Below are 60,948 nucleotides of genomic sequence, written 5' to 3' on the forward strand. Positions count from 1 at the left end.
AAAAGCTCGAAATGGCCATAAAAGATAACCAAAACCCGCTAGACTCCATAATAACAGAAAAAGAACTTTTTGAAAAACTCAAGGACCTGCGACCAGGAAAAGCTTGCGGGGCAGACAGCATACTAAGCGAGATGATTAAACACACAGACGATAAAATGAAACTGGCTATCCTAAAACTCTTCAACTTGGTTCTGAGTGTCGGTTACTTCCCTGATATCTGGAACAAAGGACTCATAACGCCCATATACAAAAGTGGGGACAAAGTCGACCCAAAGAACTATCGAGGCATCTGTGTAAACAGTAACCTGGGGAAGGTATTCTGTAGCATCATAAACAAAAGACTTATAAACTTCCTTGAGGAGCACAATGTCTTGAGTAAAAGCCAAATTGGATTCCTGCCAAACTATAGAACATCAGATCATATCTTCACCCTACAGACCCTAATTGACAAACACGTTCATCAAAACAAAAGCAAAATCTACGCATGCTTTATAGATTTCCAGAAGGCTTTCGACTCCATCTGGCATGACGGTTTATTCCTGAAACTTATCGAAAGCGGGGTAGGGGGAAAAACATATGATGTAATTAAATCAATGTATACAAACAACAAATGTGCAGTTAAAATTGGAGACAAACAAACAAAATACTTCCCACGGGGCGGGGGTGACGCAGGGCTCGCCAATCTCACCGACACTCTTTAATATTTACATAAATGAATTGGCAAAACTACTTGAACAATCTACAGCACCCGGCCTCACCCTATATGAATCCAAGGTTAAATTCCTCCTCTATGCAGACGACCTGGTTCTGCTGTCACCAACTAAGGAGGGTCTACAGCAGAACCTGGATCTGCTGGAGTCGTACTGCCAGACTTGGGCCCTGACAATAAATCCCCAAAAAACCAAAGTCCTTGTGTTCCAGCAAAGATCCAGACATCAGGGACCCAAAATAAATTTCACACTAGGAACAACCAAAATTGAACAAACCACTAACTACACATACTTGGGCATAAAAATCAGTTCTACGGGAAATTTCAAACAGGCTGTGAATGAACTGAAAGAGAAAGCAAGAAGGGCTTTCTATGCCATTAAAAAATCAATCCAAATAGAAATCCCAATTAGCATTTGGCTCAAAATTTTCAATTCAGTAATTGAACCAATTGCACTCTATTGCAGTGAGGTGTGGGGTTCGCTAACACAACAAGAATTTGCAAAATGGGACAAACACCCAATTGAGATCCTACATGCAGAATTCTGTAAAAGTATCCTCCGGACTCAAAGGAAAACCGTAAACAATGCATGCAGGGCAGAACTAGGCCAATATCCATTAATAATCACTATCCAAAAAAGAGCCACCAAATTTTGGAAACACCTAGAAATGAGCAACCCCCAATGCTATCATTACGAAGCCCTGAAATGCCAAGAGAGGACCATAAAGAAGAATACCCTCAGTTAACTAGTCCTGGGACTCAGTGAAGTAACTACTAACACTACTAACAATAACCAGCCCCAGGACAGTGACAGCGTAACACAAAGAATTCGACCCAACACAATCGTCGCTAAGCAAAAGGAAAAATATCTGTCATATTGGGCAGAAACAACAAAAACCCAAAGCAAACTCAATTGCTACTTGGCCCTAAACAGACAATACAACATGGCTGATTACCTGACCATGGTAAAGGATAGCAAACTGAGAAAAACTTTGACAATGTACAGACTTAGTGAACATAACCTGGCGATTGAAAAAGGTAGCCACAGACAGACCCGGCTACCAAGAGAGGACAGGATATGCTCTCACTGCAGTTAGGGAGTGGTGGAGACAGAGATGCACTTCCTCACAGCTTGTAGAAAATATCAGGGCATAAGGGAGAATTTCTACCCAAAATTCACAAAAATATGCCCGGATTTCAGAAATTTGAATGACGACCAAAAACTCCCATACCTACTAGGGGAAGAGAGAAATTGTATAACACTAGCGGCACACTATGTTACAGCTTGCCATAAACAGAGGGACAACCACTAAATATAAGAAAAGAGTATATATAAATTATATGAAAGTATATTTATACACTCAGGGATATATCTGTTTATACACTGGATAGATCTGTATTTTTGTGAACAAACATGAATGTTTTTCGATGCTTTGGCAACATAAGATGTAACTTGTCATGCCAATAAAGCGATTTGAATTGAATTGAATTGAATTGAAAGATAGCTGACCTTTGGAGAGATATAAAACAATTAAATGGAGACAGGATGTCCAGCATTTCAACTGCCCGTAAGAACTTTATTACCTAGTTTACATTCCAAGGTATCTTTTAATCAGCGTTCAGCAGTTTGATTGATTGAGGAGGCAGCTTATACATGTTTATATTAAGATTCGTAACCAATCCGTGAAGGTGCATTCGGGCCAAGATCCAATCAGGTGGCAGGAATTAATTATGCATGAGCTGGCCATGTGTATTGTAATGCATAAAAATGTAGTGTTTCCTGTAAGAGTTTGGAAAAGTCTGGCTAAGACAGAGCAGACTGTTTCCCCACCAATGCAATAAAGACAACTTGACTCGATCTAAAACCTTGTGTCGAGTGTTGGTTTAAAATACTCCACAACAATCTTCACCCAAACCGATTCTACATCTTGATCTTCAGAGCAATCTCACTTCTCACCACTGCACTGATCCCATCCTTTACCAACAAAGCCACCCCACCTCCCTTTCCTTTCTGTCTATCCTTCCGAATTGACAAATACCCTGGAATATTCAGTTCCCAGCCCAGGTCACCTTGCAACCACGTCTGTAATGGCGATCAGATCATACCCATTTGTATCTATTTGTGCCGTCAGCTCATCTATCTTGTTACAAATGCTGCGTGCATTCAGATATAGAGCTTTTAACTTTGTCTTTTTACCATTTCTCCTTGTTTTGGCCCCATTTTCTGTTGCTCTCTTATTTTTAAACATTCTGTCCCTTCCTGTCACAGTCTGGTTATTATTTACCCCATCTCTATCCTGCTCTATTGCTTTCTCATTAACTTTTTAAATTCCCGCTCACCTGGACCCTCCCCCCCCCACCCCCACTATTTAGTTTAAAGCCCTCTCTACAGCCCCAGTCATTAAGTAGAGTTTTCTATCTGTTCCTTCTCTCTCCCTATTACATGATTGACCCCCCTTTCCCCCACCCCTGCAATTATTTCCCCTCCGCCCCGGTTTGTTCAGACCCGTTCTGCTATGTGTGGTACCGGGCGCCCTTTCACCACCTCGGCCTCCTGACCATTTTTCACATGGGCCTGCGCAGCAAGCCATTCAACTGACGACACGAAACTGGGTGGGATTGTGGGTTGTGAGGAGGATGCAAAGAGGCTTCAAGACAATTTAGACAAGTTGAGTGATTGGGCAAATATATGACAGATGCAGTATAACGTGGATAAATGTCAAGTTATCCACTTCAATAGGGAAAACAGAAAGGTAGCGTATTATTTAAATGGTGCTAGATTGGGAAATGCTGATGTACAGAGGGACCTGGGTGTCCTTGTACACCAGTCACTGAAACAAACATGCAGGTGCAGCAAGCAGTTAGGAAGGCAAATGGTATGTTGGCCTTCATTGCAAGAGGCTTTGAGTACAGGAGCAAGGATGTCTTACTACAGTTATACAGGAATAACAACAGAAAATGCTGGAAAAACTCAGCAGGTCAGGCAACATCTGTGGACAGATTTTCTGTCCACGGACGTTGCCTGACCTGCTGAGTTTTTCCAGCATTTTCTGTTGTTATTTCGAATTTCCAACATCCGCAGTATTTTGCTATCGTACAGTTATACAGGGCCTTGGTGAGACCACACCTGGAGTACTGTGCAGTTTTGGTCTCCTTACCTAAGAAAGGATATACTTGCCATAGAGGGAGTGCAGCGAAGGTTCACCAGACTGATTCCTGGGATGGCAGGATTGTCGTATGAGGAGAGATTGGGTCGACTAGGCCTGTATTCACTAGAGTTTAGAAGAATGAGAGGGGATCTCATTGAAACGTATAAAGTTCTGACAGGGCTAGGCAGACTGGATACAGGGAGGATGTTTCCCCTGGCTGGAGGGTCTAGAACGAGGGGTGGCAGTCTCAGGATACGGGGTAGGACATTTAGGACTGAGATGAGGAGAAATTTCTTCATTCAGAGGGTGGTGAACCTGTGGAATTCTCTACCACAGAAGGCTGTGGAAGCCAAGTCACTGAATATATTTAAGAAGGAGATAGATAGATTTCTAGACACAAAAGGCATCAAGGGGTATGGGGAGAGAGAGGGAATATGGTATTGAGATAGAGGATCAGCCATGATCATATTGTCGTGGTCCATGTTGGTACAAACGATGTAGATAGGACTAGGAAGCCGGTTCTGTTAAAGGAGTATGAGCAGCTAGGGGTCAAATTAAAAAACAGAACCTCAAGGGTAATAATACCTGAGCCACGAGCGAATTTGGCTAGGACAAATAAAATTAGAGAGTTAAATGCATGGCTCAAAGACTGGTGTGGGAGAAATGGGTTTTGCTTCCTGGGACACTGGCACCAGTACTGGGGCAGGAGGGAGCTGTTCCGTTGGGACGGGCTTCACTTGGCCAGTGCTGGGACTAGAGTCCTGGCGGATCATATAACTAGGGCTGTAGAGAGGGCTTTAAACTAACTAGTGGGGGGGAGGTTCCTAGAGAGCAAATAATAAAAATGACAACAGAGAAGGTCATAGACTTCGGTAGCAGTGGGGAAATTAAAAACCAGAGTGTGTCAGGAAGGGGCAGAAGGTATGGAGTAAAAGGTAAAGTAATAAAAAGGGCAAAAGCAGGAACTAAGTGTCACAAAACATATTTGAAAGTTCTCTATCCGAATGCACGTAGCATTCGTAACAAAATAGACGAGTTAATGGCACAAATAATTACATATGGGTATGATCTTGTGGCCATTACAGAAACATGGCTGCAGGGTGACAATGCCTGGGAATTAAACATACCAGGTTATTTAACGATCAGGAAGGACAGGCAGGAAGGAAGGGGAGGTGGGGTGGCTATGTTAATAAAGGAAGGAATCACTAATACAGAGAAATTATATTGGGTCAAAAGATCAGGATAATGAAACAGTTTGGGTGGAGGTAAGGAATAATAAGGGGAGAAAAACACTAGTGGGCATAGTCTATAGGCCTCCGGACAGTTGCAACTCTGTTGGATGGAGTATCAATCAGGAAATAGTTGAGGCTTATAAGGGAGCATCTATAATTATGGGGGATTTTAACTATCATATTAATTGGACAAATCAAATTGGGCAGGGCTGCCTTGAGGATGAGTTCATTGAGTGTATTAGGGATGGGTTTCTTGAGCAGTATGTAACTGAACCGACCAGGGGGCAAGCAACCTTAGATCTGGTCCTGTGTAACGAGACAGGATTAATTTAAAATGTCCTAGTAAAGGATCCCCTTGGAATGAGTGACCATAACATGGTTGAATTCCATATTCAATTAGAGGGTGAGAAGGTTGGATCTCAAACAAGCGTGCTAAGCTTGAATAAAGGAGACTATGAAGGTATGAGAGCAGAATTGAGTAGAGTGGATTGGGAAAATAGATTAAAGGGTAAGACGATACATGATCAGTGGTGTACATTTAAGGAGTTATTTTACAACTTCCAAAAAAAAACATTCCACTGAGAAGAAAAGGGTGTAAAAGAAAAGACAGCCATCCGTGGCTAAGTAAAGAAATTAAGGATAGTATTCGACTAAAAACAAGGGCATATAAGGTAGCCAAATCGAGTGGGAGGATAGAGGATTGGGAAAACTTTAAAAGACAGCAAAAAATAACAAAAAGATTGATTAAGAAAGGGAAGATAGATTATGAAAGTAAATGAGCAAAAAATGTAAAAACAGACAGTAAGAGTTTTTATAGTTATATAAAAAGAAAAAGGGTGGCTAAAGTAAATGTTGGTCCCTTAGAGGATGAGACCGGGAAATTAATGGTGGGAAATATGGAGATGGCAAAAACACTGAATGAATATTTTGTATCAGTCTTTACAGTAGAAGACACTAAGAATATCCCAACACTGGACAAACAGGGGGGCTATAGGGGGGGAGGAGCTAAACACGATCAAAATCACTAAGGAAGTGGTACTCGGTAAAATAATGGGACTCAAGGCGGATAAATCACCTGGACCTGATGGCTTACATCCTAGGGTCTTGAGGGAAGTGGCGGTAGGGATTGTGGATGCATTGGTAATAATTTTCCAAAACTCCCTGGACTCAGCAAAGGTCCCGGCAGACTGGAAAACTGCGAATGTAACGCCCTTATTTAAAAAGGGCAGTAGACAGAGGCTGGAAACTATAGACCGGTTAGCCTAACATCTGTGGTAGGTAAAATATTGGAGTCCATTATTAAGGAGACAGTAACAGGACTTTTGGATCATCATAATTTAATAGGACAAAGTCAGCATGGTTTTATGAAGGAGAAGTCATGTTTGACAAATTTGCTGGAGTTCTTTGAGGAAGTAACATATAGGGTGGATAAAGGGGAACCAGTGGACGTAGTGTATTTAGACTTCCAAAAGGCATTTGACAAGGTGCCACACAAAAGATTATTGCTTAAGATAAAAAATCACGGGATTGGGGGTAATATTCTGGCATGGATAGAGGATTGGCTATCTAACAGAAGGCAGAGAGTTGGGATAAATGGTTCATTCTCGGACTGGCAATCAGTAACTAGTGGTGTTCCACAGGGGTCAGTGCTGGGTCCCCAACTCTTTACAATCTATATTAACGATTTGGAGGAGGGGACCGAGTGTAACATATCAAAGTTTGCAGATGATACTAAGATGGGAGGGAAAGTAGTGAGTGAGGAGGACATAAAAAACCTGCAAGGGGACATAGACAGGCTAAGTAAGTGGGCAGAGATTTGGCAGATGGAATACAATACTGGAAAGTGTGAGGTTATGCACTTTGGCAGGAAAAATCGTAGAGCAGGTTATTATCTTATTGGCAAGAAACTGGAAAGTACTGAAGTACAAAGGGATCTGGGGGTCCTGGTGTACAAAACTCAAAAGGTTAGTATGCAGGTGCAGCAAGTGATTAAGAAGGCCAATGGAATGTTGGCTTTCATTGCTAGGGGGATAGAATATAAAAATAGGGAGGTATTGCTTCAGTTGTACAAGGTATTGGTGAGACCGCACCTGGAATACTGCGTACAGTTTTGGTGTCCATACTTAAGAAAGGACACACTTGCTCTCGAGTCAGTACAAAGAAGGTTCACTTGGTTAATCCCGGGGATGAGGGGATGGACATATGAGGAGAGGTTGAGTAGATTGGGACTCTACTCATTGGAGTTCAGAAGAATGAGAGGCGATCTTATTGAAACATATAAGATTGTGAAGGGGTTGGATCGGGTGGATGCGGGGAGGATGTGCCCGATGATGGGTGAAACTAGAACTAGGGGGCATAGTCTTAGAATAAGGGGCTGCTCTTTCAAAACTGAGATGAGGAGGAACTACTTCACTCAGAGGGTGGTAGGTCCATGGAATATGCTGCCCCAAAAAGCTGTAGAAGCTACATCATTACATAAATTTAAAACAGAAATAGACAGTTTCCTAGAAGTAAAGGGAATTAAGGGTTACGGGGAGCGGGCAGGAATTTGGACATGAGTCTAGGTTCGGATCGGTCATGGCCCTGTGGGTAGCGGAGCGGGCCCAGGGGCCGTGTAGCCTGATCCTGCTCTTATTTCGTGTGTCTAATTCTGTTAGATTCAGGAGATGGTTCTGTGATAGTGGATTGGCGGTTAGGATCAGATCAGCCATGATCTTATTGAATGGCGGAGCAGGCTCGAGGGGCTGATTGGCCTACTCCTGCTCCTATTTCTTATGTTCTTAAACATAGAAGATAGGAGCAGGAGTAGGCCATTCAGCACCTCACGTCTGTTCCGCCATTTAATGAGATCATGGCTGATCATCCAAATTCAGTACCCTGTCCCTGCTTTCTCCCCATATCCCTTGATCCCTTTAGCCTTAAGAAATATATCTAACTCCTTCTTGAATATATTTAATGAATTGGCCTCAACTGCCTTCTGTGGTAGAGAATTCCACAGGTTCACCACTCTCTGGGTGAAGAAATTTCTCCTCATCTCTGTCCTAAATGGCTTACCCCTTATCCTTAGACTGTGACCCCTGGTTCTGGACTCCCCCGCCATCGGGAACATCCTTCCTGCATCTATTCTGTCTAGTCCTGTTAGAATTTTATAAGTTTCAATGAGATCCCCTCTCATTCTGCTAAACTTTAGCAAATATAAGCCTAATCGACCCAATCTCTCTCCATACGTCATTCCTGCCATCCCAGGTATCAGTCTGGTGAATCTTTGCTGCACTCCCTCCATGGCAAGAACATCCTCAGATAAGGCGACCAAAACTGCACACAATACTCAAGGTGTGGTCTCACCAAGGCCCTGTACAACTGCAGCAAGACATCCTTGCTCCTGTACTCGAATCCTCTCGCTACGAAGGCCAACATACCATTTTCCTTCTTAACCGCCTGCTGCACCTACATGCTTACCTTCAGTGACTGGTGCACAAGGACACCCAGGTCTCATTGCACTTCCCCTTTTCCCAATCTATTGCCGTTCAGATAATTATCTGTCTTCCTGTTTTTGCCACCAAAGTGGATAACCTCGCATTTATCCACATTATACTGCATCTGCCATGCATCTGCCCAATCACCGAACCTGTCCAAATCATACTGGAGTTGCTCTGCATCCTCCTCACAGCACACACGTCCACCCAGCTTTGTGTCGTCTGCAAACTTGGAGATATTACATCTAGTTCCCTCGTCTAGATTATTAATATATATTGTGAATAGTTGGCTGGTTAGGCATTGTAAGGATTCCCCTGGTTTCTAAGTTGTTTCTCTTTTTAAATCTTTGAACATGATTGTAAGGATTCCATCCATATTTTACATGGGCCGAAGACTTCTCATTGCCTGAAGCTCTGTTCAATATACATGGCACAGATGAGATGGAACGTGTCATTATTTTTTTACGGACTAATTTTCCATGCTGAGTATTAAACCTACGTTAAAGGCGCTGTATAAATACAAATCGTTGTTGGGAAGCAAAGGGAGTAGATTTGTGAAAGGTTGTGGGTGGCTGATGGTGTGTGTTACTTTGTGGAGGAGTAGAGGAATTCGGTGTGAGTTGGAGTTAGGAGGAGGCTGGCAGTGGGGGGTGGGGGAGAGGAGGAGGCAGAGAATAACCGAAAGAATCGAGCGCCATTTTACACAACTGTTGCCTCATTTAGTGATTGGGTTTTGACGTGATTTGTATCATGTGCGTTACATGGTTGCAACAAAGGAAAGCAGCTTTCCCAAAATACATGGACAATTTATCTTTTAAAAAGCAAAGAACAACTTGTAAAGAAGGAGCCTTTGGTTTTGGTGTGAAGGACACAAAACAGGAAACGGGAGCTTAACTCCTGGAGGTTGGCCTTTCTTTGCTGAGTAACATATTTTCCTTCTGATTCCTCCCCAGTTCTGCTCAAGGTTCAAACTTATTGGGAAATGCAGTTAATAATTGTGGTGTTGTTACATAATACCCAGCATCCTGTGTCCAGCACACTCAGTGTCCACTTGATCTGCGAAGGCTATAAGTTCGGGGTCGGTTGAAGCAATTCTTGTTTTTGAAATTGCTTTTTTGCAGTCATGTGCCAAAGGCTGTGGTCATGGATGATGTATCTCCTCGGACTCACCATACAAGCTCTTTGGCAATGTCAGTACGACGACAGGGTGTCTGCTGGAAGCCTCAACAAGACCCAGGTATAAAATAAATAAGTCCGGCGCAGCTTCTATCGAACGTCAAGCCAGCTCTCGTCCGCTGCCGAGGATCGGTAAATATCGTAACGTGGAATTGAGTCCCGCAGATTAGGAAGGCGTTGAGGTTGGATTCCCGGCCTGTGCTGGGCGGGCTGATGTCAGCCTTGGGTGACCTAAACACACCTCAGTGCTTGGGGAAAGGACAGAGAAATCGGCCTCGATTTCCTTCCACTGGATTGCTCGCCTGCTGCAAAGTGCGGGTGTGTGTGTGTGTGTGATACTCTCTGCAGTTGAATGGCTGGGCAGGCCCATGTGAAGAATGGTCAGGAGGCCGAGGTGGCGAAAGGGCAGCCGGTACCACATATAGCAGAACGGGTCCTAACAAACCGGGGCGGAGGGGAGATAATTGCAGGGGCAGGGGCCGTGGGAGAGAAAATAAAATGGTCAATCATGTAATAGGGAGAGAGAAGGAACAGATAGAAAACGCTACTTAATGACTAGACCGTAGCTGGGGGGGGCGGACAACAGTTTGCAGAGCAAGAGGGAGTTAAATAAACTGAAGTCTTTGCACATCTTACTGGTACAGAACTGCCATGTGCAAAAACAAAACATCTTGTAGACATTACTTAGAAGGACCTTGGGGTAGATCTTGACTTTGCGCGATAGTGCCGGACATGCGATAGCCAGTCGGCAGCCCCGTTTTACATCTCTCCTGATTTGACTTCAGTGGAAATAAAAATGGGGAGAGATGTAAACCGGGACTGCCGACTCGACTCGCTATCACCCGTTTTACACTGTCGCCCCAAGGTCAAGCTCTACCCCACTTTGTCTTTTATGAACGTGTTTGGCAAACTTCTGTTGAGGGGGAACTGAAAGGATTACGTGTTGTTTTTGTCAAGCATCGCGATGAGGCGTATCAGCGTAGTTTATCGATTGCACTGTGTTGTTAGAAGCGAACGTGGAGGAGTGTATTTTTCCATGAAACTCGTCGCCCCGTTGCATAGGACACGCTGACATTTTCGGGATGGTTACAGCACCCCCTACCCTGGCTGAGACCAGCTACCTCAGCAGAGACAGGGGATCAAACATGGGACTGTCAGGGTTTTTGTAACGGGCCACTACAAAAACAGAAACTTGCATTTGTATAGCACCTTTAGTGTAGTAAAACGTCCCAAGGTGCTTCAGGGGAGCAATTATCAAACAAAATTTGACACCCCGAGCCACACAAGGAGATATTGGGACAGGGGTCAAAGAGGTAGGTTTTAAGGAGCATCTTAAAGGAGGAGAGAGAGAGGCAGAGAGGCGAAGAGGCTGAGTGAGGGAATTCCAGAGCTTGGGGCCCAGGCAGCTGAAGGCACGGCCGCCAATGGTGGCGCGATGAAAATTGACCAGAATTGGAGGTGTGCAGAAATCTGGGAGGGTTTTAGGGCTGGAGGAGGTTACAAAGATAGGGGATGGCTCATTTACCCACTAGGAACATAAAGAAAGAAAGGGCTTGCATTTATATAGCGCCTTTCAAGGCCTCAGGACGTCCCCGAAGCACTTTGCAGCCAATGAAGTACTTTCTGAAGTGTAGTCACTGTTGTACTGTAGAGAAGCACGACAGCCAGTTTGCACACAGCAAGCTCCCACACACAGCAACGAGATAATGACCAGATCATCTGTTTTTAGTGATGTTGGTTGAGGGATAAATATTGACCTGTTATATAGGAACAGGAGGAGGGCTTTACAGTGCCCTGGGGCAGCAGTTACACCGCATGTAGTACCTGGAAAGGTGCTACATGTTAATAACTTCAGATTGGCTCACAGTTCATCAGCAGGACCAGTGGTTCATGGTGACTGAATAAGTGAAATTCTGGCATATTTGGAACCCAGGAACAGGAGGAGGCCATTCAGCCCCTCAAGCCTGTTCCACCGTTCAATTAGATCATGGCTGGTCTGAGCTGCCAAAGGAGCTTTGTTCCCTTTTTTCCCATTATTCGCCCATATGCTGAGTAATTGAGCTGTGCTGTACCATTGATGGAGGGACTGAGCAGGGCCTCCTCTACTTCCCCCTCCCCGGATAGATACACCTTGACAGGCGTGGCTCAGTGGACCACACTCTCTCGCCTCCAAGTCAGAAGTTTCGCGGGTTCAAGTCCCACTCCAGAGACTTGAGCACAAAATCTAGGCTGTCGCTCCGAGGGCAGTACTGAGGGAGCGCTGCACTGTCGGGGGCGCTATCTTTCAGATGAGACGTTAAACCGAGGCCCTCTCAGGTGGATGTAAAAGAGGGCATTATTTTGAATAAGAGCAGGGGAGTTCTCCCCGGTGTCCTGGCCAATATTTATCACTAAAACAGATTATCTGGTCATTATTACATTGCTGTTTGCGGGATCTTGTTGTGCGCAATGTTGGCTGCCACATTTTCTACATTACAATAGTGACTACACTTAAAAAAAGTACTTCATTGGCTGTAAAACGGTCTGGGATGTCCTGAGGTTGTGAGAGGAGATATATAAATGTAAGTTCTTCCTTTATCCTTTAGAGGGCCAGGGGAAGAGAGTTTCCCGTCTCCGGTAAATTATTGGGCATTCCCTGGAAAAGATAACTGGGAAACCAACAGGAGGTTTCCTGGTTTCATCATCCTGCACTGGCTCCAACTTGGGACTGAAGTGGAGTTACTGGTGTGGACAATCAGCAGAGCAAACGGGTCTTCCAAGGTCGTCAACAGTGCGTATGACCTCTGGTCGTAAGCTACTGATTTCAGAAAGAGATCCAATAGATTACTAATAAACAGTGGGTAAGCTGCCAATGGCAGCTGAAAGCACGCCCTTTAATCCTTTAGAAAAATCAGGTCAGAGCATATTTGTCAGATGAATTCAGGAGAAACTGTGAGAATGTGGAACTCGCTATCACTGGGAGTGGTTGGGGCGAATAGTACAGATACAATTAAGGGGAAGCTAGATAAATATATGAGGAAGAAAGGAATAGAAGGATATGTTGATGTGGTGAGATGAAGCGGGATGGGAGGAGGCTCGTGTGGAGCATAAACACCGGCATGGGCCAGTTGGGCTGAATGGCCTGTTTCTGCGCTGTAAACACGTTGTTGCACTTTGTAACCTCTGCTGTTAGCCGACACCATTTTGTTTGCAATCATTGCAGTGTTTCCCTGATGGTGTTTGTCGTCCCTTTCCTTCCGCAGTACTCTGGCAAATGGTACTTCATCATGATGGCAGCAGACTCGGACACCTCGCTGCTCAGATTCAGGGCCATGGACAACGCCGTCTTCCTGCTCACACCCATGGAGGCCAAGGAGAAGCTGCTGCTGCGAGGAGAATTCCGTCTCAGCCAGTGCGTACTTCACCGATTTATATGGTCTTGCATTGCCCCACGCTCGTATCTCTCAATGTGGTCAAAGAGCTGGCACAGGCACGATGGGCCTAATGGCCTCCTTCTGTGCTCTTTAGATTCCAGCCTGTGACTCACTCCAGGGTATCCATTATATTCTATATATAAACCATCTGAAACCCTCGATTAGATTCCAGCCTGTAGCTCCCGGGTATCCATTATTCTATATATAAACCATCTAAACCCCTCGATCAGATTCCAGCCTGTAACTCCCAGGTATCGATTATCTATATATAAACCAGCTGAACCCCTCGATTAATTTCCAGCCTGTAATCACTCCCTAGTAACCATTAATCTATATATAAACCATCTGAAGCCCTTGATTAGATTCCAGCCTGTAACTCACTCCCAGGTATCCATTATTCTCTATATAAACCATCTGAACCCCTCGATTAGATTCCAGTCTGTAACTCACTCCCAGGTATCCATTATTCTCTATATAAACCATCTAAACCCCTCGATTAGATTCCAGCCTGTAATCACTCCCAGGTATCCATTATTCTATAAATAAACCATCAGAACCCCTCGATTAGATTCCAGCCTGTAACTCACTCCCAGGTATCCATTATTATTCTATATATAAACCATCTGAACCCCTCGATTAGATTCCAGCCTGTAACTCACTCCCAGGTATCCATTATTCTATATACAGACCATCTGAAACTCTCGATTAGATTCCAGCCTGTAACTCACTCCCGGGTATCCATTATTTTAACCTATCCCGCCCTTGGGAAACTGATGGGATCGGGTGCAACGGTGATTTCACACCCCATTGAAGTCAATGGAGAGTAATGTTGGGCCGGGTAAAAAAAACTGGTGCTCCACCCGATCCGGTGGAATTCCCGCCTGGTCGAGTTAGGTTAAAATTACCCCCATAATTCTCTACATATTTCTCGCTAGAGAGTGAGAGGAAGTGGGAAGTTATGTTAAACTTCCATAGGACCCTGGTCAGGTTGCACTTAGAGCACTGTGCACAGACAGGAAGCAAAGAGTTGGAATAAACAAGTCTTTTTCCGAGTGGCAGGCAGTGACTAGTGGGGTACCGCAGGGATCGGTCCTATGACCCCAGCTATTCACAATATATATAAATGATCTAGACGAGGGAACTAGATGTAATATCTCCAAGTTTACAGATGACACAAAGCTGGGTGGGCATGTGTGCTGTGAGGAGGATGCCGAGAAACTCCAGTATGATTTGGACAGGTTGGGTGATTGGGCAGATGCATGGCAGATGCAGTATAATGTGGATAAATGCGAGGTTATCCACTTTGGTGGCAAAAACAGGAAGGCAGATTATTATCTGAATGGCAATAGATTGGGAGAAGGGGAAGTGGAACGAGACCTGGGTGTCCTTGTGCACCAGTCGCTGAAGGTAAGCATGTAGGTGCAGCAGGCGGTAAAGAAGGCAAATGGTATCTTGGCCTTCGGAGCGAGAGGATTCGAGTACAGGAGCAAGGATGTCTTGCTGCAGTTGTACAGGGCCTTGGTGAGACCACACCTTGCGTATTGTGTGCAGTTTTGGTCGCCTTATCTGAGGAATTATGTTCTTGCCATGGAGGGAGCGCAGCGAAGATTCACCAGACTGATACCTGGGATGGCAGGAATGACGTATGAGGAGAGATTGGGTCAATTCTCTCTTCTCTCTTAGGCTGTCCCTCGGAACCGAGGATGACTTGCTTCCACATTAAAAATGAGTTCACAGGTGACTGATGAGTCCAATGCAGGACCTACAGTCTCTGTCACAGGTGGGGCAGATGGTGGTTGAAGGGGCGGGTGGGGTGGGGTGCTTGGGTTGACGTGCGCTCCTTGCGCTGCCTGCGCTTGGCTTCTGCTTGCTCCCGGCGAAGAGACTCGAGGTGTTCGGCGCCTTCCCAGATGCTTCTCCTCCACTTTGTGCGGTCTTGGGCCAGGGATTCCCAGGTGACGGTGGGGATGTTACACTTTTTCAAGGTGGCTTTGAGGGCTTATACTCGCTGGAGTTTAGAAGAATGAGAGGGGATCTCATTGAAACTTATAAAATTCTAACAGGACTAGACAGACTAGATGCTAGATGCAGGAAGGATGTTCCTGATGGCGTGGGAGTCCAGAACCAGGGGTCACAGTCTAAAGATAAGGGGTAAGCCATTTAGGACAGAGATGAGGAGGAATTTCTTCACCCAGAGAGTGGTGAACCTGTGGAATTCTCTACCATAGAAGGCAGTTGAGGCCAATTCATTAATTATATTCAAGAAGGAGTTAGATATATTTCTTAACGCTAAAGGGATCAAGGGATATGGGGAGAAAGCAGGGACCGGGTACTGAATTTGGATGATCAGCCATGATCTCATAGAATGGCGGAGCAGGCTCGAGGGGCCGAATGGCCTACTTCTGCTCCAATCTTCTATGTTTCTATGTTTCTGGCCTCCATACTGTAAAAAGGACATTTAAGCACTGGAGACAGTGCAAAAAAATGATTCAGAAGGATAGCTCCAGAACTGAGAGATTACAGCTATCGGGAAAGATTGAACAGGTTGGGGCTTTTTAAAAAAAAAAGTGAAGGCTTAAAGGTGACCTGATAGAGGTCTTTAAAATTATGAATGGGTTGGACAGATAAGATGTGGAGAGACTGTTTCCACTTGTGGGAGGATCCAGAACTACAGGCCATAAATACAAGATAGTTACTAATAAATCCAATAGGGGAATAAGGAGAAATTTCTTTAGAATGTGGAACTCACCACCACAGGAAGTGGTTGAGGCAAATAGCATTATAACCAGTGTACTGTTGTAAAATGTACACAAAGAAAGAAAGACTTGCATTTATATAACGCCTTTGACAACCACCGGATGTCCCAAAGCGTTTTACAGCCAATGAAGTACTTTTCTGAAGTGTAGTCAGCCAATTTGCGCACAGCAAGCTCCCACAAACAGCAGTGTGTCAATGACCAGATAATCTGTTTTTTCAGTGATGTTGATTGAGGGATAAATATTGGCCCAGGACACCAGGGATAACGCCCCTGCTCTTCTTCGAAATAATGCCATGGGATCTTTTACGTCCACCTGAGAGGGCAGACGGGGTCTCGGTTTAATGTCTCATCTGAAAGACAGCACATCCGACAGTGCAGCACTCCGTCAGCACCGCACTGGAGTGTCGGTCTCAATTTTTGTGCTCAGGTCTCTGGATTGGGACTACTGAACACACAACCTTCTGACTCAGAGTCAAGAATGCTACCAACTGAGTCATACTGGCACAGGAGAGTTATACCCAGTGAACTGTTGTACAATCTACACAGGAGAGTTATAATCAGTGTACTGTTGAATAATTAACACAGGAGAGTTAGACCCAGTGCACTGTTGTATAATGTACACAGGAGAGTTATACCCAGTGTACTGTTGAACAATGTACACAGGAGAGTTATACCCAGTGTACTGTTGTATAATGTACACAGGAGAGTTATACCCAGTGTACTGATGTACAATGTACACAGGAGAATTATAACCAGTGTACTGTTGTACAATCTACACAGGAGAGTTATAATCAGTGTACTGTTGAATAATTAACACAGGAGAGTTAGACCCAGTGCACTGTTGTATAATGTACACAGGAGAGTTATACCCAGTGTACTGTTGAACAATGTACACAGGAGAGTTATACCCAGTGTACTGTTGTATAATGTACACAGGAGAGTTATACCCAGTGTACTAATGTACAATGTACACAGGAGAATTATAACCAGTGTACTGTTGTACAATGTACACAGGAGAGTTTTCACCAGTGTACTGTTGTATAATGTACACAGGAGAGTTATACCCAGTGTACTGTTGTATAATGTACACAGGAGAGTTTTCCCCAGTGTACTGTTGTATAATGTACACAGGAGAGTTATACCCAGTGTACTGTTGTATAATGTACACAGGAGAGTTATACCCAGTGTACTGTTGTACAATGTCAACAGGAGAGTTATACGCAGTGTACTGTTGTATAATGTACACAGGAGAGTTATACCCAGTGTACTGTTGTATAATGTACACAGGAGAGTTTTCCCCAGTGTACTGTTGAATAATGTACACAGGAGAGTTATACCCAGTGTACTGTTGTATAATGTACACAGGAGAGTTTTCCCCAGTGTACTGTTGTATAATGTACACAGGAGAGTTATACCCAGTGTACTGTTGTACAATGTCAACAGGAGAGTTATACGCAGTGTACTGTTGTATAATGTACACAGGAGAGTTATACCCAGTGTACTGTTGTACAATGTCAACAGGAGAGTTATACCCAGTGTACTGTTGTACAATGTACACAGGAGAGTTATACCCAGTGTACTGTTGTATAATGTACACAGGAGAGTTATACGCAGTGTACTGTTGTACAATGTACACAGGAGAATTATACCCAGTGTACTGATGTACAATGTACACAGGAGAATTATACCCAGTGTACTGTTGTACAATGTACACAGGAGAGTTATACCCAGTGTACTGTTGTACAATGTACACAGGAGAGTTATAATCAGTGTACTGTTGAATAATTAACACAGGAGAGTTAGACCCAGTGCACTGTTGAACAATGTACACAGGAGAGTTATACCCAGTGTACTGTTGTATAATGTACACAGGAGAGTTATACCCAGTGTACTGATGTACAATGTACACAGGAGAATTATAACCAGTGTACTGTTGTACAATGTACACAGGAGAGTTTTCACCAGTGTACTGTTGTATAATGTACACAGGAGAGTTATACCCAGTGTACTGTTGTATAATGTACACAGGAGAGTTTTCCCCAGTGTACTGATGTACAATGTACACAGGAGAATTATACCCAGTGTACTGTTGTACAATGTACACAGGAGAGTTTTCCCCAGTGTACTGTTGTATAATGTACACAGGAGAGTTATACCCAGTGTACTGTTGTACAATGTACACAGGAGAGTTATAATCAGTGTACTGTTGAATAATTAACACAGGAGAGTTAGACCCAGTGCACTGTTGAACAATGTACACAGGAGAGTTATACCCAGTGTACTGTTGTATAATGTACACAGGAGAGTTATACCCAGTGTACTGATGTACAATGTACACAGGAGAATTATAACCAGTGTACTGTTGTACAATGTACACAGGAGAGTTTTCACCAGTGTACTGTTGTATAATGTACACAGGAGAGTTATACCCAGTGTACTGTTGTATAATGTACACAGGAGAGTTATACCCAGTGTACTGTTGTATAATGTACACAGGAGAGTTTTCCCCAGTGTACTGTTGTACAATGTACACAGGAGAGTTATACCCAGTGTACTGTTGTATAATGTACACAGGAGAGTTATACCCAGTGTACTGTTGTATAATGTACACAGGAGAGTTATACCCAGTGTACTGTTGTACAATGTCAACAGGAGAGTTATACGCAGTGTACTGTTGTATAATGTACACAGGAGAGTTATACCCAGTGTACTGTTGTATAATGTACACAGGAGAGTTTTCCCCAGTGTACTGTTGAATAATGTACACAGGAGAGTTATACCCAGTGTACTGTTGAATAATGTACACAGGAGAGTTATACCCAGTGCACTGTTGAACAATGTACACAGGAGAGTTATACCCAGTGTACTGTTGTATAATGTACACAGGAGAGTTATACCCAGTGTACTGTTGTACAATGTCAACAGGAGAGTTATACGCAGTGTACTGTTGTATAATGTACACAGGAGAGTTATACCCAGTGTACTGTTGTATAATGTACACAGGAGAGTTTTCCCCAGTGTACTGTTGAATAATGTACACAGGAGAGTTATACCCAGTGTACTGTTGTATAATGTACACAGGAGAGTTTTCCCCAGTGTACTGTTGTATAATGTACACAGGAGAGTTATACCCAGTGTACTGTTGTACAATGTCAACAGGAGAGTTATACCCAGTGTACTGTTGTACAATGTACACAGGAGAGTTATACCCAGTGTACTGTTGTATAATGTACACAGGAGAGTTATACGCAGTGTACTGTTGTACAATGTACACAGGAGAATTATACCCAGTGTACTGATGTACAATGTACACAGGAGAATTATACCCAGTGTACTGTTGTACAATGTACACAGGAGAGTTTTCCCCAGTGTACTGTTGTATAATGTACACAGGAGAGTTATACCCAGTGTACTGTTGTACAATGTACACAGGAGAGTTTTCCCCAGTGTACTGTTGTATAATGTACACAGGAGAGTTATACCCAGTGTACTGTTGTATAATGTACACAGGAGAGTTATACCCAGTGTACTGTTGTATAATGTACACAGGAGAGTTTTCCCCAGTGTACTGTTGTATAATGTACACAGGAGAGTTATACCCAGTGTACTGTTGTACAATGTACACAGGAGAGTTATACCCAGTGTATTGTTGTATAATGTACACACGAATTATACCCAGTGTACTGTTGTACAATGTCAACAGGAGAGTTTTCCCCAGTGTACTGTTGTACAATGTACACAGGAGAGTTATACCCAGTGTACTGTTGTATAATGTACACAGGAGAGTTATACCCAGTGTACTGTTGTATAATGTACACAGGAGAGTTATTCCCAGTGTACTGTTGTATAATATACACAGGAGAGTTATACCCAGTGTACTGTTGTATAATGTACACAGGAGAGTTATTCCCAGTGTACTGTTGTATAATATACACAGGAGAGTTATACCCAGTGTACTGTTGTATAATATACACAGGAGAGTTATTCCCAGTGTACTGTTGTATAATATACACAGGAGAGTTATACCCAGTGTACTGTTGTATAATGTACATAGGAACATTATACCCAGTGTACTGTTGTATAATATACACAGGAGAGTTATTCCCAGTGTACTGTTGTATAATGTACACAGGAGAGTTATTCCCAGTGTACTGTTGTATAATGTACACAGGAGAGTTATACCCAGTGTGCTGTTGTATAATGTACACAGGAGAGTTATACCCAGTGTACTGTTGTATAATGTACATAGGAACATTATACCCAGTGTACTGTTGTATAATATACACAGGAGAGTTATTCCCAGTGTACTGTTGTATAATGTACACAGGAGAGTTATTCCCAGTGTACTGTTGTATAATGTACACAGGAGAGTTATACCCAGTGCGCTGTTGTATAATGTACACAGGAGAGTTATACCCAGTGTACTGTTGTATAATGTACACAGGAGAGTTATTCCCAGTGTACTGTTGTATAATATACACAGGAGAGTTATACCCAGTGTACTGTTGTATAATGTACACAGGAGAGTTATACGCAGTGTACTGTTGTATAATGTACACAGGAGAGTTATACCCAGTGTACTGTTGTATAATATACACAGGAGAGTTATACCCAGTGTACTGTTGTATAATGTACACAGGAGAGTTATTCCCAGTGTACTGTTGTATAATATACACAGGAGAGTTATACCCAGTGTACTGTTGTATAATATACACAGGAGAGTTATTCCCAGTGTACTGTTGTATAATATACACAGGAGAGTTATACCCAGTGTACTGTTGTATAATGTACATAGGAACATTATACCCAGTGTACTGTTGTATAATATACACAGGAGAGTTATTCCCAGTGTACTGTTGTATAATGTACACAGGAGAGTTATTCCCAGTGTACTGTTGTATAATGTACACAGGAGAGTTATACCCAGTGTGCTGTTGTATAATGTACACAGGAGAGTTATACCCAGTGTACTGTTGTATAATGTACATAGGAACATTATACCCAGTGTACTGTTGTATAATATACACAGGAGAGTTATTCCCAGTGTACTGTTGTATAATGTACACAGGAGAGTTATTCCCAGTGTACTGTTGTATAATGTACACAGGAGAGTTATACCCAGTGCGCTGTTGTATAATGTACACAGGAGAGTTATACCCAGTGTACTGTTGTATAATGTACACAGGAGAGTTATTCCCAGTGTACTGTTGTATAATATACACAGGAGAGTTATACCCAGTGTACTGTTGTATAATGTACACAGGAGAGTTATACGCAGTGTACTGTTGTATAATGTACACAGGAGAGTTATACCCAGTGTACTGTTGTATAATATACACAGGAGAGTTATACCCAGTGTACTGTTGTATAATGTACACAGGAGAGTTATACCCAGTGTACTGTTGTATAATGTACACAGGAGAGTTATACCCAGTGTACTGTTGTATAATGTACACAGGAGCGTTATACCCAGTGCACTGTTGTATAATGTACTGTGAGCTATGGGAGCGGTTTGTGGTGGATGGACGGTATGTGGCCACCAGATGGAGACAAAGTCCCCCTCTCACTGCAATTCAGGTGAAGGCCACACCCACCTCCAACACACCTGAGGCAAATCCACCCATTAGCTCACAAGTTTAAAATGCCAACTAGTGCATCCCTTTCAGGGCCAGAGGTCAGGACCTGAGGAGAGAGCCAGGACAGAGCCAAGTCTGTTGTTGAGGACCGGCTTGCAGCTGCCACAGAGAGGTCTACTGTTGAACCTGGGTGGAATGTTGTTTAGTTCTGAGAGCCTGATGTGACTCCTGGACCGGCTGACAAAGATCCAGTGGTAATGTAACCCTGGCTTATTGTTTTGGAGAAAATTGTTTTAAGGACTGCCTTCCTAACCACCCGGGCGGGTGATGGTATTGTTCTTCATTTTGCTTTTTTGAACGTCATATGTTTTTGGATTTTTCCAGACGTGAACCTTTTTTTCCCCGTTTGCTAAAATAAAACACAGCTAATTGCTGTTTTTCATAGACCAATCTTGTGACTGTGCTTGTGTTCTCCTGTTCCCGCATCAACACACCCTTCGGTCTAGAGGGTGGTTGATCACATATGGTGGAGAATGCGGCTTTAGCCCACTGGTGGCTGGCAGGACAAAGCACACATTGTTGAAAACCCTTTGGTGGAGAGATGGAGGCCATTTTGCAGCAGTTTATCAGGGCCAGTATGGCCCAACATGAACAAATACAAAAAATTCTTGAGGAACAGTGCCGTGGCAATGAGCTACTGAGGCAAACCTACTGGAGCGGCTAAACGCCTCAGCTGATCAACCTCCCATTAGCACCCGCCAACCCGATGTGCCAACCAATGCAGCTGGGCGTTACATTCCCAAAATGACAGAGGAGGATAACAGAGGCCTACCTACAGGCCTTTGAGAGGACTGCAAAGAGGGAAAAATGGCCTCCGGAGCAATGGGCCGGGCTCTTGGCGCCTTTTCTCATTGGTCCCGCCCAAAAAGCGTATTTAGACCTGGGCAGCGACGCTGCGGCTAACTATGGAAAACTGACTTCTGAAATACTTCGGCGGTATGAACTGAGTCCACCGATTCAAGCACAGAAATTCCATGAGTGGGTGTTCCAACCTAGTGAATCCCCAAGAAGCCAGATGTGCGAACTGATTCGGGTTGCAGCAGGATGGCTCCAACCCGACCAATTGACTGTGACCCAAGTAATGGAACGGCTGGTCGTCGACAGATATTTATGCGCCCTGCCCTACGAAATGAAAAGAGTGGCAAGTCAGGCTAATCCCCAAACAGCTGATCAACTCGTTGAGGCGGTGGAACGGCACCAAGTCACTAGCGCCCTCCTAAAAAAAACAGCTGAACAGAGAGGAGACCGCAGTACAAGGGAAAAAGAAGTCCAGAAAGGTTCAGGCCTCCACGCCGCCCAGATGAAGGCTGCCAGAGAGAGGTAACAAAGGTCCGAGAACCAATCCGTTCCCCGTTCCTTCAGGAAACCCATCGCTGTCGGCGTTGCGGTGAATTTGGCCACATGTCTTGGCAGTGTCGTTTGTCTGATGAGCCCATGCCTACGGAGGGGCCTCCAGACGCGGATGGCGGCAGAACCTGCAATTTGCTTCCGTCCTGCTGGTGGCAAGAAGAATACCCACCTCTAATGGTCTTAGTCCAGCTGAATGGGAAGCCAGTCCAAGCTATGATCGACACAGGAAGCATGGTCTCCTTGGTCCAGCCCCACCTGGTGGAAGGAAATCCAGCTAAATCCCTCGGTACCCTTAGGGTTTCCTGTATACATGGGCACACCAAAGAGTACCCCACAGAAGAGGTGACCATATTATCTGATAAAGGAGCTTGCAAGGTGCGAGTGGGGTGGTTCCAAATCTACCAGTCCCTCTTCTCCTTGGCCGAGATTGCCGACTCTACGCTGAACTCTGGAAGGCTGAGACACCAGTCCCCAAGAACTCAGGTAGACAAAAATTTAAGCGTACTGTATCTAACTGTAAAGCTGGGTATAAGTTGCCCAGAAACCCCTTCCGAGTGTTACAGGCAGACACTGCATCAGAAACTCAGACTGCCGATGAGGAGGCAGATGATGAGGAGGAAGTGGCCAACCCTGAGCCTTCTCGAGAGACGGTAATCCCCAATCCTCGGACTGAGTCACAGGAAGAAGATTAGATGCCGACACCAGAACAGCTACCCATTGGGGGACAATTTGGGACGGCCCAGCTCCGGAATCCCAATCTCGCCCATGCACGAGCCAATGTACAAGTCCTGGAGGGTAAGCCGGTTAATGAACATGTTCCGGTAAGGTATCCACATTTTGAAATCCGAAACCAATTGTTGTACCAAGTCAACAAGAAAAATGAGGAGATTGTGGAACAGTTGCTGGTCCCTAAGGAACATGTTAATATGGTGTTACACCTAGCCCATACACACTTGTTGGGAGCTCACTTGGGGGCAGAGAAAACTGCTGACCGCGTCCTGAGAAGATTTTTTTGGCCAGGAGTGGTAAGAGCTGGTCGAGACTATTGCCGGAACTGTCGAGTGCCAGAAACATGCCCCGATACCCCACTACAGAAATCCTCTCGTACCACTGCCCATCATAGAGACACCATTCAGCCGGATCGGTATGGATATTGTGGGTCCCTTGGTAAGATCAGCCAAAGGCTATCAGTACACATTAGTAATCATGGATTACAGTACTCGTTACCCTGAGGCCATTCCCCTGAGGACCATGACCTCCAAAAACATTGCTAAAGAGTTGTTTCTCTTGTCCAGCAGGGTTGGTCTTCCCAGTGAAATTCTCACCGATCAAGGTACTCCATTCATGTCCAAGATCATGAAGGACTTCTGCCGCTTACTCAAGGTAATACAGTTGCGAACGTCAGTTTATCATCTCCAGACTGACGGGCTCGTAGAGCGTTTTAATAAGACGCTGAAGGCCATGCTGCGGAAAGTCGTGGAGAAACAAGGGAGAGACTGGGACCAAGTGCTGCCCTACCTGATGTTTGCCATCCGGGAGGTACTGCAAGCTTCTATTGGTTTTTCTCCCTTTGAATTGTTGTATTCTCACCACCCCAGGGGGTTCCTGGATATTGCAAAGGAAGCGTGGGAAGAACAGCCCAGCCCACACCGCAGTCTCATTGAGCCCGTGGAAGGTATGCGTGACAAGATGAAGGAAATCTGGCCTGTAGTGCGGGAGCATATGATACAAGCCCAGAACGAACAACAGCGGGTGTATAACCGGGGCGCACAACCGCGGGAGTTCCAGCCAGGAGACTGGGTTCTGGTGTTGGTGCCCACGGTGGAGAACAAGTTCTTGGCCTCCTGGCAAGGCCCCGATGAGGTGATCGAAAAGGTGGGACCGGTAAATTACAAAGTAAACCAAACAGGAAGACGTAAACCTACCCAAGTCTACCATGTTAACCTACTGAAGAAATGGCATGATCGTGAGGCTTTGTGCAGTGTTCTTCCTCTTCCTACAGATATCCAGGATTTTCCCAGGGAAGTCCTGCTCCTAGGACCTGACCTGGACAACAGACAAAAACAAGAACTACAGGAGTTGGTGGACCGCAATACCAATGTTTTTTCCTCACTACCGGGGAGAACTACCCTGGTACAGCATGAGATTAAGACAGAACAGGGTAGGGTTGTCCACCAACGACCCTATCGTATCCCTGAAGCCAGACAACAGGCCATACAAGATGAGGTGAGCATGATGTTGCAATTGGGAGTCATTGAAGAATCGCACAGCCCTTGGTCCAACCCAATAGTACTTGTTCCTAAGCCCGATAAGACAGTGCGATTCTGCAATGATTTCAGGAAGCTTAACGCAGTGTCCAAATTTGATGCTTACCCCATGCCACGGATAGATGAACTCATTGACTGGCTTGGGAAGTCTCGGTTCATCGCCACGTTAGACCTCACGAAGGGTTATTGGCAGGTGCCCCTCTCGTCCAGTGCGAAGGAGAAGACGGCCTTCGCCACACCTGGGGGGCTATACCAGTACCGGGTCCTCCCATTTGGACTTCATGGAGCTCCCGCTACCTTTCAGCGATTGATGGACCGAGTTCTCCGCCCGCACTATAAGTACGCCGCTGCTTACTTAGACGATGTGGTGATTCATGGCGAGGGTTGGTCCACTCACCCGTTCCAAGTACAAGCAGTACTTCAGTCCCTAAGGGAAGCTGGGTTGACTGCTAACCCGAAGAAATGTAAATTGGGGTGGTCAGAAACTGAATACCTCGGGTTTACAATTGGCAGAGGTAATGTTAAGCCACAAGTGAGGAAATTGGAGGCTATCCGAAATTGGCCCAGGCCTGTAAACAAGAAGCAAGTAAGAGCATTCCTGGGACTGACTGGTTATTACCGGAGATTTATTCCTAATTTTGCTTCAATAGTGTCTCCCCTGACAGACTTGACGCAGAAGCGCAGATCCAACATGGTGCAGTGGTCTCCTGAAGCAGAGAGGGCTTTCACTACCCTAAAGGAAGCCCTTTGTTCTGGACCGATACTCGTGACCCCTGACTTTTCAAAGGAGCTGCTTGTCCAAACGGATGCCTCAGACACAGGTTTGGGAGCGGTCTTATCCCAAGTCGTGTCAGGTGAGGAGCACCCTATTCTATACCTCAGCAGAAAAATGCTCCCAAGGGAACAGTGGTATTCCGTCGTGGAAAAGGCGTGCTTGGCCATAAAATGGGCTCTGGACAGCTTAAAGTATTACCTGCTCTGGAGACGATTCACTCTGGTGACTGATCATGCCCCACTAACCTGGATGGCATGCAACAAGGAGACCAATTCATGGGTTACTAGGTGGTTCCTGAGTTTACAGCCATTTAAGTTTACTGTCGTTCACAGGTCTGGTACCCGCCATGGGAATGCTGATGCCCTCTCCAGATGTGTGGCCCTTTGGTCTGCCTGCGCCCTTTCCCGGAGGTCGGAGCTGAGGGGGGGGGGATATGTGAGCTATGGGGGCGGTTTGTGGTGGATGGGCGGTATGTGGCCACCAGATGGAGACAAAGTCCCCCTCTCCTCTTTTGGTAAGACCAAATAAATGAACAAATAAACTGTAACTAAACCACTAACAAATCTTTAAATAAACCTTAACAAATCAAATTAAAATTTGGTTGTTTAATCCAATTATGCACTCCAGTCCCCGCGGCGCCCACCGGTCACGGAAGTGCTCGAGCGCGCCGGCGGACACCGCGTGCTCCATCTCCAGGGCCACCCGGGCGCGAACATGGCCGCGGAAGAGAGGGAGGCAATCTGGCTGGATGACAAAGTCCCCCTCTCACTCCAATTCAGGTGAAGGCCACACCCACCTCCAACACACCTGATGCAAATCTACCCATTAGCTCACAAGTTTAAAAGGCCAACTAGTGCATCCCTTCAGGGCCAGAGGCCAGTGCCTGAGGAGAGGGCCGAGGGAGAGGGAGAGGGAGAGGGAGAGGGAGAGGGAGAAAGCCAGGACAGAGCCAAGTCTGTTGTTGAGGACCGGCTTGCAGCTGCCACAGAGAGGTCTACTATTGAACCTGGGTGGAATGTTGTTTAGCTCTGAGAGCCTGATGTGATTCCTGGACCGGCTGACAAAGATCCAGTGGTAAAGTAACCCTGGCTTATTGTTTTGGAGAAAATTGTTTTAAGGACTGCCTTCCTAACCACCCGGGCGGGTGATGGTATTGTTCTTCATTTTTCTTTTTTGAACGTCATATGTTTTGGGATTTTGCCAGTCGTGAACCTTTTTTTTCCCCATTTCCTAAAATAAAACACAGCTAATTGCTGTTTTTCATAGACTAATCTTGTGACTGTGCTTATGTTCTCCTGTTCCCGCATCAACACCCCCTTCGGTCTAGGGGGTGGTTGATCACAGTACGCAGGAGAGTTATACCCAGTGTACTGTTGTACAATGTACACGGGAGAGTTATACCCAGTGTACTGTTGTATGATACACTACAATAACGCTCCTGTGTATATGTGCCTGAAGTCAGAACTACTTTTACAGCTCCTGTATACTGTAGTACCGGCAGCGACCACACCGGTATATAAGCTTTGTGCATACCTCTGTACCCCCTGTCTTGAGACTACCCTCCTCCAGTAAAGACCTGTTTATTGTTAATGTACAGCATCCGTGTGATTATTTAATAATAGCATATCCACTGAACCACGGATCCAACAGTTATACCCAGTGTACTGTTGTATAATGTACACGGGAGAGTTATACCCAGTGTACTGTTGTATAATGTACACGGGAGAGTTATACCCAGTGGGTGCCCCAGCTGAGATCAGCAAATGCAGGATCTGGGATTTACAGGGGACCTTCTGGACTGTATGGCTCAGTTGCAGACCTGATCTAATTAAGGATAAGGGGTAAGCCATTTAGGACGGAGATGAGGAGGAATTTCTTCACCCAGAGAGAGGTGAAGCTGTGGAATTCTCTACCACAGAAGGCAGTAGAGGCCAATTCAATAAATATATTCAAGGCGTTGGATATATTTCTTAAGGCTAAAGGGATCAAGGGATATGGGGAGAAAGCAGGAACAGGGTACTGAATTTGGATGATCAGCCATGATCTCATTAAATGGCGGAGCAGGCTCGAGGGGCCGAATGTCCTACTCCTGCTCCTATCTTCTATGTTTCTATTTCCCGCAATGTTCACGTAGAAGTTCTTTGGTGCCCAGGGAACTGCACCCTGGCATATATCAGGGTCTCCAGTAGAGGAGGTGCGAGAGTAATCGGGGTCTTCGGTAGAGGAGGTGAGAGAGTAATCGGGGTCTTCAGTAGAGGAGGTGAGAGAGTTATCAGCAACATTGCTTTCTATTGTTCCACAGAACGATGAGCTGTTTGCCGCGACACTGGACCTATCACATCAGCAACAAGACACAGGAGATGATCTTGGAAGGTGAGCTCAAAGCAGGCGGGAATCCACCAGAGTCTTCTGTGTCATCCACTATTTCACAGTTCAAACCATTCAACAACAGATTCCTAGCCACCAAACAGAATGTACCTTTATATAGGCTAAAGGGTTCTCCCCAGTATTATGCTGTGTGCTGCTGTTTAATATAGAAACATAGAAACATAGAAGATAGGAGCAGGAGTAGGCCATTCGGCCCCTCGAGCCTGCTCCGCCATTCAATGTGATCATGGCTGATCATCCAAATTCAGTACCCGGTCCCTGCTTTCTCCTCATATCCCTTTAGCCTTAAGAAATATATCCAACACCTTCTTGAATATATTTAATGAACTGGCCTCCACTGCCTTCTGTGGTAGAGAATTCTACAGGTTCACCACTCTCTGGGTGAAGAAATTCCTCAAAATTTCTGGACTAAATGGCCTACCCTTTATCCTTAGACTGTGTCCCCTGGTTCTGGACTCCCCGACCATCGGGAACATCCTTCCTGCATCTAGTCTGTCCAGTCCTGTCAGAATCTTATAAGTTTCAATGAGATCACCTCTCATTCTTCTAAACTCCAGCGAGTACAAGCCCAATCGACCCAATCTCTCCTCATACGTCATTCCTGCCATCCCAGGTATCAGCCTGGTGAATCTTCGCTGAACTCCTTCCATGGCAAGAACTTCCTTCCTCAGATAAGGCGACCAAAACTGCACACAATACTCAAGGTGTGGTCTCACCAAGGCCCTGTACAACTGCAGCAAGACATCCTTGTTCCTGTACTCCAACCCTCTCGCTACGAAGGCCAACATACCATTTGCCTTCTTAACCGCCTGCTGCACCTGCATGCTTACCTTCAGTGACTGGTGCACAAGGACACCCAGGTCTCATTGCACTTCCCCTTCTCCCAATCTATTGCCATTTAGATAATAATCTACCTTCCTGTTTTTGCCACCAAAGTGGACAACCTCACATTTATCCACGTTATATTGCATCTGCCATGCTTCTGCCCAATCACCCAACATGTCCAAATCATCCTGGAGTTTCTCGACATTCTCCTCACAGCACACATGCCCATCCAGCTTTGTGTCGTCTGCAAATTTGGAGATATTACATCTCGTTCCCTTGTCTAGATCATTAATATATATTGTGATAGCTGGGGTCCTAGCACTGATCACTGCGGTACCCCACTAGTCACTGCCTGCCACTCGGAAAAGGACCCGTTTATTCCAATGCTTTGCTTTCTGTCTGCCAACCAGTTCTCTATCCAAATCAATACCTTGCCCCCAATCCCATGTGCCTTAACTTTACACGCTAATCTCTTATGCGGGACCTTCTAGAAGGCCTTCTGAAAGTCCAGATACACCACGTCCACTGGTTCTCCCTTATCTATTTTACCAGTTACATCCTCAAAAAATTCCAGTAGATTAGTCAAGCACGATTTACCTTTTGTAAATCCATGTTGACTTTGTCCGATCCTGTCACTGTTTTCCAAGTGCTCTGCTATTACATCTTTTATAATGGACTCTACCATTTTCCCCACTACCGATGTCAGGCTTACCGGTCTGTAATTCCCCGTTTTCTCTCTACCACCTTTTTTTGAATAGTGGGGTAACATTAGCTACCCTCCAATCCATGGGTACTGTTCCAGATTCCATCGAATGTTGGAAGATGATCAGTAATGCATCTACTATTTCTAGGGCCACTTCCTTAAGTACCCTAGGATGTAGATTATCAGGCCCTGGGGATTTATCGGCCTTCAATCCCATCAATTTCCCTAACACCATTTCCCTACAAATACTGATTTCTTTCAGTTCCTCCCTTTCATCAGACCCTATGTTCCCTGACATCTCTGGGAGGTTATTTGTGTCCTCCTTTGTGAAAACAGAACCAAAATATGTATTTAGTTGGTCTGCCATTTCTTTGTTCCCCATTATAAATTCCCCTGATTCTGACTGCAAGGAACCTACGCTTGACTTCACCAATCTTTTTCTCTTCACATATCTATAAATGCTTTTACAGTCAGTTTTTATGTTCCCTGAAAGCTTACTCTCATATTCTATTTTCCCCTTAATTAATCCCTTTGTTCTCCTTTGTTGAATCCTAAATTGCTCCCAATCCTCAGGATTATTGCTTTTTCTGGCCAATTTATATGTCCTCTCCTTGGATCTTATGCTATCCCTAATTTCCCTTGTTAGCCACGGTTGAGTCACCTTTTTTGTTTTATTTTTGTGCTAAACTGGGAAGAACATTTTCTGTAGTTCATCCATGCGGTCTTTGAATGTTTGCCATTGCCTATCCACCGTCAACCATTTGAGTGACATTCCCCAATCAATCCTACCCAACTCGCGCCTCAGACCATTGTAGTTTCCTTTATTTAAATTTAGGACCCTAATCTCTGAGTCAACTACTTCATTCTCCATCTTAATGAAGAATTCAATCATATTATGATCGCTCCGACCGAAGGGGCCTCATACAACAAGATTGCTAATTAATCCTTTCTCGTTACATAATACCCAGTCTAAGATGGCCTGATCTCTGGTTGGTTCCTCGGCACATTGGTCCAGGAAACCATCCCGTAAACACTCCAGGAATTCTTCCTCCACAGTATTGTTACTAATTTGGTTAGCCCAATCTATATGTAGATTAAAGTCACCCATGATGACTGCTGTGCCCTTAATGCACGCTTCTTTAATTTCCCTTTTAATGCCATCCCCAACCTCCGCCTTACTGTTTGGAGGTCTATATACCACTCCCACGAACGTTTTCTGCCCCATGGTATTTCTCCGCTCTACCCATACAGATTCCACATCAGAGCTAATATCCTTCCTTACAATTGTATTAATCCCTTCTTTAACCAGTAATGCGACCCCACCTCCCTTTCCTTTTTGCCCATCTTTCCTGAATATCGAATACCCCTGGATGTTGAGTTCCCAGTCTTGGCCATCCTTGAGCCACGTTTCCATAATCCCAACCAAATCATATTCGTTTACCTCTATTTACATAGGAGCATTACACATAGGGATGGGAAGAGGCCATTCAGCCTCTCGAGCTTGATCAATGAGATCATGGCTGATCTGAATCCTAATTCCATCAACCTACCTTGGCTCCATATCCTTTTATACCTCTGTCGAGCAAAAATCCATCGATCACAGATTTAAAATTATTAATTGAACTTGCATCTACTGCTTTTTGTTGGATTGAGCTCTACATTTCCACAAACCTTTACATGACAGTGTTTCCTAATTTCTCTCCCCTTTACCTTCGGTATTCCAGGGAATACAAGCCTAGTTTATGTAATCTCTCGTACCCAATGTACTGTTATATAATGTACACAGGAACGTCCGACCCAGTGGTTGTGGCTGTTGGAGGCCAATCATCTCAGCCCCAGGAAATCACTGCAGGAGTTCCTCAGGGCAGCGTCCTAGGCCCAACCATCTTCAGCTGCTTCATCACTGACCTGCTCTCCAACATAATGTCGAAAGAGGGGTTGTTCGTTGATGGGACTGGGTGGCGTAGTGGGTCACAGACTGTCCTTTCTACCTCTGGCACTGGGTGGCGCAGTGGGTCAGACCGTGTCCTTTTCCCCCTCTGGGACTGGGTGGTACGGTGTGTCAGACACTGTCCTTTCCCCCTCTGGGACTGGGTGGTGTGATGGGTCAGACACTGTCCTTTCACCCTCTGGGATTGGAAAGTGCAGTGGGTCAGACACTGTCCTTTCACCCTCTGGGATTGGAAAGTGCAGTGGGTCAGACATTGTCCTTTCAACCTCTGGGAATGGGTGGTGCAGTGGGTCAGACACTGTCCTTTCACCCTCTGGGATTGGAAAGTGCAGTGGGTCAGACATTGTCCTTTCAACCTCTGGGAATGGGTGGTGCAGTGGGTCAGACACTGTCCTTTCCTCCTCTGGGACTGGGTGGTGCAGTGGGTCAGACACTGTCCTTTCCCCCTCTGGGAATGGGTGGTGCAGTGGGTCAGACACTGTCCTTTCCCCCTCTGGGACTGGGTGGTGCAGTGGGTCAGACACTGTCCTTTCCCCCTCTGGGAATGGGTGCTGCAGTGGGTCAGACACTGTCTTATGCAAAATCTTATTTAATTCTGCCCCCACCTGCTCATGTCCCCTTTTATATGAGAGTATGTATACACATAGAAACATAGAAGATAGGAGCAGGAGTAGGCCATTCGGCCCCTCGAGCCTGCTCCGCCATTCAATGAGATCATGGCTGATCATCCAAATTCAGTACCCGGTCCCTGCCTTCTCCCCATATCCCTTGATCCCTTTAGCCTTAAGAAATATATCTAACTCCTTCTTGAATATATTTAATGAATTGGCCGCAACGGCCTTCTGTGGTAGAGAATTCCACAGGTTCAACACTCTCTGGGTGAAGAAATTCCTCCTCATCTCTGTCCTAAATGGCTTACCCCTTATCCTTAGACTGTGACCCCTGGTTCGGGACTCCCCCGCCATCGGGAACATCCTTCCTGCATCTAGTCTGTCTAGTCCTGTTAGAATTTTATAAGTTTCAATGAGATCCCCTCTCATTCATCTAAACTCTAGCGAATACAAGCCCAATCGACCCAATCTCTCTTCATACGTCATTCTTGCCATCCAAGGTATGTCTGGTGAATCTTCTCTGCACTCCTTCCATGGCAAGAACGTCCTTCCTCAGATAAGGCGACCAAAACTGCACACAATACTCAAGGTGTGGTCTCACCAAGGCCCTGTATAACTGCAGCAAGTCATCCTTACTCCTGTACTCGCTATGAAGGCCAACATACTATTTGCCTTCTGAACTGCCTGCTGCACCTGCATGCTTACCTTCAGCGACTGGTGCACAAGGACACCCAGGTCTCGTTGCACTTCCCCTTTTCCCAATCTAGTGTCGTTCAGGTAATAATCTGCCTTCCTGTTTTTGCCACCAAAGTGGATAACCTTGCATTTATCCACATTATACTGCATCTGCCATGCATCTGCCCAATCACCCAACCTGTCCAAATCATACTGGAGTTTCTCGGCATCCTCCTCACAGCACACACACCCACCCAGCTTTGTGTCGTCTGCAAACTTGGAGATATTACATCTAGTTCCCTCGTCTAGATCATTAATATATATTGTGGATAACTGGGGTCCTAGCACCGATCCCTGCGGTACCCCACTAGTCACTGTCTGCCACTCGGGGGAAAAAAACCTGTTTATCCCAACTCTTTGCTTCCTGTCTGCCAACCAGTTCTCTATCCAAGTCAGTACCTTACCCCCAATCCCATGTGCTTTAACTTTGCACGCTAATCTCTTATGCGGGACCTTATCGAAAGCCTTCTGAAAGTCCAAATATACCACATCCACTGGTTCTCCCTTATCTATTCTGCCAGTTACATCCTCAAAAAATTCCAGTAGATTAGTCAAGCATGATTTACCTTTTGTAAATCCATGTTGACTTTGACCAATCCTGTCACTGTTTTCCAAGTGCTCTGCTATTACATCTTTTATAATGGACTCTAGCATTTTCCCCACTACCGATGTCAGGCTTACCGGTCTGTAATTCCCCGTTTTCTCTCTACCACCTTTTTTGAATAGTGGGGTAACATTAGCTACCCTCCAATCCATGGGAACTGTTCCAGAGTCAGACACTGTCCTTTCCCCCTCTGGGACTGGGCAGTGCAGTTCATCAGACCCTGTCCTTTCCCTCTGGGACTGGGTGGTGCAGTGGGTCAGACAGTGTCCTTTCCCCCTCTGGGACTAGGCGGTGCGGTGGGTCAGACAGTGTCCTTTCACCCCTCTGGGACTGGGTGCTGCAGTGGGTCAGACACTGTCCTTTCCCCCTCTGGGACTGGGCGGTGCGGTGGGTCAGACAGTGTCCTTTCCCTCTCTGGCACTGGGTGGTGCAGTGGGTCAGACGCTGTCCTTTCCCCCTCTGGGACTGGGTGGTGCAGTGGGTCAGACACTGTCCTTTCCCCCTCTGGGATGGGCGGTGCAGTGGGTCAGACTCTGTCCTTTCCCCTTCTGGGACTGGGTGGTGCAGTGGGTCAGACTCTGTCCTTTCACCCTCTGGGATGGGCGGTGCAGTGGGTCAGACACTGTCCTTTCCCCCTCTGGGACTGGGTGGTACAGTGGGTCAGACTCTGTCCTTTCACCCTCTGGGACTGGGCGTTGCTGTGGGTCAGACACTGTCCTTTCCCCCTCTGGGACTGGGTGGTGCAGTGGGTCAGACACTGTCCTTTCCCCTTCTGGGACTGGGTGGTACAGTGGGTCAGACTCTGTCCTTTCCCCCTCTGGGATGGGCGGTGCAGTGGGTCAGACACTGTCCTTTCCCCCTCTGGGACTGTTGGTGCAGTGGGTCAGACACTGTCCTTTCCCCCTCTGGGACTAGGTGGTGCAGTGGGTTAGACACTGTCCTTTCCCCCTCTGGGACTGGGTGGTGCAGTGGGTCAGACACTGTCCTTTCCCCCTCTGGGAATGGGTGCTGCAGTGGGTCAGACACTGTCTTATGCAAAATCTTATTTAATTCTGCCCCCACCTGCTCATGTCCCCTTTTATATGAGAGTATGTATACACATAGAAACATAGAAGATAGGAGCAGGAGTAGGCCATTCGGCCCCTCGAGCCTGCTCCGCCATTCAATGAGATCATGGCTGATCATCCAAATTCAGTACCCGGTCCCTGCCTTCTCCCCATATCCCTTGATCCCTTTAGCCTTAAGAAATATATCTAACTCCTTCTTGAATATATTTAATGAATTGGCCGCAACGGCCTTCTGTGGTAGAGAATTCCACAGGTTCAACACTCTCTGGGTGAAGAAATTCCTCCTCATCTCTGTCCTAAATGGCTTACCCCTTATCCTTAGACTGTGACCCCTGGTTCGGGACTCCCCCGCCATCGGGAACATCCTTCCTGCATCTAGTCTGTCTAGTCCTGTTAGAATTTTATAAGTTTCAATGAGATCCCCTCTCATTCATCTAAACTCTAGCGAATACAAGCCCAATCGACCCAATCTCTCTTCATACGTCATTCTTGCCATCCAAGGTATGTCTGGTGAATCTTCTCTGCACTCCTTCCATGGCAAGAACGTCCTTCCTCAGATAAGGCGACCAAAACTGCACACAATACTCAAGGTGTGGTCTCACCAAGGCCCTGTATAACTGCAGCAAGTCATCCTTACTCCTGTACTCGCTATGAAGGCCAACATACTATTTGCCTTCTGAACTGCCTGCTGCACCTGCATGCTTACCTTCAGCGACTGGTGCACAAGGACACCCAGGTCTCGTTGCACTTCCCCTTTTCCCAATCTAGTGTCGTTCAGGTAATAATCTGCCTTCCTGTTTTTGCCACCAAAGTGGATAACCTTGCATTTATCCACATTATACTGCATCTGCCATGCATCTGCCCAATCACCCAACCTGTCCAAATCATACTGGAGTTTCTCGGCATCCTCCTCACAGCACACACACCCACCCAGCTTTGTGTCGTCTGCAAACTTGGAGATATTACATCTAGTTCCCTCGTCTAGATCATTAATATATATTGTGGATAACTGGGGTCCTAGCACCGATCCCTGCGGTACCCCACTAGTCACTGTCTGCCACTCGGGGGGAAAAAACCTGTTTATCCCAACTCTTTGCTTCCTGTCTGCCAACCAGTTCTCTATCCAAGTCAGTACCTTACCCCCAATCCCATGTGCTTTAACTTTGCACGCTAATCTCTTATGCGGGACCTTATCGAAAGCCTTCTGAAAGTCCAAATATACCACATCCACTGGTTCTCCCTTATCTATTCTGCCAGTTACATCCTCAAAAAATTCCAGTAGATTAGTCAAGCATGATTTACCTTTTGTAAATCCATGTTGACTTTGACCAATCCTGTCACTGTTTTCCAAGTGCTCTGCTATTACATCTTTTATAATGGACTCTAGCATTTTCCCCACTACCGATGTCAGGCTTACCGGTCTGTAATTCCCCGTTTTCTCTCTACCACCTTTTTTGAATAGTGGGGTAACATTAGCTACCCTCCAATCCATGGGAACTGTTCCAGAGTCAGACACTGTCCTTTCCCCCTCTGGGACTGGGCAGTGCAGTTCATCAGACCCTGTCCTTTCCCTCTGGGACTGGGTGGTGCAGTGGGTCAGACAGTGTCCTTTCCCCCTCTGGGACTAGGCGGTGCGGTGGGTCAGACAGTGTCCTTTCACCCCTCTGGGACTGGGTGCTGCAGTGGGTCAGACACTGTCCTTTCCCCCTCTGGGACTGGGCGGTGCGGTGGGTCAGACAGTGTCCTTTCCCTCTCTGGCACTGGGTGGTGCAGTGGGTCAGACGCTGTCCTTTCCCCCTCTGGGACTGGGTGGTGCAGTGGGTCAGACACTGTCCTTTCCCCCTCTGGGATGGGCGGTGCAGTGGGTCAGACTCTGTCCTTTCCCCTTCTGGGACTGGGTGGTGCAGTGGGTCAGACTCTGTCCTTTCACCCTCTGGGATGGGCGGTGCAGTGGGTCAGACACTGTCCTTTCCCCCTCTGGGACTGGGTGGTACAGTGGGTCAGACTCTGTCCTTTCACCCTCTGGGACTGGGCGTTGCTGTGGGTCAGACACTGTCCTTTCCCCCTCTGGGACTGGGTGGTGCAGTGGGTCAGACACTGTCCTTTCCCCTTCTGGGACTGGGTGGTACAGTGGGTCAGACTCTGTCCTTTCCCCCTCTGGGATGGGCGGTGCAGTGGGTCAGACACTGTCCTTTCCCCCTCTGGGACTGTTGGTGCAGTGGGTCAGACACTGTCCTTTCCCCCTCTGGGACTAGGTGGTGCAGTGGGTTAGACACTGTCCTTTCCCCCTCTGGGACTGTTGGTGCAGTGGGTCAGACACTGTCCTTTCCCCCTCTGGGACTAGGTGGTGCAGTAAGTCCGACATCATTCACCTCTGGGACTGGGTTTCAATGCTCTTGTTTATAGCAACTGGAGACAAATAAGCTGGGGTTTGGCAGGCGGTGAAGAAAATTGCACCTGATGCTGTCAGAGCCACTGATGTGCTTGTTTGGTTCTTATACATATGTTCCATTTGTCTCCTTGTTCAAGGCCGTCCTGAACAGAAGACGGAGCTCTTTGTGAAGAAGGGTGAAGATTATATCATGCTGCTGGAGACGCAAGAAGAAGGACTGGAGACCTTCAGCAGGCTGATGCTTTACGGTAGGATTCAGCCCACGGGCACGACCGTGGTGGTGGTGGTGGGATAAATGTCGGTACAGACTAGTTGGGCTGAATGGCCTGTTTCCATGTTGTAACCTCTATGTAAGGCTAAAAGGTCTAAATTATGAGGACAGGCTGCATACACCAGGCTTGTGTTCCCTTGAGTATAGAAGATTAAGGGGTGAGCTAATTGTGATGTTTCAGATGATTAAAGGGTAAATAGCAAGAAATTATTTCCTCTGGTGGGGGCGGGAGTCCAGAACAAGGGGGCATAATCTTAAAATTAGAGCGAATCCGTTCAGGGATGATGCCAGGAAGCAATTTTTCACACAATAGGCAGGAGAAATCTGGAATTCACTCTCTCCCACAAAGCTGTTGTGGCTGGGGGTCAATTGAAAATGTCAAAACTGGGATTGATTGATTTTTGTTGGGCAACGATATTAAGGGTTACAGAAATCTCTAGTCAGGCCTCAGCTAGAGTGTTGTGTACAAGTCTGACCCACTGCACCACACTTTTAGAAAGGATGTCAAGACCTTAGAGAGGGTGCAGAAGAGCTTTACTGGAATGGTACCAGGGATGAGGGGCTTCAGTTACGTGGATAGACTGGAGAAGCTGGGTTGTTCTCCTTAGAGCAGAGAAGGTTAAGGGGAGATTTACCAGAATGATTCTGGGGATGGGGGATCTTAGCTACAAGGACAGGTTGGAGGAGCTGGATTTGTTTTCATTAGAGCAAAGGAGGTTGAGGGGTGATTTGATAGAGGTGTACAGGATTATGAGGGGTTTGGCTAGGCTAGACAGGGAAAGGCTGTTCCCACAAGTTGATGGTACAAGGACTAGGCGACACAGATTTAAGGTTTTGGGCAAGAGATTCAGGGGGTCGTGAGGAATAACTTTTTTACGCAGCGAGTGGTGATGACCTGGAATTTACTGGTGACGGACATGGTGGAAGTGGAGACACTCAAAGTTTTCAAGAGGAGACCCGATAGGCACTTGAGGGAAATAAACTTGCAGGGCTACAGGGATAGAGTGGGACTGACTGGATTGCTCTACAGAGAGCCGGCATGGACTCGATGGGCCGAATGGCCTCCTTCTGTGCCAGTATGATTCTATGATTTGATAGAGGTGTTCAAAGTCGTGAAGGGTTTTGAGCGAGTAAATCAGGAGAAACTGCTTCCAGTGGCAGCAGGCTCGATAAACCGCGGACACAGATTTAAGATAATTGGCACAAGAACCAGAGGCACCTTGAGGGAAAAAATGTTTACGCAGCGAGTGGTTGTGATCTGGAATGCACTGCCTGAAAGGGCGGTGGATGCAGATCCAGCAGCAACTTTCAAAGGCGAATTGGATAAATATTTGAAGGGGAAAAATCTGCAGGGCTACGGGGGGAAAGAGCAGCCGGGGGGAGGGGGGGTGGTGGGACTAATTGGATAGCTTTACCAATGAGCCGGCACAGGCACGATGGGCCAAATGGCCTCCTGCGCTGTATGATTCTATGACTACATGGTAAAACACTGGAGACCGGATAAAACTCCAGACCCGCCGGCTCCCGGGAGCAATGCCACGGGAGGCCTGCCAGTTATAAAGTGACAACTGACCGCAGGTCACTGGGTAATAGCACTCCTGCATGCATCGAGTATGAGGATTGTCGGGGAAGCGGTCAGTTTGAGGCGTCCATCGTCTGCTGCCATTCTGTTGATATACATGGAAGGTTGTAACTAGCAGAATAGGTAAGAGGGAACCAGTGGCTATGGTGTGACGTAAGAAAACTACTAGGCACTTGGTCAGAGTATTAAACAAGGTTTTAATCGACTGCTTCACAACATGGAAGTCTAGTTATCCTTCACTAGTTCCTGTTTAAAAAATGTCCCTGAGCAAGCTGGGGCCCGTGCCCGAGTATTTATACTCTCCCTGGACAGTGCCACCAGCAGGCCGCCCAGTATATTTCATAAGTCATTTCTACATGAATGGCACAATTTATGACATTGTGGCGGAGCCACCAAAGGACTCAGAGCAGTTGTACATAATTCCTTTAACAGCAATGTAGTTACTGTCTGTGTCTGTACCTTTAATTACACTGTTTGACTGTACAATGTCTAGTTACCTTTACAGCGCGGTTTCAACGTGATGACGTCACACCGTTAGTCACGTGATTCCCCAATGGCGGGAAGAACGTGATGACGTCATGACGTCAGCTTTCAGACCAGAGGATCAGTCCTCGTGGCGCCTTCAAAGAGAGCAGACCTGTATTCGATGTATTCCAGCAGTTTCAAGTTAAAACCTGTTTTCTTCCATTAAAGTTCATTGTTTTAATTGCCTGAGTCAAACTCAGTCTTTACGATAGGGACCTCCGTTCCTACATTGGTGACCCCAACCTACGAACAATTTTCGTGGAAGATTCATCATGGACATGAATCCCGTGACTCTGAAACTGCCACAGTTCTGGGAGCAACAACCATACGCCTGGTTTATCCAGGCTGAAGCCCAGTTCGCCATCAGGAACATCGTCGCGGATCAGACCCGTTATTATTACGTGGTCTCCGCCCTCGACAGCGCAACTGCCTCACGGATCATCAGCCTCCTCGGTAGTCCTCCTACTGACAGCAAGTATGATGCGATTAAGGCGCGGTTGCTTCAGGTCTTCGGGCTCTCGAAGTCAGAGCGCGCTCGCCGGCTCATCACGATGCCTGGCCTCGGGGACTCCAAACCGTCCAAGCTCATGAGCCAAATGCTTACGCTCTTGGGTGACGAACCGGAATGCTTCCTCTTCCGGGAGCTTTTCCTCTACTAAATGCCGGAGCAGGTACAGACTGCCCTAGCCAGATCCGACATTACAGACTGCACCGAGCTTGCTGCCGAAGCCGATAAGATTTTCACGGTAACCCAGCAGTGCTGCGCGGCCACGAGGCGCCCATCCCCCACAGACGCGGTTCCAGCTCCTCCTGCAGCGGGCTGGTGCTCCTACCATGCCCGTTTTGGCGTGAAAGCGCGATGCTGCCGCTCCCCCTGCAGTTTCTCGCCCCCCAAAAAAACCCAACAAAGCTCCTGCAGCATTCCTGGCGAAGGAGGACCGGGTCCGCAGTTACGATGGCCGTCGGATCTACGGGGAAACTTCTTTATAACACCGATTCCCTATCGGGTCGACGTTTTCTTTGTGACACCGGGGCGCAGTATAGCATTCTACCTGCGTCGAAGCTTGATATGCAGGCTGGGAACCACGGTTTTTCCCTCGTAGCGGCTAATGGCGCAGCAATTCGAACTTTCCAAAAGCGGCGTGTCCAAGTCTGTTTCGGCGGTCAGCGCTTCTGTTGGGAATTCGTCACAGCCACAGTCTCTCAGGCCATCCTAGGGGCGGATTTTCTGTGTGTCAACAGCCTCCTCGTCTATGTCAGGCACCGCTGGTTGATCAACGCGGCCACCTTCCACTCGATTCCGTGCTACCACGGTACCACCGTGTCGCACTCTATTGCCTGCGCCTTCCCTCCTCCGGATGACTTCACTTGGCTCCTTGGAGAGTTTCCGGAGCTGACAAGGCCCACTGTCTCCTGCTCGGCAACGAAGCATGGTGTTGAACATCATACCACCACTACTGGCTCCCTGGTTTATGCGCGGGCTAGAAGGCTCGAACCCACCAAGCTCGATGGAGCGGCTCGGGATCATTCGCTGATCCAATAGTCCCTGGTCCTCGCCTCTCCACATTGTTCCGAAACCGGGCGGCGGCTGGCGGCCATGCGGTGACTACCGACGCCACCGCTCCTGATCGGTACCCGATTCCGCATATTCAGGATTTCTCGGCCCATTTGGCGGGAAATTCTATCTTTTCTAAAGTCGACTTCGTCCGGGGGTATCACCAGGTTCCCGTGCACCCGCAAGACGTCCCAAAACCGCAGTCATCACCCCTTTCGGCCTCTTTGAGTTCCTGCGGATGCCGTTTGGCTTGAAGAACGCGGCACAGGCATTCCAGCGCTTAATGGACTCCGTGCTCCAAGAGCTACGCTTCATCTTCGTCTACCTTGACGACATTCTCACCGCCAGTGCTAGCAGGGAAGAGCACATCTCCCATTTGCGTACCCTCTTTACGCGCCTCAGCCAGCACGGTTTAATCATCAGCCCGGCCAAGTGCCAGTTCGGCCTGCAGCAGATCGATTTCTTGGGACACCACATAACATCGGACGGCGCCGTCCCCTTAATGACGAAGGTGGAAGCGGTTACCTCTTTCCCGCGCCCGCCAACCGTCAAGGCCTTGCAAGAGTTCCTGGGGATGGTCAACTTCTATCACCGTTTTGTCCCTAAGGCGGCTCAGCTTATGCAACCCTTGTACGGGGCCCTCAAGGGCAAGTCCGGTAAGGATCCAATCAGCTGGACAGCCGAGATGGACCAGGCGTTCGTCAACACCAAGAGCGCTTTGGCCAACGCAACCATGCTGGCGCACCCACTTCCAGGTGCCACCATCGCCCTTACCACGGACGCATCAGCCTACGCCATCGGCGCAGTGCAAGAGCAGTGGGTGAACGGCACGTGGCAACCGCTGGCGTTTTTCAGCTGTCAACTACAGAAAAATGAAAAAAAATACAGCACCTTCGATCGGGAGCTACTGGCCCTTATCCTCGCCATTCGCCATTTCCGGTTCTTATTGGAAGGACGTCCCTTCACGGCTTTTGTCGTCCACAAACCTCTAACGTTCGCCATGGCCAAGACCGCCGAACCGTGGTCCGCTCGTCAACAACGTCACTTGACGTTTATTTCCGAATTTACCACGGACATTCAACATGTGTCTGGTAAGGACAATCTGGTGGCGGATTGCCTCTCCCGTGCGACGGTCCATGCGGTTCACCTGGGGATCGACTACGCCCTCATGGCTGCAGATCAGGCCTCGGATACTGAGGTCCAATCATACAGAACCGTCCCCTCTAGTTTCCAAGCGACTGACGTCACTTTCCAGGCCACAGGCGCCACGCTCCTTTGCGACGTCTCCATGGGCGTTCCCCGACCTATCGTGCCGGTCGCATGGCGCCGGAAGGTGTTTGATGCCATACACGGGTTGTCGCACCCTGGGATGAAGGCTTCACAACAGCTTATGTCAGCGAAGTTCATCTGGAAAGGTATGCACCTCGATGTCCGTGACTGGGCTAATACCTGCGTAGTCTGCCAGAAGGCCAAAGTCCAGCGTTATGTTAAAGCTCCAGTGGCTACGTTCGCTGTTCCGGAGCGTCGTTTCGACCACGTGCATGTGGACCTTGTGGGGCCGCTTCCGCCTTCTCAGGGTTATACTCATCTCCTCACCATGGTGGACCGCACCACTAGGTGGCCAGAGGCAATTCCTTTGGTTTCCACCACTTCGGCAGACGTCGCTAGAGCTTTCATCTCCTGTTGGGTTGCCCGTTTCGGGGTACCGGCGGACATCTCTTCCGACCGTGGGCCACAATTTTCCTCGAAGCTTTGGAACGCTGTAGCTCAGGGGCTCGGCACCAAACTTCATCGCAACACCGCCTATCATCCACAGGCGAACGGCCTTTGTGAGCGATTCCACAGGTTGCTTAAAGCCGCCCTTCGGGCCAGTCTTCAAGGTGCAGGATGGGTGGACAGACTTCCATGGGTCCTTTTGGGTCTTCGTACGGCGCCCAAAGAAGACCTGCAATCGTCCTCAGCTGAACTCATCTACGGCCAGCCTCTCCGAGTACCAGGGGATTTCCTCCCTTCTCCCACAGAGCCATGGTCCACCTCCCAGCAACTCGTTAGCCACCAGGAAGCGGCCAGATGCTTCGCTCCGGTGCCTACATCAAATCACGGCTTACAGAACTCCCACGTGCCAGCGGAATTGAAGAATGCTGAGTATGTATTCATCCGCCACGACGCTCACCGGGATCCGCTCAAGCCCCCTTACACTGGTCCTTTCCGCGTCATCGAACCAGGAGACGAATCCTTTTCGGTCGACATCGGAGGAAAGCCGGATCACATCTCGGTGGACCGATTGAAGCCGGCTCACCTGGACCTGGACCTGGACCACCCAGTCGTCGTTGCTCAACCGCCGAAACGTGGCCGACCGCCCGCAGCCGCCGTGCCAGATCAACCAAAGCTGCCCGCCAACTCGACCACGCTCGCCGCGCCTGCTCAACCACAATCGACTGCCAGCTCGACCACCAGTCATCAACTTCCTCTGCCAGGTTATCGAAGTCGATCAGACAGACTTGTCAGACCTCCCCCTCATCTCACTTTTTCTGTTAAAGACAATTCTGGGGGGGCGCATGTGGCAGAGCCACCAAAGGACTCCGAGCGGTTGTACATAATTCCTTTAACAGCAATATAGTTACTGTCTGTGTCTGTACCTTTTTAATTACACTGTTTGACTGTACAATGTCTAGTTACCTTTACAGCGCGGTTTCAACGTGATGACGTCACGCCGTTAGTCACGTTATTCCCCAATGGCGGGAAAAACGTCATGACGTCAGCTTTCAGACCAGAGGATCAGTCCTCGTGGAGCCTTCAAAGATAGCAGACCTGTATTCGATGTATTCCAGCAGTTTCTAGTTAAAACCTGTTTTGTTCCATTAAAGTTCATTGTTTTAATTGCCTGAGTCGAACTCAGTCTTTACGATAGGAACCTCCGTTCCTACAACATGGTGTATTTGGATTTTCAGAAGGCATTCGATAAGGTGCCACATAAGAAGTTATTAAACAAAATTAGGGCTCACAGGATTGTGGGTACTATGCTTGCATGGATTGAGGATTGGTTAACGGACAGAAAATAATCGGGTCATTTTTGGGCTGGCAGGCTGTAACTAGTGGGGTACCGCAAGGATCAGTGCTTGGGACTCAGCTATTCACAATTTATATCAATGATTTGGATGAGGGGACCAAATGTAATATAACCAAGTTTGCTGATAATACAAAGCTGGGTGGGAATGTAAGTTGTGAGGAGGATGCAAGGAGGCTTCAAGAGGATATAGACAGGCTAAGTGAGTGGGCAAGAACATGGTAAACGGAATATAATGTGGAGAAATGTGAAGTTATCCACTTCGGTAGAAAAAATAGAAAAGCAGAGTATTTTTTAAAATGGTGAGAGATTGGGAAATGTTGGTGTTCAGAGGGACCTGGGTGTCCTTGTACAAGCATCACTGAAAGTTAACATGCAGGTACAGCAAGCAATAAGGAAAGCAAATGGTATGTTGGCCTTTATTACAAGAGGATTTGAGTATCAGAGTAAAGATGTCTTACTGCAATTATATAGGGCCCTGGTGAGACCACACCCGGAGTATTGTGTACAGTTTTGGTCTCCTTACCTAAGGAAGGATATACTTGCCATAGAGGGAGTGCACTGTAGGTTCACCACACTGATTCCTGGGATGGGAGTGTTACATTGTTATAGTATCACATCGTTAAATGGAACTACTTTGGTATGGTGTACCGGGTAGTCAAAACTGCCCAACGCATTACCGGCACCCGGCTACCGACCATAGAGCACATATACCAGAAACGCTGTTTACGGAGGTCACGGTCCATCATCAAAGACCCTACCCACCCCAGCCACAGTCTGTTCGCCCTCCTGCCATCTGGGAGACGCTACAGATGCATTCGCACCCGTACGACCAGATTTAGGAACAGCTCCTTTCCCAGGGCTGTCATCCTACTGAACTCCACAAATAAACTCTAAAGCCTGCACATCTGCCAATGCACTTTATTATGGTTATGTTAATGTATTACAAGCCAAATGTATGTTGAATGTTTAAATGTCTTAATCTAAATGTACACTCTTGGAAGCCGCAAGCCTACATTTCGTTGTACTGCACTTGTGCACTAACAATGACAATAAAAGTTGATTTGATTTATATAGCTATGTGGCACACTGTGCACGGGCAGTGCACAGTGCAGCGTCGGACATCTCGTATCACTCCGCACCATGCGGCAGCACAGAAACAAAGCAAAAATACAGTTAAGTAAAAGCAGTAACTAAAATGAGCTGAAAGTGTCTATTATTTATAGTAAAAGAACACAAGGAGACACAACGTGGTGGCAGCGGTATAAGTGAGTACAAAATTGTGCTATACGAACTACAAATAAGACAAAGTGATTTTATGCGGTGATTGAGAGTGAATCGTACGGGAAACTAAAATGACGGCTGTGCAAATGCAACCCCTCATGAACTGGGAAGCCGACGATATAGTAGAAGCATTCCGCAAGTTCAAACAGAAATGTGAGCTTAAATTCAAAAGCTTCCTGAAGGGTACTACCAACGAGGAAAAGGTTAGTTACATTCTGTTGTCGACAGGAGAAAAAGGCATAGATTTGTATAATAGCTGGAGTTTGACTGAAGAGGAAAAGGAAAACCCTGCGACAATTTTTGATAAATTCAGCAACCATCTAGAGCCTAAATCCAATCACCGTATACACAGATACAAATTCCAGAGTCTAAGACAGGAACCCAGTGAAACAGCTGACAATTTCCTGACAAGGCTGAGAAATGAAGCCAGCAAGTGTAAATTTAAGGAAATGGAGGAAATGCTTGTGGACCAGCTAATATGGGGGTCAGCGCATGTAGAGGTACAAAAAGCCCTGATAGGAAAAGAAAAGCTCGGAATAACAGAGGCTATAGATACTGCGAGAGCTCATGAGTACTTTCACAAACTTATTCTAAGTAGAATTCAATAATTAAGCTAAATCGTAGTAAATAAAAAGGTCTTGTAAGGGTTAAGTCATGGAAGGGCAGCTCAGACCCGTGTCATGCTCCTCCTGTGCCATGTGGGAAATCAGGGACACTGTCCCTGACAACTATGTGTGCAGGAAGTGTGTCCAGCTGCAGCTCCTAGCGGACCACATGGCGGCGCTGGAGCTGCGAATGGACTCACTCTGGAGCATACGCGATGCTGAGGATGTTGTGGATAGCACATTCAGTGAGTTGGTCACACCGCAGGTAAAGGCTAGCTCAGACAGTAAATGGGTGACCAAAAGGCAGGGTAAAGGCAGGAAGGTAGTGCAGGAGTCACCTGCGGTCATCTCCCTCCAAAACAGGTTTACCGTTTTGGGTACTGTTGGGGGAGATGACTTATCAGGGGAAGGCACCAGCAGCCAGGTTCAGGGCACCATGACTGGCTCTGCTGCACAGAAGGGCGGGAAAAAGAGGGATAGGGCTATAGTGATAGGGGATTCAATTGTAAGGGGGATAGATAGGAGTTTCTGTGGCCGAGACCGAGACTCCAAGATGGTATGTTGCCTCCCTGGTGCAAGGGTCAAGGATGTCTCGGAGCGGGTGCAGAGCATTCTGAAGGGGGAGGGGGATCAGCCAGTTGTCGTGGTACATGTAGGTACCAACGATGTAGGTAAAAAGAGGGAGGAGGTCCTACAAGCTGAATTTAGGGAGTTAGGAGCTAAATTGAAAAGTAGGACCTCAAAGGTAGTAATCTCTGGATTGCTACCAGTGCCACGAGCTAATAAGTTTAGAGAGAGTAAGATAGATAAGCTAAATACGTGGCTTGAGCAGTGGTGCAAGGGAGAGGGATTTAAATTCTTGAGGCATTGGAACCAGTTCTTGGGGAGGAGTGACCTGTACCAAGGGGACGGTCTACACCTGAACTGTGAGGGAGCCGATGTCCTCGGGGTAATATTTTCTAGGGCGGTTCGGGAGGATTTAAACTAATTTGGCAGGGGGATGGGAACCTAGGTAGTGGAAAAGAGGGAAGTCATATGAAGTCAGAAATAGATGGTAGAAAGGTGAGAAGCAATAAGCAAAGGAGAGAAACACAAAGGGCCAAACTAATTCATAATGAGAGTGTGAAAAAAGCAAGCCTGAAGGCTTTGTATCTTAATGCTAGAAGCATTAGGAACAAGGTGGATGAATTAGTTGTGGAAATAGAGGTAAACAAGTATGATTTGATTGGGATTACAGAAACGTGGCTGCAGGGTGGGCAAGGCTGGGAACTTAACATCCAGGGATATACAATATTTAGGAAGGATCGGCAAAAAGGTAGGGGAGGTGGGGTAGCATTGCTGGTAAAGGAGGGGATTAATGCAATGGAAAGGAAGGATATTAACTCGGATGAAACAGAATCTGTATGGGTAGAAATGAGAAATAGCAAGGGGAGGAAAACGTTAGTGGGTGTGATATATAGGCCTCCAAATAGTAATATGGAGGTGAGGGAAGGCATAAAAAGGGAAATTAGAGAAGCGTGCGATAAGAGCACAGCTGTCATCATGGGTGACTTTAATTTACATATTGATTGGACTACCCAAATTAGTAAAAATTCTGAGGAGGAGGAATTCCTGGAATGTTTTCGGGACGGTTATCTGGACCAATATGTCGAGGAGCCGACTCGAGATCAGGCCATTTTAGACTGGGTATTGTGCAATGAGAAGGGACTTATCAGCAATCTTCTTGTACGAGGCCCCTTGGGTCAGAGCGATCATAATATGATCGAGCTCTCAGTCGAGATGGAGAGTGAGGAAATTGAATCAGAGACTAAGGTCCAGAACTTAAATAAAGGGAATTACGAGGGTATGAGACGGGAATTGGGTAAGATTGATTGGGTGGTGTTTCTGGGGGGATTGACAGTGGATAGACAATGGCAAGCATTCAAAGATAGAATGGAAGAATTCCAGAACATGTTTATACCGGTTTGGCATAAAAATAAACCTAAAAAGGTGACTCAACCGTGGATAACGAGGGAAATTAGGGACAGCATAAAATCAAAAAAAAGGGCATATCAACTGGCAAAAAAAAGCACCAGACCGGAAGATTGGGGGCAGTACAGGATACAGCAAAAGAGGACAAAGGGATTAATCAGGAAGGGGAAAATAGAATACGAAAGTAAACTTGCAGCAAACATAAAGACAGACTGCAAAAGCTTTTATCGGTATATCAGGAGGAAAAGACTGGTAAAATCCCAAGTCGGTCCCTTGCAGTCCGATTCGGGAGAATATATAATGGAGAATAAGGAAATGGCAGACCAATTAAACTCATACTTTGGTTCTGTATTCACAAAGGAGGACACAAATAACCTCCCAGGAATATCGGCAAACATAGGGACTAATGAGAGGGAGGAGCTGACAGAAATTAGTATCTCTAGGGATATGGTGTTGGGTAAGTTGAGGGGACTGAAGGCCGACAAATCCCCAGGGCCTGATAAACTACATCCTAGGGTACTTAAGGAGGTGGCCCTGGAGATAGCAGATGCTCTAAGGATCATCTTCCGGAACTCCATTGACTCGGGAACAGTACCCGTGGATTGGAGGGTAGCTAATGTTACCCCAATATTTAAAAAGGGGGGTAGAGAGAAAGCAGGGAATTATAGACCAGTAAGCCTTACATCGGTTGTGGGCAAAATGCTAGAGTCCATTATTAAGGATAAAATAGTGGAGCACTTGACAAATGGGGAAAGGATCGGACAGAGTCAACATGGATTTACAAAGGGTAAATCGTGTTTGACTAATCTGCTGGAATTTTTTGAGGAAGTAACTGGTAAAATAGATGGGGGAGAGCCAGTGGATGTGGTGTACCTTGACTTCCAGAAAGCCTTCGATAAGGTTCCACACAAAAGATTATCATGCAAAATTAAGGCTCATGGAATTGGGGGCAAAGTATTAACGTGGATAGAGAACTGGCTGGCGGATAGAAAACAGAGAGTTGGAATAAACGGCTCGTTTTCGGAGTGGCAGGCAGTGACCAGCGGGGTGCCGCAAGGATCTGTCCTGGGACCCCAGCTGTTCACAATATATATAAATGATCTGGATCAGGGAATTGGATGCAATATTTCCAAATTCGCTGACGACACTAAACTAGGAGGAGGGGTGGGCTCTGATGAGGATGTCAGGAGGCTACAGTGCGATTTGGACAGGTTGGGGGAATGGGCGGATACGTGGCAGATGCACTATAATGTGGATAAATGCGAGGTTATCCACTTTGGGGGTAAAAACAGGAGGGTAGATTATTATCTAAATGGCAATAGATTGGGAGATGGGGAAGTGCAGAGGGATCTGGGTGTTCTTGTGCACCAGTCACTGAAGGAGAGCATGCAGGTGCAACAGGCGATTAAGAAGGCAAATGGTATGTTGGCCTTCATATCAAGGGGGTTCGAGTATAGGAATAGGGATACCTTACTACAGCTGTACAAGGTGCTGGTGAGACCGCATCTGGAGTATTGTGTACAGTTTTGGTCGCCCCATCTGCGGAAGGATGTTCTTGCCATGGAAAGAGCGCAACGGCGATTCACCAGGCTGATACCTGGAATGGCGGGAATGACCTACGAAGAGAGATTAAATAGTTTGGGCTTGTACTCACTGGAGTTTAGAAGATTGAGAGGGGATCTCATCGAAACATATAAAATTATGGCAGGCCTGGACAGGCTGAATTCAGAGAGAATGTTTCCAATGGCCGGGGAGCACAGAACCAGGGGCCACAGTCTAAAAATAGCGGGCAAATCATTCAAAACAGAGATGAGGAAGAATTTCTTCACTCAAAGAGTGGTGAGCCTGTGGAATTCCCTGCCACAGAGGGCTGTGAAGGCTAATTCAATAAATATTTTCAAGAGAGAATTGGATATATTTCTGAAGGCTAAGGGGATTAAGGGTTACGGAGAAAAGGCGGGGACGGGGTACTGAACTGGTAAGATCAGCTATGATCTCAGACGAAGATCAGCCATGATCTCATTGAATGGCGGAGCAGGCTCGAAGGGCCGAATGGCCTACTCCTGTTCCTATCTCTATGTTTCTATGTTTCATGAAGCCATGAAGCAGCAAATGAAAACGCTGATTTCTCAAACGGCTGACATGCGGACGGCTTCTGAGACGGACAACAGAGTGGATGCAGTGAGAGAAAAGTACAACACACAAAGACATGCACATGACAACGGGGGAAACATGTGCAGAAATTGTGGAAGACCGCACGATTACACAGACAAGAGGAAATGTCCAGCATATGGAACAAGCTGCAATGCCTGTGGCAAACTAAACCACTGGGAAAAGAGGTGTAGAATGAAGAAAGAAGGAACATACATCAAAAACAAAGGCGAACAGCAGAACCAGAGAAAGAAACACAATATCCATGCTATGGATGAGCAGGATGATGATGATGATGATGATCACGACAATGCACTAAACATCGAAACCATAAAGATACAGCTTCATGAGATGTCCAGAGCGGAAAATACTCCGAGGAGAGAATTGCACACCATCATCCAAATCAAAAAAAAGGTCAAAGGTCGGCCCACAACCATCAACTTAAAGTTGAAGCTGGACACAGGGGCTCAGAAACATTCTCCCATTGAGACTGTACCAGCAGATCTTTCCCGAAAACCTGAGAGAAGATGGCTACCCGAAAAATGGTTGTTTAAAGGCAAGTAATGTCACGCTGACAGCATACGGGGGGAGTGAGATTAAACAACTCGGAATAACCTTTATCAAAGGGACACATAAAAGAAAGAACATCAACTGCATGTTCTATGTCACCGACACTGAGGGGCCAGCGATCCTGGGATTAAACAGCTGCGAGAAGTTGAGATTGATCTCAGTGCATCACGAGCTGATGGAAACGCCACTGAAGATAGACAGCAACCGTCCACAAATCAAGAGTAAAAAAGACTTGATAGACATGTATCCGGAATGTTTCGATGATACAGTGGGATGTTTCGGAGGTTTCCAATACCACATCACCATCGATCCAGAGGTAAAGCCCGTTATTCATGCTCCACGAAAAGTACCCATCGAGCTGAAGACAAAGCTTGAAAGAGAGCTAAAGGAGATGGAAGAAAAGGGAGTGATCGTAAAGGTCACTGAACCCACAGACTGGGTAAACTCAATTGTGGTATGAGAAAAGCCAAACGGGCGTATCAGAATATGTTTGGACCCCAAAGACCTAAACCAGGCGATAAAGAGGGACCACTATCCCACCCCAACGCTAGAGGAGATTACGCCATCACTGGCAGGAGCCAAGGTTTTCTCAACTAGATGCCAGAAATGGATATTGGAACGTGAAGTTGGATGAGGAATCAACAACACTGACAACATTCAACACACCATTTGGGCGTTACAAATTCCTGCGGCTGCCATTCGGGCTAAAGGTCAGTCAAGATATCTTTTTCAACAGAAAATAGACGAGACATACAGAGGCTGTGAAGGAGCTATAGGAATAGCTGATGATATTCAGATCTATGGAGCAGATGAAAGAGACCATGACATGCACCTACATGAGGCCATGGAGCGTACCAGGAAGGCTGGCATCAAGTTAAATGCAGATAAGTGCATAGTTAAAGTCAAGGAATGCCAATTCTTCGGTATGATTTATACACCAGAGGGAGTCAAGCCAAGTCCTGAGAAGATTGCAGCGATTGCTGAAATGAAACCACCCAAAGACAAGAAAGAGCTGAGGAGTTACCTCGGCTTGGTCCAATACATGAGTTCTTTCATCCCACACATGTCGGAACATACAACAAATCTCAGAGCTATTGAAAGAAGACGCCGAATACCAGTGGTCTGAATCACATGAAAGGAATTTCAAACAACTTAAAGAAACAAGTCTGTCACATTATGACAGAAGAAAACCAGTCACCCTGCAAGTAGATGCTTCTACCAGAGGACTAGGGCCTGCTCTGGTGCAGGAAGGAAAGCCGATAGCTTTCGCATCAAAGGCCTTGACATCAGCCGAGACGAGATACGCCAACATAGAAAGAGAACTATTAGCAGTAGTGTACGGATGCGAGAAATTCCATACATACCTATATGGCAGGCGATTTACAATAGAGAGTGACCATCGTCTACTAGAACAGATTTATAAGAAGAATCTGTGCAAAGCGCCTGCAAGACTGCAAAGACTACTTCTAAGGATCCAAAGCTTTGACTTCATGCTTAAATATAAGCCAGGAAAGGAAATGGTGCTAGCAGATGTGTTGTCTCGATTGTCGCCATATGAGAAACACGAGGTGGAGGGCCTAACAGTAAAAATCCACCACCTAGTGAATGTTACCCCTACAAAGCTCAGTCAAATCAGAGATGAGACTAGCAAAGATGAGGAGTTGCAACTACTCACACAACAAGTAATACAGGGGTGGCCGGAGAGAATCCAGTACGTACAGGTGACAATTCGTCAATACTGGACGATTAAAGACAATATTGCAGTAGAAGACTGTATTCTCCTTGCTGGATCGAGGATCATCGTGCCAAAGACAATGCAGACACAACTTCTCCATCTCATACATGAAGGCCACATGGGAATGTAGAAATGCAAGCTGAGAGCCAGATCAGCTGTATACTGGATAGGCATGTACAAAAATATCGAACAGATGGTTTCTGCATGTGATATATGCCAGAAATACAGAAATGCACAACAGAAAGAGGAGACGATACCTAGTGAAATACCGTCAAGACCATGGCACACTGTTGGGGCAGATCTCTTCATGTGCAATCAAGAATGGTATCTCATAGTGGCAGATTACTATTCCAAGTTTCCTTTTGTGAGAAGGATGAAAGACTTGAGAGCCACAACTACCACCAGGATTGCAAAGAGCTTGTTTGCTGAACAAAGAATCCCGGAAAAGGTAATCTGTGACAATGGAACCCAGTTCACATCGAGTGAATTCAGAGCTCTGGCAGAAAAGTATGGGTTCAAAATAGTAACCTCATCCCCACATTTCCCAAGGGGACATGGGTTCATCGAAAGACAGATCCAGACTGTCAAGAGAACTCTCGTCAAAAGTAGAGAGAGGGGGGAAGACCAAGACCTTGCCCTCCTATCACTCAGATCAACACCACTGAAAGCAGACATGAAATCACCTGCGGAATTGCTGAATGGGAGGAAGTTTAAGACTACACTACCAGCAAAAGTACATCCTCCCCAGGACCAGGAGGACTTCAGACAAAAGCTGGCAGAAGCACAAATCGTAGGAAGCAAACATTACGATAAACATGCAAAGACGCTACCAGAATTGCTGAATGGACAATCAGTGCATGTGCAAGACCCGGTGTTGAAAACCTGGAATCCAGCCAAGGTCATTGGAAAAGCTGATACTCCAAGATCCTACTTCGTAGAGACTGAACCTGGTAACCCATACAGATGGAACAGACTCCACATCAGACCTTCACCTGAACTGGATAAGCAGCAGACAACATCAGCAACATTGACAACACCAGCTACGACAAGCAGTACAACACCAGAAACAAGCGCTACAAACCAAACAACCATGAGCATGCACACTCCAACTCCAAAGGCGACAGCAACAACAACAACGAGAGCGGAAAACACCGCAGAGAGGAATGGTCACCACCAAATCCACAAGATGGAGGGACAACATCCAACCACCTGAGCGATATCGCGAATAAAAAAAACCTCTCAATTCTTTGTAGTTGATAAAAATAGTTTAGATATAATATTTGTTAATTTAAATTGTTAAATTTCATGTTTTTGTTATGTTCATCATTAATAACTAGACATTCTTATTATGAACACCGCTAGCTTCTAGCTAGTTATTTATTCAGTACACGTTTTCTAGGTACAGTATCTGTAGAGGCTTCCATGTGTGCTCCTGTGTGCAGGCTGCCATCTTGACTGTTGCCTTCTGGGTAACCTAGTGCCTCATGGGTAATGTAGTCTTAATGTATGTATAGCTGGGTAGTGTAGTTTTATACATACAGCTATATACAGCTCTACTGCTCCACCTAGTGTCCACCACAGAATGACATGTTATTGATCACTACATCCCCCTTTCTTTGGAGGTTTAACAAAATCAATATCAATCAACTTTCAAGAAAACAATAAAGATAATATCAGTAACACTTTTGTTAGTGCTCTATAAACATAAACATTTTCAAAACAGTCAACACATTTTCAAAGCTTTACATTGTACTCAAAGATTAAGTCTATCAGGCTCTTTTACTTCACGTGTGGATCTTCTCAACACGGGTAAGTCTGATGTGTCTTCATGAGATTGTTCTGGCGGTGAATGACAAGATGCAGTTGCGGCATTGTCATCAATCTGCTCTTGTATAGATCGAGGTCTCCTTGCGATCTTTGCTTGGAGAGGGTTTCAGTGTTTCCTTCACTCTTCATGCCATAACTCTCAATGTAGTCAATGCACTCTCGAAAAACTGCTGGCAGCTGGATCCCATCATACAGCATAGTCCTCTCAGCAGCCTCGGCTAATGGAACACCAAAGATTGGCCTGAGGGAAGAAGGAGTATCCACCGGAACTGCTTCCTGCTCTGGTGCAGGCTTCTTCTTTTTCTTTTTCTCTTTCCACTGCTTAACATCTGCTGCGGTTATATCTTTGGATTTTTTCTCCTTGTGTTTTTCCTCTTTGTGCTTTTCTTCCTTTGGCTTCTCTTTGACCTTAAAGTCTTTTTCTTTCTTCTTGGAGAAACTAGGCTTTTTGAAGACATGGATACCCTTTGGCCTTTTCATCCTTGATGGGCTCTCTGCTTCATCACCTGAGTCATCTGGTCTGCTTATGGCCCAGTTTATACGGTAGACTCTCTTGACCAGTTCTAAGTCTTCACAAGCTTTGTCACCTAGTATCGAATCAAGTCTTTCAGCCACAACAGAAAACATGAGATGATGCACTTTGTCTTTGACTGTCACTTTAAGTCTGCATACACCTAAGCAATCTATTTTCTGTCCATTATAGTCCTTCAGTAGTACTGACTTTTTCTGTATTTTGGGCTTTTCTTTCATATTGTTAATGTCACTCATACTGATTAAGTTTGCTTTTGCCCTAGTGTCCAGTTTCAATGTAACTAATGCTCCATTTATCTGCAGTGGGATCATCCATTTGTCCTCTTTTACTGCATTAACTTTATGTTCAGCATTGTCTATTTCTGAGGGCTGCACATTTTCTGTATCTTTTTTGATATCGTCACATGACACCATTCCTACAAAAAATGTCTCACTTAAAGCAGTGTCCTCAATCACATTAACTCGTTGCCCTTTTGTCGTTTTTACTTTTGAAAAGCATTGTTTGGCAAAGTGATTCTTTCCATTACACTTTGTGCACATTTTTCCAAACGCTGGGCATTGTCTTAACTGGTGTTTGTAACCACAGCGTTTACAATTAAAAATGTCATCGTCCGATTGCTTTTCATTTCTGTTCTGCCCACGTTTCTTCCCCTTGTAGGACACAGCACCGACAGCAGCATTATCACTCATTACATTCGCATCATTATTGATTTCACTGAAAGTCTTCGCGTGATTTTGAGCTAGCTTGCTGGCTTGGCATATTTTCACCGCATTTTCCAAATTTAGTTTGGTTTCTCTCAACAGACGTTCCCTGACTTTTTTTATCATGAATACCAAACACAATCTGGTCACGAATCATGGATGCTTTGAGCTCAGAGAAATTACATGTCTGTGCTTTCAGTTTCAGATTAGTTATAAAGCTATCAAAAGTCTCATTTTGTTGCTGTGTCCGAGAACGGAAGATGTATCTTTCATACGTCTCATTCTTTTTGGGAGAGCAATGTGCATCAAATTTTTTTAGCACATCTTCTAATTTTCCTCTGTTCTTCTCTGGATTAAATACAAATGTATTAAATACCTCTATCGCCTGTGGGCCTGCAACCGTAAGCAGCAACGCTATCTTCCTTGCGTCTGGCTTCGTACCGAATCCGATGGCTGCAAAGTCCGCCAATTGTAGTCGATTTTTTCTGTGAGATTCAAACGCTCTGGTGGCTTCAAATTCTCCATGTCGCTTTTCACAATTTTCAGCAGATCTTCACCACCCTGGTACCATCTTATGTTCATTAATAACTAGACATTCTTATTATGAACACAGCTAGCTTCTAGCTAGTTATTTATTCAGTACATGTTTTCTAGCTACAGTATCTGTAGAGGCTTCCATGTGTGCTCCTGTGTGCAGGCTGCCATCTTGACTGTTGCCTTCTGGGTAGCCTAGTGCCTCATGGGTAATGTAGTCTTAATGTATGTATAGCTGGGTAGTGTAGTTTTATACATACAGCTATATACAGCTCTACTGCTCCACCTAGTGTCCACCACAGAATGACATGTTATTGATCACTACAGTTTTAGTTCTGAGAAAGAGGGATGTTACATTGTTATAGTATCACATCGTTAAATGGAACTACTTTGGTATGGAACTACTTTGGTATGGTGTAGTTATATTGCTATGTGGCACACTGTGCATGGGCAGTGCACAGTGCAGCATCGGACATCTTGTACCACTCCGCACCACGCGGCAGCACAGAAACAAAGCAAAAATACAGCTAAGTAAAAGCAGTAACTAAAATGAGCTAAAAGTGTCTATTATTTATAGTAAAAGAACACAAGGAGACACAACAGGGAGGATTGTCCTATGAGGAGAGATTGAGTAGACTAGGCCTGTATTCTCTAGAGTTTAGAAGAATGAGAGGTGATCTCATTGAAACATACAAAATTCTTACAGGGCTTGACAGGGTAGATGCAGGGAGGATGTTTCCCCTGGCTGGAGAGTCTAGAACCAGGGGTCACAGTCTCAGAATAAGGAGTCGACCATTTAGGACTGAGATGAGGAGAAATTTCTTCACTCAGAGGGTGGTGAATCTTTGGAATTCTCTACCCCAGAGGGCTGTGGAGGCTCAGTCGTTGAGTATATGCAAGACAGAGATCGATAGATTTTTGAATATTATGGGAATCAAGGGATGTGGGGATAGTGCAGGAAAGTGGAGTTGAGGTAGATGATCAGCCATGATCTTATTGAATGCGGCGCAGGCTCGAAGGGCTGTATGGCCGACTCCTGCTCCTATTTCTTATGTTCTTATGTGATATCATTAAAATACGACTCTCTCTCTCTCTCTCTCATTATTTTACTCCTCTCCCAATACAGGCAGGTCTCCGACCTTGACCAACGGCATCCGCCTGGAGTTCGAGCAACGAGCCAATTGCTTGGACTTGGTGGCCATTCTTGTTCTGGAGCAGGCCCAAGGTTAGTGACAATGGCCGTTTTCCCCCTGAAGTTTTGGATGCCCTCTCTCTCTCTCTCTCCTGAAGATGCTGACTTGTGCTGGGGTTTGTACAGATAGGCACACTTAGATTCATAAATAAAATAACCTAGCTGGCATAAGAAAGATTTTGCATTTATACAGCGCCTCAGTTCACCTCAGGACATCCCCAAGCACTTTACAGCCAATGAAGTACTTTGAAGTGTAGTCACTGTTGTAATGTCGGAAATTTGCGTACAGCAAGCTCCCACAAACAGCAATGTGATAATGACCAGATAATCTGTCTTAGTGATGTTGGTTGCGGGATAAACATTGGCCAGGACACCGGGGAGAACTCCCCTGCTCTTCTTTGGAATAGTGCTGTGGGATCTTTTACGTCCGTCTGAAAGGACATAAGGGGTCTCGATTTAAGTTTTGGATGCCCTCTCTGGCCACCATTGACCAAAATCTTAACTGGACCAGCCACATAAATACTGTGGCAACAAGAGCAGGTCAGAGGCTGGGTATTCTGTGGCGAGTGTCGCACCTCCTGACTCCCCAAAACCATTCCACCATCTACAAGGCACAAGTCAGGAGTGTGATGGAGTACTCTCCACTTGCCTGGATGAGTGCAGCTCCAACAACACTCAAGAAGCTCGACACCATCCAGGACAAAGCAGCCCACTTCATTGGCACCCCATCCGCCACCTTAAACATTCACTCCTTCCACCACCGACGTACCGTGGCTGCTGTGTGTACCATCTACAGGATACACTGCAGCACCTCCCAAATGCGTAACCTCTTCCACCTAGAAGGACAAGGGCAGCAGGCACCTGGGAACACCACGACCTCCAAGTTCCCCTCCAAGTCACACACCATCCTGACTTAGAAGTATATCGCCGATCCTTCATCGTCATTGGGTCAAAATCCTGGAACTCCCCCCCTAACAGCACTGTGGGAGTACCATTACCACACAGACTGCAGCGGTTCAAGAAGGCGGCTCAACACCACCTTCTCAAGGGCAATTAGAGATGGGCAATAAATGCTGGTCTTGCCAGCGATGCCCACATCCTATAAAAATGGATTTAAAAAAAAGCCTCATCTGAAAGACGGCACCTCTGACAATGCAGCACTCCCTCAGTACTGCACTGGGAGTGTCAGCCTAGATTTTATGCTCAAGTCTCTGGAGCGGGACTTGAACCCACGACCCTTTGACTCTGACACGAGAGTGCTACCCACTGAGCCACGGCTGGTACCCTTCTGGTGCAGGCAGCACCTGGTGTGTTATAAGTCAGAAGGTGGGGTAGAGGGAGGTCCCACATTAAATCCAGTGTGCAGGCATCAGCTGAAGACAGGCTCAGGCTTGGCTGTGAAGTTGTCGCAGTCGAATAGCTCGCCAACACTCACCACCTAGGCTCACACAAGAATAGCTCTGGCGCCAGAGGGCTGCCATTGCCCATGCAATCAAACAGCAAGGTCAGCACCTTCAAGAGAGAAGGAGGCGGGAGAAAACCAGTCAATGAAAATAGGATAAATATTGAAAATATGAGTTCAGTTCCACAGGTTATCTTTTTGAAATTGCAGTAATTTTTTTCTCCTTCTTCCCTGCAGCACATTGTGAGATTTCTTGAGATCCAATTTCCAACTTTCGTGACCTTGTGCCTCAGTACCACATGGGCTCAATTCTGGACCAGCCTTCTCTGCATTCGATATGGGGATGTCCTTTGTGGAGTGAAAGACGATGTTGTTTTTTGATGATTAAATTGATTTTGTTACAATTCACTTTAGTTTCTATTAGGGAAGAGCAACAAAATACCAAATAATTCACAAATGCCCTTCTGCCCTTTTAGATGGAAGGAGGGTAGAGGTGAGGATAAAGAAATAGAAACCTCTCTTTTGTTTAATCTAGTTTTACTTTGGATGAAGATTTATCATTTCATGTACTGTAATGCTGCCCTTCTGCCCACAGATGGCGGTGTTGAAACAATTGTTTCTCAGCACTCAACTTCGAAGAGAATCTTCTCCCCTTCTGCTCCTGAACCAGAGGGGCAAGGAAAATCCCAGCTTTCATTCACACCCTGTTCTGAGTTGGCTGAACTCACCACGGGCTGCAGTCGGGGTTTACACAACTGGCTTCAATTCACCTAGCCTAAGGAACATGAGAAATAGGAGCAGGAGTCGACGATACGGCCCCTCGAGCCTGCTCCGCCATTCAGTAAGATCATGGCTGATCTTCCGCCTCATTTCCACTTTCCCGCCCCATCCCCACATCTCTTGATTTCCCCCAGAGTCCAAAAATCTATCGATCTCAGCCTTGAATATACTCAACGACTGAGCCTCCACAGCCCTCTGGGGCAGAGAATTCCAAAGATTCACAACCCTCTGAGTGAAGAAATTCCTCCTCCATCAGTCCTAAATGGCCGACCCCTTATCCTGAGACTATGCCTCCTAGTTCTAGATTCCCCAGCCAGCGGAAACGACCTCTCGACATCTTCCCTGTCAATCCCCCTCAGAATCTTATAAGAACATACGAAATAGGAGCAGGAGTCGGCCCTTCGAGCCTGCTCTGCCATTCAATGAGATCATGGCTGATCTTCTGTCTCAACTCCATTCACCGGCCCTATCGCCATATCCCTTGATGCCCTTACTAGTTAGAAATCTATCGATCTCTGTTTTGAATATACTCAATGACTGAGCCTCCACAGCCCTCTGGGGTAGAGAATTCCAAAGATTCACCACCCTCTGTGTGAAGAACTTTCTTCTCACCTCAGTCCTGAATGGCCGACCCTTTATCCTGAGGCTGTAGCCCCTGGTTCTAGACTCCCTATGTTTCAATGAGATCACCTCTCATTCGTCTAAGCTCCAGCGAATATAGGCCCATTCTGCTCAATCTCTCCTCATAAATCACAAGATAATGATGGATGAGGAAGGCTCTTTGGCACATATTAGTTCAGCCATCCAAAAATACTCTACTGCCCCGCCACCCCCACCCCCCATTGCAGCATCCAATTATTTTCTTAAATGCATCCAGAATTTTCGCCTTCACAACCCTTATCGGGAAGTCTACCCAAGTATTGATCATTCTGCGTAAATCCCGGTGTCAATCCTAAAGCTACCTTTTACTAGTTTGAATGGATGACTCCCTGTCCTACTCCCGTAATTTAATTTAAAGTAACACTTGAGCTTTACTGATTCCATATTATTTACTATCTTATATTCCTTTATAAGATTACCTGATTATAGAAGACTTACATTCATATAACGCCTTTCACGACCGCCGGACTTCTCAAAGCACTTTACAGCCAACAAAGTACTATTTGAAGTGTAGTCACTGTTGTAATGTGGGAAACACAGCAGTCAATATTGCGCACAGCAAGATCCACAAACAGCAATGTGATAATGACCTGACAATCTGTTTTTGTTATGTTGGTTGAGGGATAAATATTGGCCAGGACACCGGGGATAACTCCCCTGCTCGTCTTCGAAATAGTAGCCATGGGATCTTTTACGTCCACCTGAGGGAGCAGACGGGGCCTCGGTTTAATGTCTCATCCGAAAGACGGCACCTCCAACAGTGCAGCACTCCCTCAGCACTGCACTG

General features: G+C 46.2%; 1 protein-coding gene across 2 annotated transcripts; it reads left to right on the forward strand.

The window, feature by feature from the left end:
- The first annotated feature begins 9,586 nt into the window (after positions 1 to 9,586).
- LOC147095997 (apolipoprotein M-like) lies at positions 9,587 to 59,127 on the forward strand. 2 transcript variants are annotated; one of them, XM_085974953.1, is made up of 6 exons: positions 9,587 to 9,803; positions 12,985 to 13,133; positions 28,244 to 28,314; positions 37,355 to 37,465; positions 45,295 to 45,392; positions 57,254 to 57,341. In XM_085974953.1, exons 1-6 carry the CDS (start codon positions 9,690 to 9,692, stop codon positions 57,269 to 57,271), a joined length of 561 nt encoding a protein of 186 aa, XP_085831079.1. In that variant the 5' UTR covers positions 9,587 to 9,689; the 3' UTR covers positions 57,272 to 57,341. The 2 variants fall into 2 exon arrangements, with proteins under 2 accessions (XP_085831079.1, XP_085831078.1); XM_085974952.1 differs by lacking the exon at positions 45,295 to 45,392 and adding an exon at positions 58,959 to 59,127 and having other exon boundaries at positions 9,590 to 9,803; positions 57,254 to 57,352.
- Positions 59,128 to 60,948: the final 1,821 nt, after the last annotated feature.

Source organism: Somniosus microcephalus, unplaced genomic scaffold (assembly GCF_052327205.1).
Source record: "Somniosus microcephalus isolate GS21.2 unplaced genomic scaffold, FLI_Smic_1.0 unresolved_chr1, whole genome shotgun sequence".
Lineage (NCBI taxonomy): Eukaryota > Metazoa > Chordata > Chondrichthyes > Squaliformes > Somniosidae > Somniosus > Somniosus microcephalus.

Excerpts from the sequence above, each read along its gene's own strand:
- LOC147095997 (XM_085974952.1), top strand. The coding sequence starts at position 9,690 with ATGTGCCAAAGGCTGTGGTCATGGATGATGTATCTCCTCGGACTCACC. Across the intron at positions 9,804-12,984 it reads GAAGCCTCAACAAGACCCAG|TACTCTGGCAAATGGTACTT; the intron begins GTATAAAATAAA and ends TTCCTTCCGCAG. Across the intron at positions 28,315-37,354 it reads ACAGGAGATGATCTTGGAAG|GCCGTCCTGAACAGAAGACG; the intron begins GTGAGCTCAAAG and ends TCCTTGTTCAAG.